General features: G+C 34.8%; 2 protein-coding genes and 2 pseudogenes across 3 annotated transcripts; 2 read left to right on the top strand and 2 right to left on the bottom strand.

Moving 5' to 3' along the window:
• LOC120148971 overlaps nt 1–9,063 on the bottom strand; it is a 9,306-nt pseudogene extending 243 nt beyond the window's left edge.
• Nucleotides 9,064–14,420: 5,357 nt separating this feature from the next.
• On the top strand, nt 14,421–17,394 carry LOC120148974 (protein POOR HOMOLOGOUS SYNAPSIS 1-like). Its single transcript, XM_039161922.1, has 9 exons — nt 14,421–14,753; nt 15,361–15,504; nt 15,991–16,056; nt 16,200–16,303; nt 16,457–16,584; nt 16,771–16,839; nt 16,918–16,970; nt 17,150–17,177; nt 17,336–17,394. The coding sequence occupies exons 1-9, from the start codon at nt 14,442–14,444 to the stop codon at nt 17,392–17,394; spliced, it is 963 nt and encodes a 320-aa protein (XP_039017853.1). The 5' UTR covers nt 14,421–14,441.
• On the top strand, nt 17,031–22,788 carry LOC120148973 (AP-1 complex subunit mu-2-like). 2 transcript variants are annotated; one of them, XM_039161921.1, is made up of 12 exons: nt 17,031–17,041; nt 18,359–18,736; nt 18,924–19,070; nt 19,183–19,245; nt 19,351–19,527; nt 19,613–19,716; nt 20,375–20,482; nt 20,612–20,708; nt 20,818–20,915; nt 21,019–21,160; nt 21,241–21,363; nt 22,387–22,788. In XM_039161921.1, the coding sequence occupies exons 2-12, from the start codon at nt 18,608–18,610 to the stop codon at nt 22,483–22,485; spliced, it is 1,287 nt and encodes a 428-aa protein (XP_039017852.1). In that variant the 5' UTR covers nt 17,031–17,041; nt 18,359–18,607; the 3' UTR covers nt 22,486–22,788. The 2 variants fall into 2 exon arrangements, with proteins under 2 accessions (XP_039017852.1, XP_039017851.1); XM_039161920.1 differs by lacking the exon at nt 17,031–17,041 and having other exon boundaries at nt 18,312–18,736.
• Nucleotides 22,789–44,246: 21,458 nt separating this feature from the next.
• Nucleotides 44,247–45,997, bottom strand: LOC120149078 (annotated as a pseudogene).
• Nucleotides 45,998–72,089: the final 26,092 nt, after the last annotated feature.

Genomic DNA, 72,089 nt, shown 5'->3' with positions numbered 1-72,089 from the left:
AAATCGTTGTCCTCAAGTGGAAGACCCTGCCGGAAACAGCAAAACAATTAAGCATTTTGTAAAACCATCAAACAACTAATCCATGTGAATCATCGAACATGAGCCGAAGGAATAAGTTTAGAAGTTTTCCGAACAGGAAAGATGATTGTTTGAGTTTCGAAGTACCCTTCTTTTTGTCCGAATCCGGAACCAGGGACAGTGGAGATGCCTGTTGCTTCCAACAACTTGAGACAATAGAAAACATCTGGTACCTTTCCTGCCTTCTTGGCAGCTTCTATAGCATTAGGAGGCAAGCGTATTTGAGGAAACGAATACATGGCGCCTGTAGGATCACCGAGAAGAAAGTACTGATGAACAGTACCATAAAACCAAGGATTTCGATTGACCAGTTGATAAGAACAACAATTTACCTTCGGTGAAATTACAAACCACATTCTTGCAGCTGTTAAATCCATCAGTCATTATCCTTGCTCTTCTTCTCAACGATTGAAGGATTCCATGGCTGCAAGTTTTAATGTTAGTTTAATCAGTGCTAAGCAATCATTTATCACGATCATGAGAACACTGGAAAAATGCACCCACCTTTTTTATTAAACCAGAAAGAAAAACATGCATTAACTGTCTTTGGGAATTCTGTGTTAGTAGGCATACCTTTCCCTAATAAATTGCTCATATGAAATATCCCCAGGTTTGAGAGGGTTGACCATCAATCCCATCTGTAAAGAGAAGAGAAAGCTACGGGTTAAGAGATCAACAACAGAAACTTAAAAGTGCTCGAAGTCACAGAAAATAGAATGACATTTAACTCACAAATATCTGAGCAGGAACATTAGGACTGAGTGCTATTGATGCAATCTTGTAGATCTCATCAACTGTCTGTAATATAAGATAAGGAAAGCAAAATTGAACTGAGTATCCGTTCGAGCATCTGTATTTCATTCAATCCCCAAAAGAAAGTCTATGATTGTGAATATGAAAGCAACTTAGTTGTGTTTTCTGTTTAACATCATCGAAGTTGGGAAACCACTATACCTTTCTAACATGGAAATTCAATAGCAATAGTGCTAAAATTATTTTACAATGCATCACGTATTGACATTTGGGAGAAATTCTTGGCTCCCTCTGAAAAACACTCATTAAAGCAAATTAAAACGACTCGAACCTGGGGAGGAAGGTTGGTCATCTCAAAGTACCCTCCTCGCTGCCCACATTCACCCCAATATCCTTTAGACACGGTGTGGAAAGAAATGAGCTGCACTTCCTTGCTTATGGAGGCCCCATATCCATCAAAACCTTCCATTGGTAAAAGGAAAAATATGCAATTAAAAACAATTAACACTCCATGAGAAAAATTCAGACCTAGTTTCGTCTATCAGCAAGATAGAATCTACCTTTCTAGCACTGATAAAGGGACGCTCGTCCTGGTATATATTCTGTTGATAAACTTCATCTCCAAGTAACACTAAGTTTTCTTGGTAACAGAAGTTTATTATTTCTCTTAAATTAGCTTCACTGAGACACTGACCAGTAGGGTTCCCAGGGTTAAATCACCATTGCTCTCACCTGGTCATATATACAGCACAAAAAAGATTCATTTACCAAAATGATAACAGGTACTGTAGTATTAGATCCAAAGGGAGTTTAAGCATAGCAAACAACTTTTGCGAATCAAATGGAGAAAATAAATTTGGTAAGTAAAAACCATTTGGTGCCAACCAAAATTAATCAGATTTTTTAAGTCCCAACAAGAAGAATGGGATTATTTAGTCAACAAATTATGTACGCTTAATTTTCTTAAGCAGGCATCCTTTTATCCATCATTTTATCCAATTATGATGTTTGTGTAGTTTCAGAACATGTTTCTGGAATTATTTTGCAAACAAGCAAAACTAAAAGTATACTGACAGTTAGTCCTTTGGAGCGAGCCTCTGCAACTGATTTGCGAAGATTGTTAGCATCTAATCCCCAGTTTGCAGTCTCTTCGAGGTAGTATGGAACAAGTGAACCACCAAGGAGAGATATTGTAGCTGAGTAAAGTGGATACTGTGGGACAGGAACCAAAATCTGGCAGAGCAAAATTTTTAAAAGAATACAACATATCATTAGAACTATGCACTGGGAACATAGTAAATCTCTAAATTATAATTTACAAGGCAGAAGAAATCAAACTAGGGGAATACAGATGATGAAATCATGTTTTAGAGAAATGGATAAGGAAAATATGTTACCCCATCCCCTTCGCCGCGGATAATACAATTCAAGATTTGCATCACACCTTTGCTTGCACCATCAGTGAGAAATATGAGTTCCGGGTCACTGCAATTGGAAAAAGAAGCAAACAATCAATAAGCTTAATACTTTGGAACCAAAAATGAGAAATTGTTTGTAAGAAAGGTGATATTGTGAGTGATGGCATCTAGATTATCACCTAGGATAGCCATCACGCCTTTCAATGAACTCAGCTACCTCCTTCCTGACTCCCGGAATACCTCTGGAATCACTGTATGCACCTAGATAGATAGTGAAGGAACAAATGTTATTTATATTGTAGATCATATTTGAATACTTCAAATTCTTAAAACCTTCTGGAACGGTTCAGAAAAGCTATAATAGGATATTAGTAAAGTAATAAGTAAAATATAGAAATAATTCAAATAAACGACAATATAAAGGTTGCCAATTGTCGTGCAGTCTATGGTAGAATGTTGGACTCTTAAGTTCCAGTGAATAGGAATCAAAACCTTGGCAATCTCAAATATAAAAAAATATGGCAAGATAAAAATTCAATTTGTAGACTATTTAACAAGTATATAGACTGAAGAAAAAAAGCGCAAACGGAAGGTATTTCAGGTGGCTTAACAACAATTTTCGTATAAATAGCTCAAAGATATACCTAGACCACCAGAAGTCAGTGAAAGATAATGTTTTGCTCTTGCAATTGCATCTGCGGGAAACAGAAGTCCTACATTAGGATCATCTAGCAGAAATGGAGCTTGGCACAGAGCAACCACCTGCGGTAGCACAGATTTGTTGGTTCAATACATGTTATTAACAACTGAATGAGCAAAACAAAGAATGACTCCAACAGATGAAAACCGAAATACATAGAACTTATACCTGGCGAGGAAAAGTCAGGGGTTTTTGTCCAAGAGCATGAGGGTTGCCAACATTTGTGAAAATAATCTGTAGACATAACAATAAAGCCATGAAACAAATTAACATGTACACGTCAGTTTTGCAATCTAACAGCTCCATGTTTGTAGAGCTCAATTCACTGATCACATGCAAAATCATCAAGCCATACTTCCAAAAACATCAAAAATATGAAATTCTGAAAAACATTCTTCCTGAGAAGCATTAAATACATGGAAATGCAGTCTCCCAGCACTTAAATGTAGGAATTATAGAAATGAGCTGTTAAGAGATTCTGTAATTATTTTCTGTTTTTCAAATCCCTTATTTCAAGGGATTACATCTCCTAGGATTAGTATCTTTCCTAACTTAGAGTTTCCTAGTTTAGAGGCATAATTTGTATATAAATATGTAATATGTTTCTACTGAAAGGATGCAAGAATAAAATAACAGACTTGTTTGTTTCCTACAGTTTGTTTTCTACTATACAGTCTGTTTTCTTTCTACTATACAGTCTGTTTTCTTTCTACAGTCTGTTTTTCTACATGGTATCAGGTTAGAGCGATCAATCCGATTTCCGCTTCTCTTTAAATCAATTCCTGTTCAACTCTATTTTTTTCATGGCTAATCGGGATCTCTCAGCATCCGAAATCACTTCCCAGACCAGCCCATCTCAATCTGTTTTAAAGATTTCAGATTTCAGTTTTTCAGTGCAGCAGAGGCAAAATCGCCTCTGGTGTGAACATTGTAAGAAACCAGGCCATATGATAGATCAATGTTGGAAGCTGCACGGAAAACCAGCCGACTGGCAGCCCACACGGTCCAGGTTTCAAAAGGAGGCCCATATTTCCTCTCAAGATGATTCCTCAATGCAGTTTTAGCAAGAAACAGATAGAGAAGCTGCAGCAGATTTTGAGCAGTATGACAACCAAGCCTACCAATGTGACTTATATTGCTATTGATGGAAATAATCCATATGCTTTCTCGGTACAATGGATAATAGACTCAGGTGCATCAGATCATATGACAAGAAATATTGATCTCTTGGAGGAATATAATGAAAGCATCTTACCACCTTCTTTCAAAATAGCAGATGGCTCTCTTACTATAGTCAAAGGGAGTGGTTCTATTACATTAAACAAAAATCTAATACTTCATAATGTCCTCTATGTTCCTAGACTTGCATGCAATCTGCTGTCAGTCAGCAAATTAATTAAAGATTCTAGTTGTAATGTTGTGTTTGGTACTGGTGGTTGCATTTTTCAGGCACATGACTCGAAGAGGGTGATTGGCAGTGCTAGGCTGGGAAAAGGATTGTACACCCTTGGAGGTAAAGCATCTCATAATCATGCCTTATCCAGTGCTCTTAGGAAACCAATTTTATCTTCTGATCTCAATACCGATAAAATTATGTTATGGCACTCTAGATTAGGTCATCCTAATTTTTACTTTCTTTCCAAAATGTTACCGAACTTATTTATAAATAAAGATCCATCCTTGTTTTCCTGTGAAATTTGTCAAATAGCCAAACACACCAAAAAACCATATATTGCAGCCAAATTTGAACCAACAACACCTTTTTCCATAATCCATATTGACATTTGGGGCCCTTCTCCTGTCAAAAGTATTTCTGGGTATAAGTGGTTTGTGTCTTTTATAGATGATTACTCTAGGACAACATGGGTATTCTTAATGAGAGAAAAGTCTGAGGTTGAGTCTCTTTTTAAAAGTTTTTATCAAAAAGTTGAAACCCAATTTGACACAAAAATAAAAATTCTGAGGAGTGACAATGGGAGTGAGTATTTGAATAAAACTCTTGGGTATTTCTTTAAGGAAAAAGGCATTGTTCACCTTACGTCTTGTGTCAACACACCTCAACAAAACGGGGTAGCAGAAAGGAAAAATAGAAATCTTCTAGAGGTTACTAGGTCTCTTCTGTTTGCTGCTAATACTCCTAAGTATCTTTGGGGGGAAGCTCTTCTTACAGCCACGTACCTCATCAATAGAATGCCAAGTAAGACTTTAGATTTCAAAATTCCTACTAAGGTTCTGTTTCAGCTTTTTCCCCATTTTAAACATTTAAACTCAAGTCTTTCTCCTCGGGTGTTTGGGTGTACAACCTTTGTTCATATCCACAACAAAGGGAAATTAGATCCTAAGTCCATAAAGTGTGTGTTCTTGGGCTATTCTTCGAGTCAGAAGGGGTGTTACTCACCTTCCACAAAAAAGACATGTCTCCTTTGATATTACATTTTTTGAAAACCAACCTTATTTTTCGGGAACAGAAATTCAGGGGGAGAGTTATAAGGAATTTCAGCCTGTTCAAACCAATATTTCTTTACAGCCTATCATTTCTTTACCTATTACTGTCTCTCCAAAGCCGGCTAGCACAGTTCCAGTTCCTAGTGAGGGTGATGGGAATAACCTAAATAACTCTGATGAATTACCTTTCTCCTTACCTCATAACTCTAGTACGTGCAAAACCCCTTCCACCACTACAAAAAATGCACCTAACAATGACCCTAAGACCATAACTCCCCATCCGAAACAACTCAGTGTTTACTCAAGAAGAAGGAAAGATGTTGCTGAAGAAATCAGTTAGCCTAGCATTCGCCAAGAACCAGATTCGGATCCAGTTGCCTCTGAAAACCAAGAACTAGATTCGAATCCTGTTGCATCTGAAACAGAAGGTAATGATGGTTACCATGAGGCTACTACTGTTGATCTTGATGACTTTCCTATTGCTATTAGAAAGGGGGTAAGAAAATGCACTGCTCATCCCATAAATAAGTATGTTGCATATGGGAAATTACAGTCTAATTTCAGGGCCTTCACTGTCAGCATTAACAGTATGAAAATCCCAAGAAATGTGACAGAAGCATTTCAATCTCCTGAGTGGAAAAAGGCTGTGGAAGAGGAGATAAAAGCGTTGCAAAAGAATAAGACATGGAGTTTGACAGATTTGCCAGAAGGGAAGAGAGCTGTTGGATGTAGGTAGATATTCACAGTCAAATATCATTCGGATGTGAGTGTGGAAAGATACAAGGCAAGACTGGTTGCTAAAGGTTTTTCTCAGTCCTATGGCATCGACTACCAGGAGACTTTTGCACCGGTTGCTAAATTGAATACCATCAGAATATTGTTATCAGTAGCTGTTAACATGGACTGGAAATTGCAGCAGCTGGACATAAAGAATGCTTTTCTGAATGGAAACCTTGAAGAAGAAGTATACATGGAGGTCCCCCTGGATTAGAAGGAAAGTTCACTAAGAAAACTGTGTGCAAGCTCAATAAATCCTTATATGGCTTAAAACAGTCTCCCAGGGCTTGGTTTGATCGATTTGCTAAGGCTATGACACAGAATGGTTTCAAACAAAGGCAAGCGGATCACACATTATTCAGAAAAATTACACGGAGTGGTAAGATAACCCTCCTAATTGTCTATGTAGATGATATGATTATAACTGGCAGTGATATAAAAGAAATAGAAAAACTAAAGATGAATCTTGCAAAGGAGTTTGAAACCAAGGATTTAGGGAGTATGAGATATTTCCTGGGTATGGAAGTTGCAAGGTCCGAAGAAGGGCTGGTCATAAACCAGCGTAAGTATGTTTTGGATCTTCTTGCAGAAACAAGGATGCTCGACTGCAAACCAATTGAAACTCCAATGGAGCCAAGCTTGAAATTTTGCAAGGACCGGACTAGAAATCCAATAAACAAGGAAACCTACTAAAGGTTAGTTGGGAAGTTGATCTACCTTTCACTGACCAGGCCTGATATTGCATACTCAGTGAGCATTGTTAGCCAACATATGAGTGATCCCCGAGAAGAACATTTGGAAGCTGTTAACAGAATTATAAGGTTCTTGAAGTTTACCCCAGGAGCTGGACTTATATTTAGAAAAAATCAAGACAGAACAGTGAAGGTTTATACGGATGCAAGCTGGGGAGGTGAATTAACTGATAGAAGGTCAGTTAGTGGCTATTGTGCCTACGTTTGGGGTAATTTGGTGACTTGGAGAAGTAAGAAACAAGCCGTTGTCTCTCGAAGTAGTGCTGAGTCAGAGTTTAGAGCAATGGCTCTCGGAATATGTGAAGGAATGTGGATTAAAAGACTGCTCACAGAACTGGACTTAGATGACAAGAATAATTTTGAGATTTTTAGTGACAGTCAATCAGCTATGAGTATAGCAAAAAACCCAGTGCAACATGATAGAATGAAACACATTGAGATAGACAAACATTTTATTTATGAGAAAGTCAACAATGGAGTTGCACAACTACAGTACATTCCGACAAAGAAACAGCTTGCAGATATCTTCACCAAAGCCCTTCCACGAGTGAATTTTGATGAGCTGTCATTCAAACTGGGTATATACAACATATATACATCAGTTTGAGGGGGTGTAGGAATTATAGAAATGAGCTGTCAAGAGATTCTGTAATTATTTTCTGTTTTTCAAATCCCTTATTTCAAGGGATTACATCTCCTAGGATTAGTATCTTTCATAACTTAGAGTTTCCTAGTTTAGAGGGATAATTTGTATATAAATATGTAATATGTTTCTACTGAAAGGATGCAAGAATAAAATAACAGACTTGTTTGTTTCCTGCAATTTGTTTTCTACTATACAATTTGTTTTCTTTCTACAGTCTGTTTTTCTACAATAAAGAACTCTAGTAAACTATAGAGATTCCATATACTGCATATAGATACACGCAGACATTTTAATTGTGTCTGTTAACAAGAATTCGACCCTTGAGAAAAGTTCAGACTAAAGATGAATATAGGAATCAACTCATCAAGGCAGGCATTTAACTAGGAAACTAGTAATCAAATCACTGAATACTCTGAAGACACCAAATAACTTACAATTCTAAAGAGAAAAAAATCACAAGAACAGGCTATGTGTGGTAAACAAGTACTATAAGCTTAGCTCAAAAGTGTGATCATCCTAATAATGATAATTTCTCAAAAATATCTAAGAACAATAAGGTTTTTCAAAAGCCCCAACAAAGAATATGTAGGGAACCAGAATTTACACATTCTATGTTGATCACAAAAGCTAAAATCACCAATACATAAACTTCTTGGCCAACTAGTTGGTGAGCATAAGAAGCTGAAATGGATGCCCAACTAAAATCCGCAGAAAGCAAGCTAAACACATACCTTCTTCCCTTCCTTCTGAAGCTCAGAAGCTCGAAGATACAACTCGCCTCGGACTGCATATTGAACTTTCTTCACGTTTTCATTCAGTGTCTCATAGTCTAATGCCTTAAGACCCATGATACCCAACTTCCTTCCTTAAACTTATCAATCTATGGACTCAGTACTCAAACCTATAAAAAAAACCTTAACCCATAAGTCGAATTTAACATCTCGATTTTTCATATACGAAATCAGTTCGTTTTCCAGTTCCAAAAAGAGAATAAAAATCGCCAAAACAATTTGAACGTGACAATATAATCACTATAAAATCGTTCTAATCCTAAAACTTAAAACCGACCATAAAGCACATCTGACACGAAAAAACATGAACTAAAGAGAATTTCCTGCGATCAAACAATTATCAATCCATAAGGAGCCAACCCAGAATACTTGAAAACCCATGCAGAGAAATGCATTTAGAAAACGAAAAGTAGAAAACGAAAAGCAAAAGTCAATAAATCAATGATCTGTATCAACACAATCACGTAGTTAAAACATAAATCCCAGAATCCGCAAAGGAATAAAGTAAGATTCAGAACCCATACTCGATTAATCACAAATCACAAAAGAATCCAAACAGCTTAGCCTTAAACTCAACCAGAAATGAAAAGACTCCTCTAAACGAGACTAACCCGTGGGGATGAGTGGCGTGGGGAACTGATATCCCGAGGGATAGTTGGTTAAGTTGCAAGTGTCAAGCAGACTTTTCATGTCAGGGAAAAAGGCAATATAAAGATGTGGCAAAAAATGTGGCAGTGGCAGCAGCAGAGCCACTGAAAAATGGATTATTTCGAAAATATGGGAATTCAATTTGGATGTTTGACAAGGGATAAAATTGATCGGGGAAGTGTGGTGTAGCTTCAAACTGTGAGTTCTTGGTAGAGATTCAGTTGAGCCCAACTCCAAGTGTGGTTCATATTGGATCCGTTGGGGGTATTTTTCCCAATCTTTGTAATGGCAATGGTAGCAGGGTAATTTGGTCAACATTCATTAACGTATCATTGTTGTTTTCTTATGGAATTATTTGAGGCATAATTTATTATATTTAGCGTGTTGACAAAATAAGTTCTAGATGCCTTATGATGGATGGCAAATGATTTTACGTAGGGCACAAGGTTCTTAACATTGTAGTCGTAGGATTGAATCTCACGGAGAGTATTTCATAATTCGGAGGTCTCCCATGGAAGTTGCTCTCAATTAGGCGTTGGGGGCAGCCTACTATCATACCTCCCCTTATCCCATTACATATAGGAAAAAATGTCAGCTAATTTTTATCAAAATTACTTAACAAATTCTTGGTTCATGAAATGAATATATTTATTATATTATAAGTATTTTTTGAGTCTTATTATATAGTCTCAAAATAATATCTACCCTATTTCAGCTCAGATAAAATTATGCCAGGTATAATCTAAAAATATTTTTTAAAAAAGATACATATATATTAGAAAAAAATTACATGAAGACAATTCAGACTTCACGGAACAAATAAAGCTATTGACTCATGCATACCTTTCAAATAAAGCTGCTCAAACCCTAATCACCTAAAAAAACATATCACTATTGACCACTGGGTCTAAACACTTTACCTAACCCTAATTATCCTAACTAAATTACCAAATTGAAAATATTGACTCGATTATTTCAACTATGATATCATCAATTAAACAGAACCAAATTACATCTCACAAGAGATCAGTTAAATACATTTTGACCGAACTAATTTTCATACATCTGATAACCATCAAAACTGACATTTCCAGATTAAAAACGTAATTAATCAATTACATTGGATTTGTTACATCTATGTTATAGGTTATTATAAATGCTCGAAATAAGTTAAATTTATTACAATTGGTATGATAGTTATGATATTTGTTATATGATAAATATGATGTTTATATGTTAAAGAAAGATAATTGACGATGATTATGATATATAAATGTTATGTGGAAATGAAATATTTAGGGTATGAACTGTTCATTATTTTATGATATGAAGAGTTTGATATGTTGATATATTGATATCTTTGATAATTGTATAATATATAATAATTAATGGAAAATCTCATTGTATGTTGCATTGAGAGTCGTAGGTACATTTGACATGCCATTAATTTGAGTACTTCCTGTTAAGTTACGGTACATTCATGTACATTATGATCTGCACCGTTGGTGCTCACGTTATGATTGCACTTGGATAGCATTATATGTTTCAATTAAGATTGACACCGTGATGTGCCCTGTGCGCACCTTAGGTTATACTCACGTACCTTGCATTCTCATAAATATGCATTGGACTATGAATTTGAAAATAAGCTATGAATTTGAAAATAAGTTATGAATTTGACAGTAAGTTATGAGTTTGAAAATAAGTTATGAATCTGGAAATAAGTTCTGATTCAGAAAATAAATTCTAAAATGTTAAAGTATTTATTATGAACATGGAATATGTGGATGAATATGAAAATGAAAAATGAGAATAAAATAAGAAAGTTCTTAAAAGTATTTTGAATGAAATAGAGTACGACATGATTGTTATGTTTATTACTGATTATCATGGTTTTGAAAAAATCATGAGATGATGATTTTCAGGTCTCTGATGAGGAAAGACAACTTGAATAAATCGGTTTGGATATTTAATGATTTTATTTGAATTTAAGTTTAATGTTTTGAATTGTTATGATATTTTAAGTTAAGTTTTATATGAAGAAAAATAATGTTATGATGTTGTTAAGTTGTTTAATATTTTATTTCACCTTAGTTTGTTTATAATGTCTCACTAAGTAAATACTTAGCGTGTGATGATTTTAACGCATAGGTAAAGAAGGGCAAGTAAAGTAAGGAGTCGAGTTGGCATCAATCAACAAAGAACAACTACATGTATCAGTAATGACATCCTACTATTTTAAATTTTCTAAATGGCATGGATACGAATAAGAAATGTCTAAGATAAATTATTAGGTTATAAATATGAATCGAAGTTTTATATTTTATATAAAAATTATATTTTACGAGAACAAAGAAATATTTTAAAATTAGGCAGCTTTTAAGTAGTATTGTTTACTATTGAACTACTAAACTTGTGCCTAAAATAAAACTTGATTTATATGATAATTATTATTTTATGATTTTACACTATTAATGGAATAATTGTACAGTTAATAACGGAACAAAATTTTAAGCATTTATGATCAGTGAATGTTTGTAAAGTTGATGTGACATCTTTAGCTCGTATTTTGAGATGTATATGGGCTATGGGTGTTACACTTACGGGCCTTAAATAGGTCACTTATAACAATCCAAAGTGAGTAGTATCGATACTCTACTTGCAATATCGATACCCTAGGGTCAAGTATCGATACCCCTATAAGTATCAATACCAAAAATGGCCTCTGTTGTTGAAAAATGAGGCTTAGTATTGATACTTTTACCATGAGTATCGATACTGTAGGGGCAATATCGATACTCTTCTAGCAATATCGATACTCCCTGCTTGAAATCCCTAAATTTTGCCCCAATTCATCCAATATCAATATTGTTCATCACAATATCGATACTCAAACCCATAAATGTTTTATTTAGGCTTGGGAAACACCTAAAAATCATCTTTAATGTCTTAGTTTGGTTCCTAATCATGTGCTAAAGTGTTAGGGAGTTACTCAAGGTTATAAGATTGCATAAAAACGTCTTTTTTACACATAAAACATGATTTATTCATGAATTCAAAGATAAACCCTAAAATGCTCAAATATCCAAAGCCTAGCAAATTCTTTATATTTACAAAGCCTTAACACTCCAAAGGATTAGAAATACACTACCTTGATGTTTGAATCCCGAAATGAAGCTCCTTACTTATTCATAAGCCTATAAATGAATCGAACGAACACGAACAAGAGTATGCTCATGTTTGTTCGTTTAACTTTAACCAAACAAATGAACGAACATGAACATAAACGAACATGAAATTTCTTGTTCGTGTTCGTTCAATAAGGAATGTAGCTTGTTCGTGTTCATTAATGTTCATTCATTTAAATAATAAACGAACATAAACAAACACAATAACTGAACATGAACGAATATAAACGAGCTTTGTACAAACATAGAAAATGAACATAATCAAACACAATAAATGAATGTAAACAACAACAATAACCACATAAAATTCATTATTCATTAATATAACCTACAACTTCAGAGTTAAAATTATTTGGGTTTTAAATGAGCATGATTTATATTTTCTTTAGTTGATTTTAGTTTAAAATTATTTGGGTTTTTAAAATATTAATGATTAGATCTTAATATTTTAAATGGATATGTATATTAGGTCGAATATAAACGAACGAACATACATGGACATAAACGAACGAACATAAATGAACATACACAAACATAAATAAATGAACATAAATGAACGAACATAAACGAAAGGATTACCGAACATCCACGAACGTAAATGAACGAACGAGACATTTGTCTGTGTTCGTTCATTTAATTAAACAAACATAAAATCTTGTTCATTTTCGTTCGTTTAATAAATAAACGAACATAAACGAACTTCTCATCAAATGGTTCACGAACGGTTCACTGAACGTTCGGTTCGTTTACAGGCCCACTTATCCACACTCATCCCTTTTGTGATTTGGTTGATTTCTCACACTTTCTTCTTGTCTATGGCACTTGGAGAGGAAAGTGGGAGAGAAGAAAATGAGAAGAAATAAAGAAATGAAGAGGAGGAGAAGATGAAACGTGATAAAGCCTATTTTTTTTAAAAATGGGAAAAACACATTATTGGTCCCTCTTTATCTTTTCATTATTCAAAAATCTCCTTTTTTATGGCTAATTTGGTTCAAGTCCAACCCAATTAAGTCCAACGACTTAAATTATGAAATCCACGGGGTTCACAAACTCTTCGGGTAAACCCGAAGCTACTAATCCGAAATTTAAGGTGTTACAAGATTATTATATGTTGATATGAAAATTTTGTTTACGTGTCTTTGTGATATTGGAAGCTTAAGAAGAAGTTAGAGTTTCCAAAATAAATGGGAAAGAGAAAACTATTGTGGAAGAAGTTATTGAGTAAACTGATTATCTTATGTATACCAAAAGCTTGAATTAAGTGAGTGTAGTTAGGGATGAGCGTTCGATTGAGTCGAGTCAGGAAATTTTGAGTTATTTGAGTTGATGATTTCTATTTTACAACTCGGAGTTGACTTTAAATTTTTTCGAGCCGAGTCGAGTCAATTTTTTGAGTTTTTATTTAAATTTAATTGTAAATATTTATAATATTATAATATTATTTGATTCTAATTTAAGTAACTTCCTATAATCATATATACAATACAAATATATTTCTTCATATTTGATATACATATATCATACTAAACAGAAGGACTAGACTCAAACTTGAAAATAAATCCACTAATTACTAAAAAATTCGAGTTGAATTTTACAACTCGATTTGAACTTGAATCTTTTTTTAGCAGAATCGAGTTTACGAAATTACAACTCGAAGTCAATTCGAGTCGAATCGAGTAGAAAAAATTGGTTTTTGGAGTCGAGTCGAGTTTTGCTCACCCGTAAGTGGTTGATATAATGTCAAAGTTTATTTTTATATTATATTGTGTGTTATATTAATGTGTTGTTGTCATCCATGAAATTTATAATTGTTAAATCGAAAATCATATCAAATAATCAAGGTATGATGATGTGTTTTGATATTCAAAGTTTTTATGCTAGATGTGTTTGAGCATATTGATGGTTGCTACAAAAATAGAAACGAAAACTTGATAGTGATAAATTCCATGATTGCTTGGGCTATGAGTTGTATTAATAATAATGTGTGATTCTCTCCCTGTGAATTAATTGTATCAATGTTTATAATAGAAAAACGCTTAATGTTTATATTACACCATATTTGTAATTTTAGATTATGATTTATGTGTAACATTTATAATAAAACAAAATAATATTTATATTTAAATCTATAATTATAATTGTAATATTAGATAACATTAACCGAACCCTTTAATTCATGAAAATGGTGGGATATCCCATTTTCGAACTTCCACTAAAAAATCGAAGAATTTAGGAAGTGATAAAAATGGCGGGATCTTTGGCAATCGTAGAAGCTGAACGCCATGGGAACGAAGACCGAGTAAGCTCCATTCAAGGCCAATGGCAAGTTCATTTTGCTCGTTTCATAGTTTATCAATCTCTCCCTGCCATCTATCCCCCTCTCGTCGTACCTCTTACTAAGAGACAACGATGTCGCTCGCGTGGAGGCAACTGGATCGCCACATCTTTTCCAGTCGCTTCTTTGCATATCATCAATGGTCTCTCAAGATCCGAAGCTATCCTCACCGTTTCTCTAAGCGGGAAGATCCTTATGAGTTGTTCGTTACCGATTCTTCTAGTTCAATCTCTTAAGAAGTTTATTAATTCTGTTTGATTGATCGTTAAAATAACGATCAAAACGAATTTTCATTTTATCGGTGACAAGTAAAGTGTTAAGCAAATCAGAATACCGGTATTTTTAATTTTTAAAATAATGAGGAAAACGAATTTTCATTTTATCTGAAATAAATCGAGTACTAAGAAAATAGAATGAATCCAAGTTCGGAGAAGCGTGTTGATTGTTGATTTCTCATAGCCAGCATAGTAATTGCTCTCGATCCTTCTACTTTTCGAGCACAAATTTGAATTTATATTCCTGTTTCATCTTCCTTCACCGTGTTTTCTTGGATCAATTTTCTGGAGCTTCAAGGAACTTGTCTTATCCTTATTTACTTGATTCTTTTCATTTTCATTTCTATCATTTATAAAGTATAAGGATGCAGAAAGTATTGTACATGAAAGCGTATCCAAGTTTAGATTCTGGCTGTATTTTAATTTGATTTTATATCAAAATATCAATTCAATTTGCATTTTACTTGTTAACAGATTGGTTGTTTGCCTAGCTCATTATTTTTCGATCTTATTTCATTTGGATTTCCGTCAAGATTGTGTTCTACTGTTATAAGGAAATTGTATTCTCTTATTTGGAGCAGGAAGAGCACCACATTTCCAAGCTGCACTTCTCCTGGCCTCAAATCCAATGCATCCCTGAAATTCCTGCTAGGGGCAGCAGAGCTGTGTTTGTAAGCTACAAAGACTGCGCGGACGAGGTACGCCTTTTACATTTACAAGGGATAAATAGAATTTAGCATTTCATGGTCTAATAGAAAGTCAAAACTGGCAAGCTACATAATACATACATACATACATAGTCGTTTTGCTCTTGCTTAAGGAGTTTCATGGTTACCGTTAAAAGTGTTTGAATCCATAGGAGCAAAATACGAAAGGTATTTACGTGTTTGTAAAGTGAAAAAAAGTTTGAGAACTTCATTAAACAAATGAATGATGTAGGAGAAAAATGTGTGCAAACTTTCCTATTGTTTTTATTCTAGAGCCACTTAATAAAGATAACATCTCCCAGAGAGATCTTAGAATGGGAAACTATGCAGTCTAGGACACTATCAAGATATTTTAAATCTCCCAAAGAGACCTAAGCAATACAAATGGTTACTTTTCCTTTAAAGGCATACATAGATAAAGTTTAGTATCTTCCTTTATTGCAGAAAACTAATGGAACTCTATTTATATTTTGACAGATTCAGAAGTTTGCTTTGCGGTTTTCTACACATCATGAGGCAGTATCCTTCATGAATACTCTTCAGGTAGAGATACAACTATAGAAATGCTTACTTCTTGTAAAACACTGATTTTTATTATAATTATTGATTCATCTATATCCAATAATTTCGCTCTGCTGCTGGATTTTTTTCTTCTACACTGCAATGATGGTTTTTCTCTTTTTCAGGAGAAGTTCAAGGGTAAAGTTGAAATTGAACCTTTAAACACAGACTTCGGATCTGATTTTTCACTACAATTGGATTTCATATCTAGTAATGAACTTCCTTCTAGGTAGATACGAAAATTGAAAAGTAACACTTACCAATTGGTTTCTTTTAGAATATTTTAATATATGTTATGGGATAAATCAGAAGACAAATTACTGAAAACACTAGGAAGTGTCTTAAGAACAAATACAGAAAGAGCTAATGACTTTGTCTGCAGAGCCAATCAAGAGTTGAGTGATTTGAATCCTGAGGGTACTTGCACTCCGCAAATGTCCCCCAGTTTGAGCTATGAAATTGGAAAGCAGTCAGTTGATCAAGATGCGAAGCTTAATAACAATTCCGATGGTTCTTACACTCCTGAAATGTCTCCCAGTTTGAACTATGAAATTAGGCAGCAGTCAGTTGATCAAGATGTGATGCTTAAGAACAATTCCGATGGTTCTTACGCTCCACAAATGTCTCCCAGTTTGAACTATGAAATTAGACAGCAGTTATTTGATCAATATGCCATGATTAATAACAATTCTGAAGGCATTCTTCAACCCTTGCCCCCCAGTTTCACATCATTACTGACCAATTGCTGCCCTACCGCTGAAAAAGGTAGAATTTTTCTTACCTAAATATAGACAGCGATATCCAGGAACTGAATTCGTAACACATTTTCCTTAAATGATGTAGCTACCAATCAACCCAGAGTGTCTGAGGAAATCGATCTCAAATCCCAAATTGTGGTATTAATTTCAAACTATTTCTCGATAATTTTGCTATTACTTTGGATCCTTCAGAATTTAGAAGGCAAAGAGTACCTTATTGCTGCATGGTTTGGCATTTAACATTTCTGAAACTGCAAGTTTATCAAAACATCTCTACGAGACTGTTCATTCATAGTTTCGAAATTTTTTTTCCGCAGAAATACATGGAAGATTCTTCCTTCCAAGGTACATTTTTTTGTTTCACTTTAAATTATACAAGAACAGTAATCTCTGTTTGAATCGGGCACTGCCTCCATTAAACCATATATACATTTCGCTGGGAAAATTTTGTTTGATGCATCCTATTAACCCATTTTCTAAATTTCGAGAGATTATTTTTACAGATATGTTGACTAAAGTAGAGAAAATTATCAAAGAAGTTGAAGCTGACATTCAGCTGTAAGTTGCCTTATCTACCTGAGCTTTCGAACATGATCGAGGTACTCATATCGAACGCTAGGTTTTTTCAATATAAAGAGTGATGATACTACTACTCAATTACGTTGTAAGAAGACAAATTAGCTTACAAGTAATTATACTTTAGAACGAACAACCTTGTAAGTTAGCGCAACCTGGCTGCTGAATTACGAGTTTTAAGCCCTCTCAAATCCCAGAAATGCCACATGGATTCTGTATATGATGTTGCTAAGGGAAATTGTGAGTATATATACCAAAGACTTAATTAGTAACTGTGATAGCTTACGGTAATTACAAGAGAAATTTCACTATATCAAAAAAGAGATTATAAAAGGATTGTGATTATGCACCTCTGGGATTTATTTATTTTTCTTTCTGTTTTATTTATTTATTTGAGGCCAGGAGAAGTGCAGCTTGGAAATGTAATGCTCTTCCTGCTCCAAATAACAGAATACAATTTCCTTATAACAATAGATCACAATCTTGACCCATATCCAAATTGAGCAGTGGTCCACTACTTGAATTTTGACTGAATTGAATGATTAAATTTATATTTTATTTAAAATTTAATAATTTTATTAATATTTTATCTAAAAATTTAAAGTTAAATTAATAATTTATCTAAAATTAAAGGATGAAATGAAAATTTAATTATCTTTATCAATATACCAGTCATTCAATTAAAGATAATTAATAATACAAATAATTATAATATTATTTTTAACCAATAATCAAAATATGACATGTCGAAAATAATATGGATCATTAGTTTACCCAAATGTTAACCGTAAAGGATCAAAACCTAAAAACATTTCACAATATTGGCGCGTGAATTTTAAACGACGTTAAGCGGCGGCGTTTAAAAATCAGAAGTTAAAGTCATGAACATTTGGCACCAAAAAATAAAATAAATAAAGGTATCGGGTCGGGAGACGAAAGTCGAAGGCGAGCCTATGGTTCTTCCATTTAAAATCTGAAATAAAAAGAAAAGTAAATTAGTGTGGGGGTAGATCCTAACGAACATTCACAAAATATGGTTCAGCTTCAACAAGCTCGCTCGACTTTGCACTCCCTTCGTTTTGATCTCCCCTCTCGCGTTTGATTCAAATCAGATCTTAAGAAAAACCGTGAACCACACCGATCTGATCTTCAAAATTAGTAGGGATTTCGCAGGGAAAGAAATATAAAACACAGAAGAAATGGCGGGGGCAGCATCTGCACTGTTTCTTCTAGACATAAAAGGCCGCGTTCTGGTTTGGCGTGACTACCGTGGCGACGTCTCCGCCTCTCAAGCTGAAAAGTTCTTCACCAAGCTCATCGAGAAAGAGGTTTTTTTTTCTTTGTCTCCTTTTGCAATTTTGGGATTTCGATTTCATATGTAATTTATTTTTAGAATGAATGCATTTCTTCTGTTTTTTGCTTTTTTTCTTTTTTACTTCGAATCATTTTTTAATTTAGTTTTGCTCTAATTGGTTAGCGTGTTGTTGAATTCGGTCCTTTGGATTTGGTTCACAGGGAGATCCGCAGTCGCAAGATCCAGTGGTTTATGATACTGGAGTAACGTACATGTTTGTACAGCACAGCAACGTGTACTTGATGATCGCAACGAGGCAGAATTGCAATGCCGCCAGTCTTCTTTTCTTCCTGCACCGTTTAGTCGATGTAAGCCAATTCGGTAACTGTAGTTTTATGGCTTTTATTTTGTTCGAATTTTCGATTGAGTTGTGTTTTTTCTCTATGATCTCAATTCTCTGTATTCATATTAATATTTCAGGTTTTTAAGCATTATTTTGAGGAGTTAGAAGAGGAATCGCTTAGGGATAACTTTGTTGTAGTGGTATGTGAAATCAAATTCTTTTTACTTGCATTGGTTGTTAGACCGTATTGGTTTATAATTTTAGTAGAAGACTTTATAACTAGCTCTTTTTTATGCGTCTGGCAGTATGAGTTACTAGACGAGATTATGGATTTTGGCTACCCTCAATACACCGAAGCAAAAATACTCAGTGAGTTTATCAAGACCGATGCTTATAGGATGGAAGTTAGCCAGAGACCTCCAATGGCTGTTACGAATGCAGTCTCTTGGCGTAGTGAAGGAATAAACTACAAGAAGAATGAAGTAGGTGGTTTTTTTATAGTTATTCTTTTGAATTATTTTTAGTGTATTAATACACTAGCTTATGATAATTTGTTCGTCCTTTCAGGTGTTTTTGGATGTGGTAGAAAGTGTGAACATACTTGTCAACAGCAATGGACAAATAATTAGGTCAGATGTTGTCGGGGCCTTGAAGATGAGAACTTATTTGAGGTGTGTTTTCTGGTTGTTTGAAGATATATGATTCGTCTCAAGGGAATATGCTTTAGTTCTACACCGAACACTATCTTTACTTGTACAGTGTAATTGCTTATTTTATTGAATAGTATTAAAGTAGAAATGTAAAAATGTGTTTAATGTAACAAAATTTATACTTCAACAAATATTGCATTTTAGGGAGAATATGTGATAATACTGTTGGTTTGCAAGTTGCAAATAAAAGTTTAGTATTTGTGAATTTCATGGGGAAAAAGGAGATGCTGATTGAACTTGAAGTGGTAGACTATTGATATGATGAGACCTCGATTTCAATATACTCCATGCAATCTGGTAAAGCATTATTAATTTAGAAGTGAGAATTGGTGTCTTTCCATCTCTATTTTGCACCCATGTTGACAACACCATTCGTATGAAACTTTTGGTAGCCATGTCATTATCGCCGGTTATGCTAGAAGCTCTGAAATTTTGGCATTTCATGTATGCATGTTCTGTCTATGCTATGCAATAATAGGCAATTCAAACCTTCTTGCACACAGACATTGTCCAACAGTTGTTTTTTCTTGATATATATGGCACCAAAAGTATCCTTTCATTTTGGAAGTTCTGTTCTAGGCTGTCTATTTACTTATTTGGGCTCAATTATCTTTTTCAGTGGTATGCCAGAGTGTAAGCTTGGCCTAAATGATAGAGTATTGCTTGAGGCACAAGGACGGGCAACAAAGGGTAAGGCGATTGATTTGGAGGACATAAAGTTTCATCAGTATGTGTACCCTAACTCTCTTTTCTACTTGTACTTCAGTTTTATATTATATGCTTTCTCAAGCGTTGGGTGTAACAGCTAATGAAGTCTGATGTTGCTGATTTTCCTATGATTATTGCTTTGATCTAGGTGTGTACGTCTAGCTCGATTTGAGAATGACCGGACTATATCCTTCGTACCTCCTGATGGTTCCTTTGATCTCATGACATACAGACTTAGCACTCAGGTGAACCATTTTTCTTTTGAATTTTCATTCCCCTCTCTTTCTGTCTTTTCTGCCAATTCCTTTTTTATTTTTTCTGATGACTGATTATGGTTATTATTTCTCCTTATAGGTAAAACCACTCATTTGGGTGGAAGCTCAAGTTGAAAAACATTCAAGAAGCCGTTTTGAGATTATGGTAAAGGCCAGGAGTCAGTTCAAGGAGCGTAGGTACTGTATTCTTGTCCTTATTCCTGCATATTTCAACAGATCTCTAGGTGCTTATTTGATGGTTAGATTACTGAGATCTAATGAAGACAATTATTCTTTACAGTACCGCAACAAATGTTGAGATTATGGTACCTGTGCCTGCTGATGCTTCCAGTCCAAATATTCAGACATCAATGGGATCTGCAGCTTACTCACCTGAAAATGATGCTTTAGTGTGGAAAATAAGATCTTTTCCTGGTGGGAAGGTATCATCTGCCAACGCCAAACTTACTAAAAAATATCTGCCCTGCCATGATACTAATTATTTTGAAATTCATAACATTAGGAGTATATGTTGAGGGCTGAGTTTACTCTTCCTAGCATAACAGATGAAGAGGCAGCCCAAGAGAGAAAAGCCCCTATTCGTGTGAAGTTTGAGATTCCATATTTTACTGTTTCTGGGATTCAGGTATGCCTTCATATCCTTTATGTTTATTTAGTTATGCCAAATGTAACTGTTTTGTCAATCTTCTGATCTTCCTCATTCTTAAAGGGATATAAAAGTGGGGGAAAAAAATTCCATTTTCTCCCTGTTTTTTCATCCTCAAGCTTTCATCTGTCAAGAACTAGAGTTCCTATCTGAATTGGGGAGAACTTATGTTAACTTTCATTATTAATATTTATTTTCCCAACATTTGAACTAATATACTTGTGAAATTAACTCTTATAGTTGACCGAGAGTTAAACTGAAAGATAAACCAACAATTGGCCTAAAAGTTCATAAAATTCCAACCCTATACCTGCAGGCAAGTGTCATTGAAAGAGAGCGTGTAGTTAGTTTTTCTTTGTAGGATAGATGTCGCTTGTTTTGCGATGAATGAAAATTAAAGCTTAGACTATAGAAATAAATGCCACCCAGTCTAGAACAATTATGTTACGACTAAGAGAAGCAGTATGTTATCTCGCGTAATACATAAGGTAATTCTAATAGCATATAACAGGCTGATCAGTCAATTTATACATCCTGCAACTGGGTGAGGCATCAAATTGGTTGATTTATTTTTCCCAGTCGTAAAGAAGTGTGCTAAGCTGTCTAGACTGTGGGGCATTCAAGGTGGTGATGAATTGTTGACAGGTTGGGTTAAAGATATCAATCTATCATGATGCCAGCATATCAAGCATAACCTGCTGACCAAACATGTCTCATCCAAAGGTTATTTGAGGAAGGAAGATTGGTTAGCATGCTAGTTTTGCTTGCTAGCAAGCTATATATCCATCATGAACATGCTAATGATACAACTATAAGAACACGAGTCCGGCTCTTTCTCTTGGCACAACTATGTAGATAACTCTTACCTCTAGGAATTGGCCGGAATGATATTATTGTTGTGTTAATTTTCTAACAAAAGCAATCATTAAAAAAGAAAAAGAAAAAAAAGAGGAGTTCAAGTGTTTGGTGTTCTTTTTATAATTTACTGTTGGGGTTTCACAGGTTCGTTATCTGAAGATCATTGAGAAAAGTGGTTATCAGGCTCTTCCATGGGTACGGTACATTACAATGGCTGGCGATTACGAACTAAGACTTATTTGACAGCCCCTGCTTTTAAGTTGTCATTTCCTTTTCATCGAGTTTGAATCATTGGGGGCGTAAGAATACAAGAAACTTGTTTTTATATAACAAAGGCCCTGTGAAGAGCATCTGAGAGTGTTTCATCCTGAAATACCTTTTCTGCTTCATCATATACTTCCTGTGCATTATAATTTTTTTATATCTAATATACGTGTAAGAGTTCTTAACTTTTTCTTCCCTTATCAAACTGCAGATTCAATACTGTGAATTCTTTTATAACCATTTTTTTCTCTTTTGTTAATGATTAATTGTTTGAATGGGTCAGCTCAGTGCACTTGGAAATCAGTCTGATTTACAGAAAATCAAATATGAAAATTATTTTCGTTTAAATGGTTGTGTTAAATATTTTGCAGCTGTTTGTTTCTAAAAAAAAATGAATTAATATAAAATTGGTGAATTGAACTATAATTTCTTCACTACGTGACAATCCAACAATGGCTCAAATTAAGAATCACAAGGATAAGGAGAACTAAGAGAAAGTTTCGCCTATTCAAACTGACAACATTTTGTATGAGATGTTTTGTTTAAGGACTAGTAAGTAAAAAACAGAAGAATACTCGACTTTCTTGGAAATGGCATCTCCACTTCAAAGCTAAAAATTACCACAAGGAAGGCTGCTTGAGATCTGATTTGAAGGAGCCCTTACCGAAGACATAATCTCTGATAGGGAAATATGTAGATTTAAGACAAGGGTAGCCGAGTAGTGCGGGTCACAGACATAGGATGTAACATCTCTGTCTTCCTTTTAATGCCTTTGTAATAATTTCCATGACTGCTACTTTATATACGTTTCTGGCATTAGAATTTTATGTAGGCTTAGAATTAGGGTAGCGGTGTACTGTTGCCTTAGTTTTTGTTTTAACCCATTTTACTTTATTCCTTCTCGTAGCTTGCATCGTTGACTTCTGTATATCATTTTCTTCAGGTTTTATCTTTTTAAATTTAGTCAGGTCTTACGTTTCTGTCTATATGCAGATGTTTTTACACATGGATTTATTTGCAGAGATTACTTCCTATTACAAACGCGCATATGAAGACTGCATATGAAGATTGTTCAACTATATATTTATTTATGTATTTATATATGAATTGCATTTTATCTTTATTTTTAATTTTCTGACTGCCAGAGGTCTTCTACGGAAGCTGCTCTCAATCCTGGCGTTGGGGGCAGCCTACTACCCTACCTCCCCTTATTCCATTGCATATGGGAATAGGGTTTTGTTGTTGTTGTTGTTGTTGATTGTACATGTTGAAGTTGTTCAATGGTGAGATTATCGTCCAAGTTTAATGGCCCACATAAAATTTGAATAAAAATATCAGACCCGAAAAAATAAATTCGGGCAAAATACAATAAGATTTGTTCAAAATATAAGTCAGGTTTGGGTTGGAACATATAAGACGAACTCAATCTACTTTTTTAAGTTTGTAATATATTGTATTATTTTATTATATATATCATATAATTATATAACTTAAAAATTAAATTTATAATAATATATATGTATCATAAAGTGAACATAGAGAATATATAAATTGTTCATGTATATAAAAAACTTAACAAATATATATAAATAAAATAAATATTTTTAACAAATAATGAGTCAAATTGAAATTGAGATCGATTAACTATTTATAAATGTGAACCGACTTGAAAAGAAAATTTCATCCGAGGTTATTTGGTTATGCTCATGTTGGAGTCCCCATCGTTGTTTTGAGGACATTTGGGATATTCTTTTTTCCAATCTCTTCTCCTAGCAGTTTAGTTCTTTCAATTCTAGTTGTTGCACGTATTTTAGTTGAGATTGGTAAGGTGATCACTAGGCTGTGGGTTAGTTTTTGGTGCAATCTTGTGTTACTGTTATTTAGGGGGTTCTTGATGCAGTTGAGGGGTGTTATTATGGTTATAGCTTGTAATGGTTAGTGCACTTGTATTTGCTTTTCGGAGCTGATTAATAAAAGTTTTTTAATTACTTTTTTCCCCTTTCTGCTGTCTTAATCAAGTCTCGGCTTAATTGCAATATGAGGGGTTTTAATAAAGTCTTAGTTACTTTTTTTTAAAGAAAAAAGCACGAATGATCTATGCAAATCTTATACTTGAGCTTGATTAGAATTAATTCCATAAACACCTCTAATATTGATGAAAGCTTAAGTAAATGTTTTAGATATATAAGAGAGAATTGAGAAACACTATGAAATTCCTCTCCTCCCCAACCAAAGAGCTCAAAATTGGCTCAAATCAATAATCACAATGCTTGAAAAAAATTATAAGAGTCAAGGCAAAGACGTACCTATTTGTAGTAATTTTATCAATAATTTTCATTCGAAACATTTCTTTAACATTAGCCAAAACTGGATGGGATTATCTCATAGTAGAATACGAAGAAGATGTACAAATCAAAGGCATATAGATGTTGAATCTCCTAAGAGACTTGGAATTACAAAAGATGAGTTAAAAACCATCGAAGAGTATTTTGAAGAGCTATCTGCATTTTTTACATTTCCCAAGAAACATATTTTATCCGAATCTTCTTAATTGCAACACATTCAAGTGCTAAAATAATTTTTGATGTGTTATGCATACCTGGTCTAGATTAAAACTTGTTAAGTGTTGATCAGAGTCTAATTTTTTTTTTACAGTGATTGAGGAGAAATAATCGGTTAAACAAATTAAAATTTTGTTGAGTCATAGTGTCGTAACCGGTTTTCGTCCGAGCACGAATTTTTATTTGGCTGGAAAAGTGATGTTTAATAAATGTTTTTTTTAATATAATTTGGGAGTCGCCATCGGCCTTTTGGGTTAGGTAGGTCGAATACCTAAAAATTATCTTTTAAAAGAGTTTTAAGAAAACATCAGTTAAAAGATGAACTGATCTGCGTTTATAACCAAAAAATTCGTTCTTTTTAATAATAAAAAGGGATTCGTGGTCGGTTACGTTTAGGGAAGGATTAGCACCCCTACAACGCCCAAAATTGGTACTTTTTTAATTATAAATTGTCTCTATTAAAAATTCAAAATATATTTAATTTATAATCCTATTTAATTCAGATATTTTTAAGAAAATATATTAAACATAAATAAGATATTTACGTATTTAGAAATATCAGAAAAGGACTTCTAGGTGTCTTAAGACAGCTCTTTTCTTCGATATTAATAAATATTATAATAATTTAAATAAAATAATAATTTTTTTATAATATTTAATTTTAAAATACCAGAATAGGACATCCAGTTGTATTAAGACTGCCCTTTTCTTTGATATTAAAAAATAAATAAATATTAAAATATGATAAAAAAATAATTTATGTAAAATCAAATTAAGATTTAATATAAATTATTATTGATTATATATATTTATATGACTATATAATAATAATAAATATAATATTTAAATATAAACAAGTGAAATTAAAACATAAATAAATAATAATAAAAATAAAATTAGAACTATATATTTAAAAAAAAGTAAAACTTTATAATAAATGAAAATATTTAAAATTAGTGACTAAATTATAATCTAATAAAATTAAATACCTAATTCGTAATTAATTATTTAAAATTACAGGGATTAAACATGCTATTCTCCTTATTTATTAATTTGGTGACTAAAATAAAATTATATAAAATTAATATATCAAATTAAAATAAATTAAAAATATGTACTCGGGATTAAAAAATTAATTATTAAAACTAATGGACTAAATATGTATTTTATCTGAAATATTTATAATTACAGTTAATGGCTAAAATATAAATAAATAAAATGTAGAGACCAAATTAAAAGGATCATAAATTTGATTCAGTGACTAAAATGTAAAACATATAAAATAGAGGGACTACGGACAAGGTTTAACATTTAAAAATTACACAAATAGCCTTCCCCAAAACGACATCGTTCGGGAAGGGCTATTTAAGCCCGAAACGGCTGGCCCGAAGGGCCAGCTCTCTCATTTCTCAATTTTTCTCCTCTCTCTAAACAAAGAGAGTTTAAACTCTCTCTCGTCTCTCTCTAGCTTCCCTCATCAGAGGGAAGCCGGCTACCGGGCGGCAGTTATACCACAACGTAGATCGGACCGTCCTTATGACGGTTCCGGTATTCCTTTCTCTTAAATAGCTCCCGATCGGAGCAAATCTAGGAAAATACCTTCGATTTTCGAAGGTTTTTGGTGATGTTTGGAGGCCGGTGGTGACTCCGATTAAGGCGTTGTCTTCCCCGGTAAGTTTCTCTCTGTCTTCTCCTTGCTTATTTTGGTGTTTGTGGTTGCTGGTTTGTTCATTTTTTCTCTTATTTTTTTTCCTTTTTTCTTCTCTTTTCTTCTCTCTCTGTTAGTTGCTGTGGTTTTCTTCTCTCCTTCTTTTCTTTGCAGGTTGTCAATGGCTTTATAGCCATCACCGGTGTGGCCATCGGACCGGGTAAAAGAGTGGAGTCTGGTTAGTCACCGGACTTCCAGTAGTGACTCACCGTTGGGGCGACATGTGTGCGGCTGTAGTGGCGCTTCTGGAAGCTTCCGACGAGTCGTGGCAGCGGTGGAGATGGTGGGAGTAGCTGCGGCGGCCGCGTGGCCCTAGTGTATCATCACCCTAGGGTTTGTACTGGATGAGTGTGGGCCGTTGGATCTCTCAGATCCAACGGTTGTGATGATAAGGCGGCTAGGGTTAGAGATCAAACCCTAATCTGGTTTTAGGGTTTAGTTAGGCCATCTGGATTTGTAATTGGGCCGGATAATCTGGGCCTGTTTGTAATAATAATAATATTAATAAAAAGAATATTAATAATAATATTTATAATAATAATAATAATATAAATAATATTAAAAAAAATGAAGAAAAAAATGAGTATCTTCAGCTGCCCCTCTTTGCTTATTCTTGTGTTAACAAGAATAGAGCAAACAAGAATAGAGCAAAGACGAAAAGATAATAAGTTTTTTTTTTCATTTGACTTCACTTGATTAATATGGAGATGTTGAATAAATTCTTCTCTTTCTTCATATGAGTTCTTCTCATTATGAACTTTCCGCTGGGGATGATGTTGACCTATTTCCTTATGTGATAGAGTCATTAGAAAGGTTGAACAAACTCTTCTCATTATGAACTTCTTCTTCTTCAGATGAGTTCTTCTCATTATGAACTTTCTCTGGAAAAGCTGATGCTAATCTATCTCCTTCTGTGATAGAATTATGCAAAAGGTTGAACAAGCTCTTCTCATTGTGAACTTCTTCTTCTTCAGATGAGTTCTTCTCATTATGAACTCTACCTGGCAATGTTGATCCATCAAATGATGAATTCAAACAAAAGGTTGAACAAATTCTTCTCATTATGAACTTCTTCTTCCTTCTTCAGATGACGAGTTCTTCTCATTATGAACTCTACCTGGCAATGTTGATCCATCAAATGATGAATTCAAACAAAAGGTTGAACAAATTCTTCTCATTATGAACTTCTATTTCCTTCTTCAGATGAGTTCTTCTCATTATGAACTTTCTCTGGAAAAGCTGATCCATCAAGTGATGGATTTGAGTAAAAGGTTGAACAAATTCTTCTCATTATGAATTTCTTCTTCTTCAGATGACGAGTTCTTCTCATTATGAACTCTACCTGGCAATGTTGATCCATCAAATGATGAATTCAAACAAAAGGTTGAACAAATTCTTCTCATTATGAACTTCTTCTTCCTTCTTCAGATGAGTTCTTCTCATTATGAACTTTCTCTGGAAAAGCTGATCCATCAAGTGATGGATTTGAGCAAAAGGTTGAACAAATTCTTATCATTATGAACTTCTTCTTCCTTCTTATTATGAACTCTAACTGAAAATGTTGATCCATTAAATGATGGATTTAAATCTTTGCTAAAATCTTTGAAATTCCTGTCAAAATTTAACATGGATAAAATGAATGAAAATGCACCTATTTTTGCAAATGCCTAAATATGATGCATGAATGTTAAGTTTATTTTTATTTGATTTCAAATTGATGAACTTAGTATTTCTTCAGTTGTGTAGAAATCCAATAAATCTTTCTTCTTCAAATCGGAGAATCTATCATCTTTGAAGAGTGTAGATGTAGATATGCCTGAATTTTTGCATAATGTCACAAACCACTTGAGAATAAAACTCAATAGTATAGGCTCTTGAAAAGGCTTGTATTCATGCAACATGTTGATTCTGATAACAACTCATCTGATTATGAAGCGATCTTTCAGGATGATTTCACAGATATTGATAGTTCTTTTGATACCGAGAAAATCCTAAATTCTGATTCTGATGAGGAGAGTAAACTGTTATACTTGATGAAAATGGGATACTCAAATGCTATGTCTTCAATAGCCATGGAGATATAATTCTGATTCATCAATTGCAGAGTTGACAGATTTTATATGTGCTGCTCAAATTGCTAAGGCTGCTGATATACTTCTTCCGGTAAAAGATAGGAAGCCATTATACAATTACAAGAAAAAGGCAAAACTCGAGCTATGATTTTTGGGAAAGGAATAAGCATAAGAAGCTTGAAAAGAAGCTTCTTAATGAAGACGATCATGCAGTTCATCTTTTAATTCCAATGATTGGTTCTGTGGTTCCTACCGAACCAGATCAGATATCTCAAAGAACACTTCCAGAAGAGGGCTATTGGGTCTCCTTATTTCTACTATGAGCAAATTCATCTTTCAAATCCAATGATTGATTCTGGGGTTCATACCAAATCAGATCAGATAACTCAAAGAAAACTTCCAGAAGATGCTATTGGGTCTTCTTATTTCTACTATGAGAACGTAGTACTTGCTCCAGTTAATGTTTGGACTGGAATATCACAGTATTCATTCGATGTAGAGCCAGAATTTGTAGATTCGAAGTATTTTCATGCTGCTACACTGAAAATGGGCTATACTCATAATCTGCCAATTTTGAGAACATATTTCTTCTTGTTCCACTTCCAAATAACTCTATGATGGTGATAATTTGCTTACTTTGTATTCTACGCCTTTAAAAGTATTAGCATAAAGTGATATTCAGAAATCTTTAACTTATTTCAAAATTATGTTAATCCATTTACAAAATAAAAGAATAAATTGAATTTTCGAAAATAAATTGAATCTCAAATAAATTGAATTTAGAGAAAATAAACTTAGAATTTATTAATAGATAGAATTGTATTCAAAGTTATGGCAAGCATAGGAATGACAAAAATTCAAATGACTCAACAAATTATTAGCATAAGTATTTCTAAATTAATCAAATTGACATAATTTAGAGTACTGATGTAAGCTTTTGTCTGGAAGATCTCAAACGTTGTCAGAATGCTTGTAGATGTGAAGTTCCTCCCAAACTATCAAAATCTTAAGAGGGTTCAATTGCCAGATGCCTAATATCAACATGCATTCGAGCCGCCCTTTCAGGTTTTTAACTCAAATCCTTCCTTTGGTTACAAGATGCCCTTTGCGGGTTTTCATCTTGACCCCCTCTTTTTCTTTTTTTCTTCTTTTTTTTATTTTTTTTATTTTTCAAGCATAATATTTCTTGACAGAATCCGAGTTTATTGGATTTCTCAGAATTTTTCCATCCATTTCTGCCAAGATCAACGCTCCTCCGGAAAAGGCCTTTTTTACAACGTATGACCCTTCCCAATTAGGCATCCATTTCCCACGGAAATCTTTATGTATAGGCAAGATCTTTTTTAGTACTAGATCACCCTCTTGGAATTCTCTTGGATGTATTTTCTTATCATGAGACTTCATCATCCGTTTCTGATACATCTGTCCATGGCAAATAACTTTCAATCTTTTCTCCTCAATAAGGTTCAATTGATCAAATCTAGCTTGGATCCATTCAGATTCATCCAATTTTATTTCTCTCAAAATTCGAAGCGATGGAATTTCAACTTCAATTGGTAAGACTGCTTCCATCCCGTAGACTAAAGAAAAAGATGTTGCCCCAGTAGATGTTCGAACAGTAGTTCGGTATGGATATAAAGCAAAAGGTAACTTCTCGTGCCAATCTTTGTAAGTTTCAGTGGTCTTTGTAATGATTCTCTTGATGTTCTTATTTGCTGCTTCAACTGCCCCATTCATCTTTGGACGATATGCCACTGAGTTTGCATGTTTGATTTTAAACTGTGCACAAAGTTCGGTCATCATTTTGTTGTTCAGATTCATAGCATTATCTGTAATGATCCTTTCTGGTAGGCCATACCGGTAAATTATCTCTTTCTTTATGAATTTGCAGACTGTGAACCTCTTAATATTGGCATATAAAGCAGCTTCAACCCATTTGGTAAAATAATCTATTGCCACAAGGATGAAGCAATGTCCATTCGATGCTTTTGGTGTAATTACCCCAATGACATCTATTCCCCACATAGAAAATGTCCAGGGTGCTGTCATTACATGTAAAGGAGATGGGGGTACATGAATCTTGTCTGCATATATCTGGCATTTATGACATTTCCTTGCATAATCAATGCAATCCGTGTGCATGGTAGCCCAATAGTATCCATATCTCATTATTTTTCCAGCCATGGAAAGACCATTTGCATGTGTTCCACATATTCCACTGTGTACTTCTTCAATGATGCTTCTGGCTTCATTGGTATTTAAACATCTCAATAGCATTTGATCATTGCTTCTTCTATACATAATCTCGCCATTAAGAAAATATCCAGAAACCATTCTTCTCAAGGTTCTTTTATCAATTTCAGATGCATTTTGTGGATAACTTTGATTTTTGATATATTGCAGGATATCATAATACCATGGTTTACCATCTACCTCTTCTTCCACACTATAACAATGTGCAGGAATTTCATATACTTGCATTTTGATTGGCATCATATCAACTTTCTTAGTTGCCTGAAACATAGCAGCTAATGTAGCCAAAGCATCTGCCATTTGATTTTCTTCTCGAGAAAGATAATTGAAGGTGTCTCTCTCAAATTCTTTCACTAATTCGAGGGTAAAATTTCGGTATTCCAACAATTTGGGATCTTTTGTTTCCCATTCACCTCGTAATTGATATACCACTAACGATGGATCTCCATATATCTTGAGACATTTGATTTTTCTTTCTATAGCTGCTTTCAATCCCATGACACAAGCTTCATATTCCGCCATGTTATTGGTGCAAAAGAACTCCAGTCTACTTGTAAAGGGATAATAAATATTTTCTGGAGAAATTAACACTGCCCCGATTCCTTATCCCAAGGCGTTGGATGCTCCGTCAAAGTAAAGCTTCCAAGATTCATCATTTGTTCTGACTTCTTCATTCATGGATATGCACAACAAATCTTCATCTGGAAAATTAAAACTCAAAGGCTGATAATCATTCGATACACGACTGGCCAGAAAATCAGCTATGACACTTCCTTTTATCGCTTTTTGGTTGACATATACAATATCAAACTCGGATAATAACATCTGCCATCTAGCCATTCTGCCTGTCAAAGCTGGTGATTCCATTAAGAATTTCAAAGGATCAAGTTTGGATATCAACCAAGTAGTATGATATAACATATATTGTCTGAGTCTTCGAGTAGCCCACACCAAAGCACAACATAATTTTTGTATTGGTGGATATCGAATTTCACAATCAGTAAATTTTTTGTTCAGATAATAAATAGCTTTTTCTTTTTTTCCAGATTCATCATGCTGTCCCAGTACACATCCCATCGAATTTTCAAAGACTGTCAAGTAGAGAATTAACGGTCTATCAGGCATTGGTGATACTAAAATGGGGGCATTGGATAAATATTTCTTAATAATATCCAAAGTTTCTTGACATTCATCATTCCAGACTTCAGGATTGTTCTTTCGAAGTAATTTGAACACTGGATCACATTTGTCAGTTAATTGAGAAATGAACCGAGATATATAATTTAATCTTCCCAAAAAGCCTCGAACTTCTTTTTTTGTATTGGGTGGTGGAAGATCTTGAATTGCTTTTACTTTATCTGGATCAATCTCGATTCCTTTTTTGCTGACCACAAATCCCAAAAGTTTCTCAGAAGTTACCCCAAAAGTGCATTTAGCGGGGTTGAGCTTTAATTGATACTTCCTCAATCTCTGGAAAAGCTTTCTCAAATTTTGAATATGTTCTTCTTCAGTTCGGGATTTGGCAATCATGTCATCTACATATACTTCAATCTCTTTGTGCATCATGTCATGAAACAAAGTTACCATGGCTCTTTGATACGTTGCCCCTGCATTTTTCAATCCAAATGGCATTACTTTATAGCAGAATGTGCCCCACATGGTTACAAATGTTGTTTTTTCCATGTCTTCAGGATTCATTTTTATCTGATTATATCCTGAAAAGCCATCCATGAATGAAAACCATGCGTGTCCTGCAGTATTGTCCACCAAGGTGTCTATGTGGGGTAATGGAAAGCTATCTTTCGGACTAGCTTTGTTGAGATCTCTGTAATCTACACACATTCGAACTTTCCCATTTTTCTTTGGTACTGGAACAATGTTGGCTACCCATTCTGGGTATTTGGCTGCCTGTAGAAAACCTGCATTAATCTGTTTCATCACTTCCTCTTTGATCTGTAACAACATTTCTGGCCTCATTCGCCTTAGCCTTTGTTGGACCGGTTTATATTCTGGATTGATTGGAAGCTTGTGCATCACTATATCTGTACTTAAACCAGGCATATCTTGATAAGACCAGGCGAATATATCTTTGAACTCTTGAAGGAGATTTATCAATTCTTGTTTTATCTGGATTGTCAGAGTAGTACCAATTTTTACCTCCTTTATTTCTTCATCTGTTCCCAGATTTACAGTCTTAATCTCTTCTTTGTGAGGTAGAATTTGCTTATCTTCTTTTTCTATCAATCTTAATAATTCAGTAGGAACATCACATTCCAGTTCATCCTCACACCTATTGATTTCTTCCAGACATATGGGCTGCTCTAAATTTATCTCTCGATTAAATTTAGGAATAAACATGATATTAACATTGTGACACCTGCAAATTTAAGTCGGACATATTTCCGAAAGAATATAGTAAATTTATGAAATAAATAAATGTAAAAATGTAAGAAAATGTAAAGAATGATTTCCATCTGAAAATTTTAAAGAAAATTTCTTATATTTAATATTAGGTGAACTTAACATAATTTCCTTTACAAGATAACAAAAAGTTTTCATACTTTTGGGCTAAACATAAAGATTAGTTCTGAATATTACTCTGTGTTAATATTAAAAACTACAGGAAGGTCTTCAGTGGTCTAATTGTTGAGTGTTTCTCCAGGAAAACATGGGTGAATCCTATCCAAGTATTTGCCAGTCTTGTTGTCATTCATGATCATGTTGATAAATAATCCATTCATAGCTTCTTCAACTATACTTTGATCTTTCGTCAACTTTTCTTCTTTAAAGGCCTCAACAAGCTGTTGTTCTACATTAATTGTTTCCCCTGATCTGAATGTGGTCTTTAACTGTGGGAAAAACATGTGTTCCCAAAGGATTTTTTCTCCTTTCAACCTTGCCTTTCTGTTTTCACACCTTCTTTTCATCTCTTTGTTCTTTTGCTGAAAATTGGGCTTAAATCCAAGCCCAAAACGATCTTTCTTCATTTTCATACTTACAGGAACTAAACTCCCTTGAAGATTCTTTCCTAAACCTTTCCCAGTTTTAGCTCCAATGCCTAAAGTCTGTCGTACTGTCATCTTGGTGCAATCAGATAATCTGGGATATGGAATTTTGCTTCCTTCTGCAATAAAGGTTGCATTGACAAATTCAAGAGCTCGGAAAGAGCATTCAAGAGCATCATCATTGGTTTCAATATATGAAACATCACTTGTTATAGATGCAATGATTTCTTCTTCAGCTCCTACACATATTAGTTGTCCATCAACAACGAATTTTAATTTCGGATGTAATGAAGAAGGAACGGCTCCTGCAGAATGAATCCATGGCCTCCCTAATAAACAATTATATGTAGGGTGGATGTCCATCACCACAAAGTCAATATTGTATACGACTGGTCCGATTAACAACGATATTTCCATTTTACCAAGCACCTCTTTTTGAGTGCCATTAAAAGCTCGCACTACATTCTGATAACTTTTCATGTGTGATTTATCCACATGCATTCTTTGAAGTGTGACTAAAGGAATCAAGTTAAGAGCGGATACATTGTCAATCAATACTCCTGGCAAAACATGACCATGACAATGTGTGGTGATATTCAAAGCTTTTACTGACCCCATTCCACCTTCAGGTATTTCATCATCCGTGAACGTTATGTAATTGTTAGTGACTATATGTCCCACAATTATGTCAAGTTTATTGAGGGATATATCTTCAGGGATAAAAGTTTGATTAAGCATTCTCATCAAAGCATTTCTGTGTGCTTCTGAATTCATCAATAGATCAAGAATAGAAATTCTCGCTTGTTGTTTATGTAGTTGTTCAACCACATTATACTCACTATGTTTTAAGAATTTCAAAAATTCTTGCGCTTGTTTTTCTGTTACAGGCTCATTGAATGCTGGAGGGGATTCATCATCAAATACCTTTTGGGGTATTACCATGGCTTTTCCTTTTTCTTTCACTTGTTCTGAGGCATTGTATGTTTCGGGAGAGTAACATCTCCCACTTCTTGTAAAGAATCTGACTTCACTCATTGCTTCAGACGTCGAATCCAGACTTTGTGTTTTCTCTTCTGTTTTTTTCTAGAGAAATAGATCCTCCTACCATTGAAACATTGGTAGTATAATTCCAAGGTACCCTGCGGGTATCCTTGTATGGAAATGGTAAAGGAGTTGTGATAACTACTTTCGGCTTTGTTGGTGCAGGAATCACTGTAGATGATTTCACATTAATAATCACAGGATCAATTGTTCTTTGATTAGGTTTAAAATCATCTGATGAGCAAACATCATCTTCTCTTTTCCCTGGTTCTTCTTCAAAGAATTCTATCTCTCTGTTATTCATCAATTTTTGCACCAAATCCCTAAACTCAGGACATAGTTGAATTTCATGCCCCTTCTCTTGATGATATTCATAATAATTCTTGCCTTCATCACGCTTTGGCCTGAATTCTTGTGGAATTATACCGGATAAGGAGAGTTGTTGAAATATCCAAACAAAAGGAGATTTAATTTCAGAAATGTCAGTTTTTGCTTTCTTTCTGTTCTCTTCCTGAATTGCATTCACATTTTTATCTCCATGATTTGGCAATGGATGATTTGATGTAGATTGTGAATTAAATTCCAACTTTCAAGTGTTGATCAAATTTTGAACCACCCTTTTGAATGCCAAAATTTTCAATAGAATGACCCGTAATTTCTTCATGGTAAACACAGTGCCTTTACATCATACCATGGAGGGAATGGTGGTTGCATAGGAACCAAAGGATAGGGCCGTATGACATCTGCTTTTAACAGCGAATCATAGATCTCAGCATAGGGTACTTGTAAAGGTGTAAAAGACAACCTTTCATTTTCCTTTCGAGATCCTCTGGACTCTGCTCGATTAGTGTTTGTTTCTTCTTTCTTAACCCTTGGTTGGGTTATTGTAACACTCTTCGATGAATCCTTGTTGTAAGAGTTTGCATTGTTGACTTCATTCTCCTTTTTCTGGTACATAGGTCTTTTGGAACTAGACCCCTCATTTGATTCAATTTTGCCACTTTTCAAGACATTTTCAATGAGTTCTCCAGAAATGACCAAATCTGCAAAATTTCTGGTTGCATTCCCCATTAGATGATTTAAATAAGAGCTTTCAATGTATGGACAAATATTACGTGGCGGTACTTCTCTAGGAATGCTTTAGCTAGATCTTTCCAAGATCTAATGTTGCTTTGGTCAATTGAGTATACCATTTTAAGGCTGTCCTGTCAAACTATCTTGAAAGCAGTGAATTATAATTTCTCGTCTTTCACATATCCTGCCATTCTGCGACAAAACATAGTAATGTGAGATGAAGGCATGTGGTACCGTCATATCTATCAAATTCGGAACTTTGAACTTGATGGGGAGAATTAGGTCTGGAAAAAACTCAACTCACTAGCGTCAAACCCATAGAATGATTCAGTTATTTCCAAGGATTTCATTCGTTCTTCTAAGCTCTTGATCTGTCTGGTCAATTCTTCATTTACTTTTTTTTCTCATTCAGCTCATTCAAATCTGGGATTAGATTCTCAGTATTAAAATCCCTATTTCATATCTGACATAAGTGGATTTTTGCTTGAAGATGCCGGATCCACTTGTCGATTTTCATGTGGTTTGGCTTCTTGAAATGCTGGTGCGGCATTGATTTGTATAGGTGTAGTACCAGAGTGATAAATTGGTTCTGTGGGAAACCTAGAGGATACATAGGTTCTTGGTCGAAAGATACAAGATTTCATGCATTTTTCCAATGATAGCTTGCCTTTTAAACATGTCTTCTCTTTTCTGCATCATGCTCTTGTGAGTTTGCAATACTGGCTTCAATTTTCTCTAGCTTCATTCTCATCTCTGCTTGTTCTTTATTATGTTGTTCCTCAATACGTTGTATTTTATCCTCCATAATTCTCTTAGTAGTTTGTCTAGTATCGTAGTGATGTTGTATTTCTCTTTTGGCCAGAATAACTGCGATTGAAAAATCTTTTGATATTATTTTTTCAAATTTTAATTAATGAATATTATCTTAATAATAAAAATTATACATAAAGAAAATAATGCAATGAATAATGAATGTATGCAGAATGTATGTATGCAAAAGGTATTGATCCCAAAAAGTTAACTGTCATAGAACAACTTTCATCGGCATACAAAAGTTTCTTTATAATAGTTCATAACTACAGATAAGGCGTAGCTTTCCTATTAAGCTCTATAATTTCTTTCATTAGCCATGACACCTTCTTTCCGAACATAGAAACTGAATCAACGTGATGCTCAATTATTTTTGCTTCAACAGCTAGTTCCCCAACATATCTAGCAACTTCACTCATTTGTACCATGGCCTCGAATACCATATTACTTCTTTATTCACTTCTTTCTACATAGAAATCAGTTGATTTTTGCCATTGTTCATTAGTTCCTTCAAGAGTTTGCTCTAACTCAGTGATTCTGACTTGACAATTGTGCAGAGTTTTTTCAAGATCTCTAATGCGTCTTCGCAGTGAAGCACTTTCTTCATTACTTTCTTTGAGATCACTAGGTCCTAGATGAACCTTTTCTTGAAATAATGACTCTTCAAGTTGCAAGATGTAAGCATTAAACTCTGAGTTTTTGTTTCTAGACTGATCCAGATCTTCTTCAAGTTTTGTTTGTGCTTCTTGCGTCCTTTGATTAAGCTTCTGGATTTGAACATTCTTGTTTCTGCATCTTTGCATCCAATTGCTAGCTACTTCTTGCTCTACCTCAAGTTTGGTGTTGAAATTCTTTCTTTCCAGCTCCCATTTTCCTTTTTCAACATTGAACTCTTCAATCCTTTGGCCCCTGACTTCAAGTTCGGCAATCAGATGGTTCATTTCAGATTCAAATCCCTTGAACATGATATTTTTCTCACCTTTAAATTTATCAAAGATGTCATTCTTCATTTCTTCTAAATCTTTGGCTCGATCCCTTTCTCTTTGCATTTCATTCATGATCTCGCGGTGTTCAGCTTTGTGTTTTATAATTCGCTCTCTTCTGTCAACCTCAAAATCTTCAATTTTCTGCTTTCCTTTCTCAAGGCTTTTGAGTAGACGGCTATTCTTTCCTTTCAGATCTTCAACTCGACTTTTCTCGATGTTCAATTCTCTGGTCATCTGTACTGTTGATCGGCTTGGTCCTGATGCTTTCCGGGATTTATATAACTCCTGGTAATTTTTCTTTAATGCTCTAAATTCACCATCTCTCTCAACATTGCTCATTGTGATGAATGAAAGTCAATGTCAACACCCAACATAGCTTTATCTCTCGTCTCATTGCTCTAATTTCTCTTGACCAATCTTCTCTTTCTGCTTCAAAACTCAGCTCTCAGGATTTCAATCTCTGATGGAACCACCTTAATGCGATCTTCCATAGAGATATCCTCATTTGATCTGGTAGAGGAATATTTTCATTTTTCCTGACAGATCCCATTCCTCATCAGGAGTTAGCATTTCTTTGCTGCTTTAGCTCGGTACAAAAAGTTGTTTTCCAAGCTGTAAAGGCTTCCATGATATTTCTTTTATAATTTTTGCTGTGGAAATGCGAACTCAGATGAATGTAATCCAGCAGTGACAGGTACAAATTGACGACCTTCATATTGTCTGATGACCAGAAGTGGTGCATATCCGATTCCTCCCCACAATCCGAGCAGCATTATCCAGTTGTAATCACCACATTTGTAAAAGAATTCCCTTTGGATTTGCCACGGGGCTCTCCAAACAACAATTGCTTTGCAGATTTCGAAAGGCATTAATCCACATATCTTTCTTAATTTCTTTCAGCCATTCTTGCTCCAGAAATTCTTTTAATGGTGAGTAGTCCGTATTAAAGCACCGGTATGAAACCTTTTCTGTCCTCCAGAAATGGCTACGGATCCAAACATATAACAATTTGGTACACCCTGAGAATCGTCCACCTTCTAGCTTTCTACAAGCATTTAACGATCTGAAAGTCTCTGCTAGAATTGCAGAAGCAGGATTAATCTTTTTGGTAGCTGCTCAAACAAATCTACTACTGCAGCTTCCATATCCCAATACTTTTGGGAAGATGACCCGCTTTCGCCCTTTTGTTTTGTACGGGATGCCACCCATTCTTCTCGTACTCCAGCAATCTTTGCTAATTTAACTCGAAAAGGTTGAGTTTTAATTGACTTGAATAAATTCAATTCTCCAAAGCCCCTTCTATATGTAGCAAAGTTGTGTACTCTACAATAGTAGGGACCAAGTCCTATTTATTGAGAGTGAAGCAATTGTACCATGGATTCCAGAATTGAATTAGGGCTCAAAGTAAGTCATCATCAACTTCAACATAGAGCAAATATGGGATGTCTCCGTAAGTCTGATAAAACTGCAACTTTTTGTTTGAGTCCCAACTTTTCCAAATGCTTCGCAAAATCTTGCATATCATTTCTTTTAGCGAAACTGGAGCATAACTGCCAAGTCAGATACTAGTCATCTGCAGACTGTCCCTCCTTGTCTTTGTAAGTCCTCAGCCCACTGTCTTACTTCTGAGTTTAGAATTATTTGATTCGAACACTTTTTATCCATGGATGAAGGTTTTCCAATGAGACAATTAACACGAGGATCAATGCCTTTTATCCTGTATGATGCTTTGCAAGAAATAAAGAACACACAAAAAGAAATGAATTAGTTTATATAAAAAAAAATTCAATAATAATGTCTACCTAAATATCTTTATTTAAACATGCTTTCTTCATAATTTAAATAATTTAAATTCACATGTAATTTAATGCCTTTATCCTGTATGATGCTTTGCAAGAAATAAGAACACAAAAAAGAATGAATTAGTTTATATAAAAAAAATCAAATAATGTCTACCTAAATATCTTTATTTAAACATGCTTTCTCATAATTTAATAATTTAAATTCACATGTAATTTAATCAGTAAGAAAATAAATAATTAAAAGGAAAGTTAGAATTCATTCTCTTGTGTGTACCCTATTTTGGACAAAATTTCGGCATGGCTTCAGATCGGAAGAGTTTCTAGGGTTTATTATATGCAAGGTTTCAGATCTAAGAATAAAGGTACCTGAATTGTCCTTGTTAGTGCCCCCTTGGGCTATTAACCCTCAATCCTAGTCCATCACAGACTAAAGTGGATCGAGTTTAATTCGAGGGAATACACTTCTCTATGCCTGACACGGAGAATAAATTCTCACGAAGACATAGAGCATATGAACCCCGAAAGTTACTTGTTAGGTCTAACACGGAGAATAAATTCTCACGAAGACGTCGCTTTCACTCCCACTTAAAAGGGACTAACTCAATTATAGAGCTTTATGTTATGCAATGCAAGTGTTGTGTGTGAGGAGAAATGTTCAAACCTCTGACAGAAAAATAAATAAAGAAATAAAATACTTACAAGTAAAATGAAATATTACTATAAATACTATAAAAATAATAAGTATATAAAAAAAATTTGAAAAGAAAGAATTATAAATTAAATATATGAATTTTTAATTTATAATTAATAGAGACATTTTATAATTAATTTTAAAAGTTTGACCAGCGTTTCCCAGTGGAGTCGCCAAGCTGTCGTAACCGGTTTTCGTCCGAGCGCGAATTTTTACTTGGCTGGAAAAGTGATGTTTAATAAATGTTTTTTTAATATAACTTGGGAGTCACCATCGGCCTTTTGGGTTAGGTAGGTCGAATACCTAAAAATTATCTTTTAAAAGAGTTTTAAGAAAACATCAGTTAAAAGATGAATTGATATGCGTTTATAACCAAAAAATTCGTTCTTTTTAATAATAAAAAGGGATTCGTGGTCGGTTACGTGTAGGGAAGGATTAGCACCCCTACAACGCCCAAAATTAGTACTTTTTTAATTATAAATTGTCTCTATTAAAAATTCAAAATATATTTAATTTATAATCCTATTTAATTCAGATATTTTTAAGAAAATATATTAAACATAAATAAGATATTTACGTATTTAGAAATATCAGAAAAGGACTTCTAGGTGCCTTAAGACAGCTCTTTTCTTCGATATTAATAAATATTATAATAATTTAAATAAAATAATAATTTTTTTTATAATATTTAATTTTAAAATACCAGAATAGGACATCCAGTTGTATTAAGACTGCCATTTTCTTTGATATTAAAAAATAAATAAATATTAAAATATGATAAAAAAATAATTTATGTAAAATCAAATTAAGATTTAATATAAATTATTATTGATTATATATATTTATATGACTATAATAATAATAAATATAATATTTAAATATAAACAAGTGAAATTAAAACATAAATAATAATAATAAAATTAGAACTATATATTTAAAAAAAAGTAAAACTTTATAATAAATGAAAATATTAAAATTAGTGACTAAATTATAATCTAATAAATTAAATACCTAATTCATAATTAATTATTTAAAATTACAGGGATTAAACATGCTATTATCCTTATTTATTAATTTGGTGACTAAAATAAAATTATATAAAATTCATATATAAAATTAAAATAAATTAAAAATATGTACTCGCGATTAAAAAATTAATTATTAAAACTAATGGACTAAATACGTATTTTATCGAAAATATTTATAATTACGGTTAATGGCTAAAATATAAATAAATAAAATGTAGAGACCAAATTAAAAGGATCATAAATTTGATTCAGTGACTAAAATGTAAAACATATAAAATAGAGGGACTACGGACAGGGAGAGTTTAAACTCTCTCTCGTCTCCTCTCTCTAAACAGAGAGAGTTTAAACATATAAAATGTAGAGACCAGTTCTCTCATTTCTCATTTTCTCTCCTCTCTCTAAACAGAGAGAGTTTAAACTCTCTCTCGTCTCTCTCTAGCTTCCCTCATTAGAGGGAAGCCGGCTACCGGGCGGCAGCTGTCTGCCGCCGTAATTCTCACCGCCGGCCACCGCATCCGGTGGCTGGAAAATTTTATTTTTATACCACAACGTAGATCGGACCGCCCTTATGACGGTTCCGGTGTTCCTTTCTCTTAAATAGCTCCCGATCGGAGCAAATCTAGGAAAATACCTTCAGTTTTCGAAGGTTTTTGGTGATGTTTGGAGGCCGGTGGTGACTCCGATTAAGGCGTTATCTTCCCCGGTAAGTTTCTCTCTGTCTTCTCCTTGCTTATTTTGGTGTTTGTGGTTGCTGGTTTATTCATTTTTTTCTCTTTTTTTTTTTCTTTTTTCTTATCTCTCTGTTGGTTGCTGTGGTTTTCTTCTCTCCTCCTTTTCTTTGCAGGTTGTCAATGGCTTTATAGCCATCACCGGTGTGGCCATCGGACCGGGTAAAAGAGTGGAGTCTGGTGAGTCACCGGACTTCCAGTAGTGACTCACTGTTGGGGCGACATGTGTGCGGCTGGAGTGGCGCTTCTGGAAGCTTCCGACGAGACGTGGCAGTAGTGGAGATGGTGGGAGTAGCTGCGGCGGCCGCGTGGCCCTAGGGTATCATCACCCTAGGGTTTGTGCTGGATGAGTGTGGGCCGTTGGATCTCTCAGATCCAACGGCTGTGATGATGAGGCAACTAGGGTTAGAGATCAAACCCTAACCTGGTTTTAGGTTTTAATTGGGCCATCTGGATTTGTAATTGGGCCGGATAATCTGGGCCTGTTTGTAATAATAATAATATTAATAAAAAGAATATTAATAATAATATTTATAATAATAATAATAATATAAATAATATTAAAAAAATAAAGAAAAAAATGAGTATCTTCAAATAGCATAAGTGACTCAAGGACTACCCTAATCAAGGGCTTCTTAAAAATATAAAAATTGGAGACGATAAGGGTTGAGTTAGGAATGTCACTGGAATTGGTTCGTGAGGATCTGTTCCACTTTGTATTGAATTGAATGAAGTGAGTATAAATTTTACAGGTGATGGAACGAAAATTAGACAAAAATCAAACTGTCATAGGTAATAAGATAAACATGAATATGACTTTGTACTCATCTCATGTCCACTTGTCCTACATTATTGTTTGTATTTGAAGTAATGACTTCAATTTTTAAATTTTTCGAACTCATGTTTCGATTATATTTTTGTTTACCAATCATAAGAATCGCGATGATTTGTTACTATCTTTAAAATCGTAATGGTCGAAATAATGTTACATGCGTGGTGGAAGTTTAAACGAAAGATATTTTATATCTTTTTAAAAATTATTTTATATATATTTAGTTTACACTTATAAATATATTATATAGAACAAATTGTGGGACATATATAACAAAAATTAGATGAGTTTTGAAACTCACATAGATGATAATGAGAAGGGATAGTTATCGAAACAGATAGAAATGATAATGATTCCTAGCATAATGATTACGTGGAGGAACCTATCCATTCCCATCCAATCAGCACAATGAGGTTAAGAAAATTACTTTTTTTTTATTTCAATAATATATTATCTCTCAATTACTTGAATACTTCTTAGTCAATTTAAGTTTTTAGTTCTTGTTTTTTGTTTTAAATAATCTAGTTTCTATTCCATGAAATCATAATTTGGTAACTAAAATTTTATATTTTTATTGTATTTTTTTAGATTTCCACCTCTTCATTCTTTTATCTCTTACATTTTTTTTATTTAAAATAAAAATAATTTAAATAATTACAGATATAGAGTTTATGCATTATCAACGACAAAATATTTTAAATCAATATTACTTTTTAAACACTTCATACTATTAAAAAAGAAAAGTTTATTTGCAAAATTTTATTTAAAAACATTATGATTAAGCAAGCAACATACAAGCGAAACCATAATGGTTAGATAGAGCCAACAGCTTTACAAACCATAAGCCCTAACTTCTTTTCCTTGCTAGAAGGTTAAAACTACATTCTAAAACTTACTTAGTAGGGGTAAACTCTAAATACACATATACACAAAGACGACCAAAGGCTTTTGCTCTTCATTGAAACTACTAATTTCCATTGATGGTCCCTTTGATTGCTGCCAACCTCTCCAGGAAAAGGTTAAACTCGTCGTCGAGACTCAGCATGCTAACCCGAGTATAATCCGAGTCGACCCCAAAATTCGTTCCGCCCCTTGTGACGATCTTATGCTCCCTCAAGAGATTGTCACAGTTTAAGCCATCCTTGGTCTTCAGCCAAGCAAAGGCTGTACAAGGAAAAAGAAACCAAATTTCATAAGTTTTAATGTATGTCTAACATGATGATTTGATTGAATTTTTATGATCATTCGTTTACCAGGGATTGAATCAGTTTCTTTGCCTTTGAAATTGCAGAAGTCTCTAGGGTACTTAGGTAGACTGAAAACGCCGTTGCGTTTAACCACCTCTCGAAGCTTTTCCCATCGTTCGGACATGAGATGATGACCGTATTTGAAGAAGTTTTCTTCTTTGTCAGGGCTGGAAATCGAGCAATCCTCGGCGATCACATCGAGAATCTTGGCAGCTCGAAGCTGTGATTCTTTCGATACGCCGATGCTGCTCAGCTCCATGTACTTAACCATCTTGGTAGCCACTTCTTTATCCTTAACGATAGCCCATCTGCAGAACAAATGAAGGTTATAAATCAAATGATCAAACATTTTTTCTATGTATTATTATTTCATGGCAGGAGATTGTTTACCCAATTCGAGAACCAGCATGTCCAGTGGCTTTGGAGAAGGTGAATAGCATAATATCATTATTAGCCTTACCAGTAATGGGAGTGTATTGAGGCCAATAGTAGGCTAAGTCATGAACGAGTTTACCACCTTCCCGATTCACCACCGCTTCTCGGATCGTTCCATCGGGGTTGTTGGGTGATGTTACAAACTCGACATAAGCTCCATCTCTGTCGAATGTGTACGCATCGCCAGCCCATTTGTACAGCCCTGAAAAAACTCCGTCTCCTCGGGATACGACTGCAACAAAGAGAAGGAAATATAAAATCCTGCGTTTGTACCTCCGGATCGAAGAGTATATGGGGTTGACTTGACTCAACACATGGTTTGAGAAACTAGACATGCCCATGTTACCATGTTTGCTCTAAGATCCAAAACAATGCCGACATGCATATGTTTGGGAAAATTAGTGTTATGTATTTGAGAAAACATGTTTGTTCCATTGTCTCATTCGAGACAACCCCGTAGTGCAGACGTTTCCGTATGTCACGGAAAAATGGAACCAATTCCATTAATGCAAAGACGTTCTAATAAACATGGAAATAACCCTCGATGAAAAACGATAAGAACCCAACACGACAGAAGTGGAATACATTGATTTGACTTAACCGAGTTATTAAAGAAAAATGATAAAAATGGGGGAAAAGAACATATCAAAAGTCAACCGAATCAAGGGTTAAGATTGTATCAAGTTTACCGAGTAGAAAGGGGCGGCGGCGACCACACTGAGTGGCTCAGTGTCAGGGTTGTGCGGGGAAGAGAGGGCGTAAAGCACCGCCTGGAAGAGCTGAGTCGAGCCAGTGCCGACTATTACGTATCGGTCGTCGTCAACCACCGCATTCCCAACGACACGGTGCAATCTCCTGATTGCATCATCGAGCTCCGGCATCAAAAACCAGCACAGTTTCCAGGGTCACTGAAATAACTCATCAGATCATGACCGGGGATCACGACCGTACACTTGTCTCCCATTCTCCTCCAGTATGGCTGGTACATGGTAGGATCACCACTGTGAAAAAGAAGAAGAAAAAAATCACATTATCACACTTTCAGATCAGATCGCAATGCATGCACATTAATCAATATAACAGTCACAATCCCCATTATCGAAAGAGGAAAAAAGCGTGCAGGCGATGAACAAACCGAGCCAAGTTGATGACACAGTCGAAGGAGACAGCAGTGGGCGTCTTCTTGGCGGAAACTGCCTTCTCAATGCCGACCACCATCTTGGCTTCAACGAAACTGATTCCGAGAGAACGCTGTTTTCAGTCAAATATTGTTGTGTGGATTGGACTGAGGATGTCTGGGATCATATATAGGCAGAAAATGCAAGAGATTGGGTGCTGCTTAACCGCTAATTTATTCAATATTTGGTTTTGGATTTTCAGATTTTAGCGCATCCAGCCAAAACAACAAATAAAATAAAAAAAAAAATGGTGTCTTTAAAAGGCAAAAAATCTTGAAAATATTAATGGCTATGTCCAAATTTGTACTTACCATATATAAGAGACTTATCTCTTTTTTGTCTTTTGTAGATTACTTACATATTTCCGATAACATTTGGTTAATTTTCAGTTCATGTAAATATCTATTCCAATTGTTAACTACATGAATCATCAACATATTTATTTGGCAACATTTTTGTGAACCCACTAGGTTTTTTTTTTCTATATATAACGAATAAGATTTTAACTCAAAACTAAATATTGACCAAATCATTATCGATGATTAATTTTGTAACGAATAAAGATTTTAATCAGTGACACATATCATATTTATTTTATAATTAAAATGGATATGATTCGATATAAATATAAATGGGTTTTTATAATATTTATCTTAAAATATATTTATAGATTAATAATAAATATGGATCGACAAAAACATGTACATTTAATTTATCGATCATGGAATAAGAATAGACAACAAAAGCAACCCTAAGTCAATAACACGTAAGGAGTTTATATTAAAATACATGTACATACGGTTAGAATTGTATGAAATATAAATAGACATAAAAACAAAAAGATCATGATCTAATGATATGTATTTCAATCATCTTGAAATATATTTATATTTGATTAAAATCTTCAAATCTCTAAGACAAAAACGATCGTACTTAATTTGAGGACATGAGTAAGATACTTTAACTTGTGTAGCTTGAATTTTTAAGATAATCAACACACAGCCTAAACCATTGTAAGATGCACACTATACAATTTGTCCCCGATTCATGTTGGATCAAGACTGAAGCATCAGCAAGAATATGTTTGAGTTAAAACTCTGTTGTTTTCTATCAGACCAAACAAAGGACTTGTCTTTACGAAGTAATTGAGTCAATGGGGTAGTTATTTTTAATAATGGCTTAAGGACTACTTTTTCTCCTGACTTAATTTATCATTTTCGTCCCTATATTTTTCTTGCATCAATTTAACTCTAAAAGTTATTTATGGTGTTCATCTTAGCCCTCGAAGTACGTTAATTGTTTTGACTAACATAATTTTGAGTCTTGTGCGTCTGTAGATTAAGGGATTATGTTAAAATATTTAGAGTAAACTATACCATTGACCACTAAACTATTTAGTCATTTTACTTTTGCCACCGATATTTCAATTATGTCAATTATGCCATTAAACTATTTTAATGATGTCAATCAAGCCACTTGCGGTTAATATTTAATAGAAGTGATGACGTGACAGTTATCATAATGAGTATAATTCTGCATTTGCTCCTCAATATTTATATATTCAATCATTTTGGTCCTAAATTTAATCTAATTCAATAAATTCGATTCACCAATTAAACTGTGACACATGTCACCATTAGAAATTGTTTTTCTATAATTTTAAATTTATTTAAGTTAATTTTTTATCTACCATCATCATCTGGTTGAATGAAAATCAAATAACAAATAAAAGTCAGAGAGGGGGGCCTAACCATTGAGCCAAACTCAACGTTGGTTAAATAATTTACGCAATACTTTATAATGTAGTTAATGCTAGAGAAAATGAAATTGGTAATGATAGGTTTTGAATCTAGGCCGAATGAAATTTAAACAACCAACCACTAGAGTAAACCTTAGATCTGAACAATAGTTGGGTTTATATTTATATATATTAAACAATAGTTTATAGAATATTAAAAAAAATTAAATTTAATATTTATATTTTTAAAAAGAAATTTATTATTTTTCGAATTTATAAAGGATTATATATAATTGGTATTTATTTATTTAATTAATTCTTTTATTTTTTATATTAATAATAAAAGGATAAATCATTTATATTTTAGTTAACTTTTATTATATATAAAATAAAATGTAATATAAAACTATAGGATCTAATAAAAATTAAATAAAATATAAATTATTATTTCATTTTAAAAATATATAAAATTTAAAATATTAAATTATAAATGTGAAAAATATTAATTTCATTTTAAAAATATATAATTTTAAAATATAAATTTTTAATATGGTATAAACTAGTGTTACTATGTAAAATATGAGTTAATTGCCAATTGTCCCTAAACTATGATTATCAATCTAAATTAGTCCCTAAACTTTTAAACATTTCAATTTAATTCTCAAACTATCTATATATGTCAATACATCCTTCCATTAACAAACTGTTAAAAACCATTAAATTCCAAGTAAGCATTTTGTGTATTACATACCTATATAACATGACATAAATTAAATTAATATAGAATAGTAATTATGTTATAGAATAATAATTAACTTTAAAACATAAAAATATTTATGGGAAAAAAATCAAAGCACGATCCTACGTCAGGGGACAACAATACCAGGTTGACAAGTGGGTTTTACTTCTATTAGCTGCGCTATTTCTTTCTGTTACTCCTAGATTGCTGCTTCGTGTTGGGTTTATTGGTTTATTTTTGAACTTAGCTTCATATTTGAGTGATTCACTTCTCCTCTGTTGGTAACTTTGTTGAGTTGGTATCTGCTGTTGTTGTTGTGTTGGGGAAGTTGTTGCTGTTGAAATCGTTGCCTTCTAAGTGTTCGAGCTTTGCTTGATCGGAGTTATCAAATGCATGCTTGGGATTATTCTTGAAATGGGTTTGCCAAGGTGAGATTCAGAAATGGAAAAGTTCAAACGGCGATCTAAACTGACTCCGAGATGATAATTTGAATACCACAATATCTTTGTTTGTGCAAAACATTCCACCTAGGTTCCATTGGAGATTCAGAAATGGAAAAGTTCAAACGGCGATCAAAACTGACTCCGAATGATAATTTAATACCACAATATCTTTGTTTGTGCAAAACATTCCACCTAGTTCCATTGGAGTGGGTTGAGACAATTATTCGGAGACATAGAGTTTTTAGTTCGTTTATCGCAAGGAAAACGATAGATCAGGAACGTTTTGGATTTGTTAGATTTTCCAAGGGTAGATTCAGATAGAGCGATCCATAGATTAATGGATTCTGGTTATTTGGATATCGCTTATAGCATGAAGCACGTTATGGAGCTAAGATCCAAAACGGAAAATGAGTAATCCTGCATCCAATTGTTAAAACCAGGTTAACAAGGAAACAGTGACTTGAAAAAAGCGTGGAAGAATCTTCAAGAAGGAGGTCTCGGTTAATTCAGGGGGATGTCGATGAAAATATTGTACGTAAGCTTCAGAAGTGTCTCGTAGGACAATGTGATGGTCTGTTTCTTCGAGACAGGTGGAAGATAGACTACAAGCGGGGCTTAGGAGAAATTAAGTCAAATCCTGGGAGGGAGAGATTTCCTATTGTAATTGATGATGAAGACATGTTAAAGTCCTGAAGGAGCGAAGTGGTCTTTTTTAAAGGAAATTTTCCAGGAAATTCAACCTGGTCGAATCCTACAGAGCGCGGAAGAGTAACGTGATTAAACTGTTTGGACTGCCACTTTCATTGCTGAATCATAACACTTTATGAGGATTGCAAAACAATGGGGAGAATGCCTTGCACTGGGAGAAATGCTCTTCAAGAATTGGGATGTGAGGAGGTGTCAATTCTAGCAACATCGGGAAAGAATCTATTGATGAAGTGGTAGACTTGGAAGCAGGAAGAGATATTTTTAGAATTAGAGGGGAGAAAATGCTCTTCAAGAATTGGGTGAGGAGGTGTCATTCTGATAGCAACATCGAGGAAAGAATCTATGATTGAAGTGGTAGACTTGGAAGCAGGAAGAGATATTTTAGAATTAGAGTAATGGAAATTCCTACTCCAGAAGTGTCTCATTGAATTGCAACCGAGAACAAAGAGAGGATGCGGTTCTTGTTGATTCACAATCCTCGACAGAAAAACTGTGGACGTCATCGGAGGCGAAGGAGAACGAGAGTAATTCCGATGAGGAAGACACTATGGTGTATGGGGAATTTATCAAGAGTAGCTTTTTGTCGGGTGAGGATGGAGGGGAGAAAGGGACTTGGTGAGGAATCTATTATGGGTCTGTGCAATATGGGGCTGGTGCAGTGAATGATCAATGCTAATTGAGTTAGCAGTGGAACAGAGGATGATGCAACACGTGAGAGAGAGGAAGAAGCTGTTAATACTGTTTATGAGGAAATGGAGGATTATTCTAAAGTAGTGCCCATACTAGGTTGCTGACCCGAGCCAAAGGTAATTGAGGATGTTTTTAATATGGGGTTCACAAACACGTCGGTACCAAGATTCACATGGGAGAAGGTTTTCATGAGGGGGGGCTGAGGCTGATCAGCTAGATGAAAGGCCCATTACTAGGTAAGAATATGAGGATGCGGGCCAGAAACTTAGTTTGTCAACAAATAACGGGGAATGTCTCTGTTGCATAACCAAAGGCAGATTGAGAAAGCTAAGGGGGGAAAAGTAAAAAAATAGTTCTCTTCGTTTCATCCAAGACAATTTTTGGCTTCCCAAAGAAAAGTCCAGAAACTATCGAAGCAAGAAAATCTGAAGAAGGTGCACGGTAGAAGAATCGCTGAAATTGAAGGCATATCCCTGTCAGATTCTGATTTCATGCAAGGTGGCAGAGACAAAGGAAGAGGCCAGAGAAACGCTTCAGGTGGGGAAAGAATTGGGCATAGCTTTTAAAGGTTCAGAAAGGATTTAATTCGGGAGATTGTAGCAACGAAAATTGAAGGTGAGTCAAATTCCCTGTAATTTTAGTAGACTTCAGCGGAAGTAGGTTTGGAGATAAGGATCTTATCTTGGAATATACGGGATGGGTTCAATTGTTAAAATTTCAGAATTGAGGAGGTTAGTTAGGTTGCATAAGTGTGAGATTGTGTTGATTAAGAAACTAAAAAAGAGAGTTTTGATGAGTCGGATATATCACGTTTTGGTGTGATGATGATTTGATTTCAGATTTTCTAAAGCGGTGGGTAATGCTGGGGGTTTGCTGTCTGTGTGGATAAGAGTCATTTCATATTGTAAATAGTATAAAGGACATATTTATTATGTTAATAGGGAGGTATGCTTCAGAGGTTTCGATATGTTCAGTGTTGAATGTTTACGCTCCCTGTGCTGCTTCTGATCAAGGAACACTCTGGAATGAGATTATAGTAGAAAGAGGAAGTTCAGTAAATGGTTCATGGCTGGTGATTTTTACGCCATACGAATCACAGTGAGAGTAGTGGATGGTTATAGACAAGCTGAGATTGCAGCTTTCAACAAGTTCATTGAAGAGTGTAATCTGTTTGATATGCCTTTATCGGGGAGGAAATTTACATGGCTCGACCGAAAATCGAAGAAGCCGCCTTAATAGATTTTTTGTTGAGGAAGAATGGTTTCAGGGAAATAGTGTCGTAATTCTATGGGGGCTACCGAGATCAGTTTCTGATCATATACCGATTCTGTTGGGTAAGGAGATAATTGATTGGGGACTGAGACCTTTCAAGTTTATTAACAGTTGGTTAAAAAAGGATAGTTGCTTGAAGGTGATACAGGAGACTTTACAACTAGATTACTCTTGTGAGGAAGATTTAAGTGTGAAGTTAAAAAGGGTAAAGGAGTATTGCAAAAATGGAATAAGGATTGCTTTTGGAATGTCGATAATGAAGTTAAAAAATTAGAGCAGAGGTTAATGACCTAGACAAAAAAAGAGATTTCTCTGTCCTGGACGTTTGGTGAAAGGGAGGAGGTAGTTTGCTGCACAAGGATATTGTGGGATTGTTTGAGACAAAAGGAGGACATTGGCGTCAAAAATCAAGAATGAATTGGCTGAAGCTTGGAGATGAAAAATACTTCCTTTTTTTCATAGAATAGTGAAGATTCGAAGCAAAAAACGAATTGACAGCCGAGGGATATGTAGTAGCGATGTTCTTTGGACCGGTTGCAGAGGTTAATTCCAACTTTGCAGAATTGACAGCAATAAAAAACGCTTTGGTGTTGTTTAGCGAATCCACGTGGTGCGGCAAGGTTGAACTGATTGTGGAATCGGATTCTACAGTGTTGAATTGGGTTCAAAATTGTTTAGTTCGACCTTGGAGGTGGGTTCTTCCTTTCAACAGATTGATGAAAACGCCTTGAAGATTAGGGAGGTTAAGTATGTTTTTACGTCAAGGTTAGTAAATGGAATGGCAGATTACTTGGCCAATCTTGGGGTCCAGAGATCGGTTATGTTCCAAGTATGCTGGTGAGGCTCATAGGAATTGTACTTTTTTAATTCTATGTCTGGTATAGAACTAAATCGTTAGATTTTGGGAGATGGATTGTATTGGGGATCCCTTCCCAGTTTGATGTACGGAGACATTGATTTTAGCTGAGGTGTTTTCTTTGTGGTTTCCCCCCAAATGTGGAGTACTCTTTTCCCCCAGTTAGATTTAGGGGTTTTTTTAATGAGACTCATATTTTGGGGTAAGATACTTTTCTTCATTCTAAGTAATAAAATAAAATTATTGCTGAGTAAAAAAAAAAGTTTAGAAAACCCTAATCTGAGTTGAAAAAACTAGAGAGCTCTCGTATATTTTCTAATCCTTAAAATAATAATAGAAAGAAAAATTCTTTGACACAAATAGAAAAGAACTATTTTAGACTTGAAGTTGACGGCAAGTTTTGTACTACGATGACTTAAGAATCGACTATTCTCGGCTTAGGGAGTCTATACAATGGTAAGTGTTTTACTGTAATTATTACTATTTTGATTAATTTTGAATTTATTATTTTTAATAAGTTTAATTTAAAGAATTTTGGTTTTGTTTGTTAGTATCTGGAACTAATCAATAACAATTTGGAACAAATTTTTGTCAAAACATTTGCATTTTATTTAAATTTATTTATTTATTTATATATTCAAATATAGAATGTGTTCGTATATTCTACAAAACTAATATTTATATAAGAAGTTATTCACTACTTGATTTTTAAAAGCTCTTATCACCTGAATTCTAAATACCAATCTTTTGATTTTTATTTACTTTGGCTATTATGCTATGTATTGACAAATTGCTGTGTTAATGAAACTAGAGCTGGAAACAAAATTAATGTCGTAGGTGATCATAGTGATAATGATTTTAATGATAGAATATAAAATTGAAGAGGATGATGATGTTATGTTTGAGCAAGTTGTAACATTTTAATTGAGAGAGATGGTGGAGATTTTGGAGGGAAAGGAAATGAATCGAAGAGTGACGCTATTTCTTCTTTAGATGATCTTTAAAGTATTGGTGATTCGACAATGAAGATGTTGATAAACCAAACAAAAAATTACCCGAGTTTAATTATGTGACTGACATGGATGATCCAATTTTTTCTGTTGGAATGTTATTTGACGATAAGAAACAATTGAAGACGACGGTAAAAAAATGTTAACATTAAGGATAGGATGAATGTAGTTGCTAAGAAAGATGTTAAAATAAGGTTTAGGACTGTTTACAAAGAAGGGCGTAATTGGACTTTATATGCTAGAAAATTCACTAAAGATCCTACTGACCCACCTTTCAGATTAGAACATACAAATCGAAACATACATGTTAAAAAGGTTATGCATATAGGAATATGGATTACAAGTGATAGCTTTTGTGCAAGACATTTGCATAACAACTTAAAAAATGATGAGTTCAAGGTAAGAGATTGAAAGATGAATTATGGGATGCTGCACGAGCTTTAAACATGGCATACTTTCACCATTACATGGATGAATTGAAAGAAAAAAAATACAAAAGTACACAATGGCTTTCAGGAAAACCAACAAAAACATGGTCAATATCATTTTAGCACTATCAAATGTGATATGCTATTGAATATTTGTGTGGATGTTTCAATAGATACATATTGGACGCGAGAGACAATAACTATGGTTGAAAATATCATATGCAAGTTGATGAATAGATTCTATATGAAAAGGAATGTTGCAGCTAAGTTTTTTGGTCCATTATACCCCAAGATTCAGAAAAAGCTCGATAAGAATAAGGAAATTTCAGGGACGGTATTGGCTACAACCATCTACATTAAAGAAATTCAGATTATGTCCCATTAACCACTTGTAGTAGACTTAGACAATAAGTCATGCAGTTGTAGGAAGTGAGATTTATCCGGTATCCCTTATGCTCATGCAATTTCGGCCATTTGGTATAACAAAGAGAATCTGGAGACAAAAGAATTTACGAAGAAACTTTTAATCCAACTAGAGGTAAAACCTCAAGGCCATTGTTTACATGCATTCCAAAGCCCCCTGTTAAGCAACAGAAACAACCTAGCATACCTAAAACGAAGAGAAAGAGAAACATGATGAACTCACTTACAAAAAGAAAAATCACCGAACATAGAAAATCAGGAGTCGCCATGACATGCTTAAAGTGTGGACAAGGACATAACAAGTGATCTTGCAAGATTATTAGCCATAACACGAATTTACAACAATCAATGATGTGTGATGATTATCATGGTTTTATTTCTATTTAATTATATGTACTTTTTGTTAGAAAATAAATTTATTGGAAAACAAGATATTAACGGTGACTAGAAATTAAATGAATAAATAAAGATCAAATAAATTTACTGTGTCGTGTAGTCACTACCTTAGAAACAATTTCATCTGGACTAATATAATCCCTGAAACTGGACATTGCTCTCAAAGTTAACACAATCTTTCAAATTTCGTACCCCGAAATAGGAAAGTGAAACTCTAAACAGTGTTACTCTTTTCTTAGAAAAAAGGAAAATGAGACTTTTAACCGGAATAAAACTATCAAAAAAAAAAGATGCCAAAAAACTTTGTTTGAGAGAAATGTAGAGAAAGAAGAGATGATGAATGAATGATGAGTGAGTGATTAAAACTAAAGGAGAGACCCTCTTTTATAGCTAAAAACCAGGGGCAAAATAGTAAAATTTGAGATAAAAAATCTATAGAAAATCCTTAAAATATCTTACAAATTTGAATTTTAAATTCAAATAAAATTATCTTTGACCAGATCAAATCTAGAATAAATATGACATTACTCAATAATAATGCAGTTAAATCCATCTAATTCAATCAATCGAGCGCAAAGCACTTAACTTTGTGTTCAGAAGTGGATGCCAAAGGTCACCTTTTCTGACATTTCAGTGCGTTTGTATTTGCGTTGACTGTAGGTTAAATTATGTATGACATGTAATGTAAGGTCTTCAAAAACAAAATTATTATTATTTTGCTAATGTGTTCCAACTTCAATCCTTCCATGTCTCATTTTTATATTTACAATCGGTCTTTAGCTGGTGCATTTCGTATTGAGATGGTGCTTTTGTCGGCAGCCCAATGCCCATTCAAAACATGTTGTCGATCATAATAAGTTCATGTTCCCTTAATGAATCCTCCTGCCTAAAAGCTGAGATTCAATTGGCCTACGACTTTTTTTCTTTTCATCTTTTGACATGCTTTTAGAAACCAGAAGACCATCGAACCTTCACCTCAATGGTTAATTTTTGTGACCTAAATTTCGTTTGAATAATAAGCTTATATTTTTATTGTTAGACATTAATTAAAAGTAAAAAATATATTGAATAGATTTATTATTAGATAAATTTCCTTTATAATCAATTAATTATCTTATAAATAGATATAATGATTTATGATTTGAAGTTAAGTCGATCTATGAAAAACTGAAAATCATCTTGTATTCCTTTTTTTAACATAAGTACAAAAATTTCTTCTTGTCCATGATTTTTTTCCGATTAGGATTTTATGCGTAAAATAGTGTCAATACAACAAAACATATTTTTGGCGGTGTTTTTTTTTATAATTCTATAATGTTGTTGTAACTTCTGCTAAAACTTTTTCGACGCTAGTAAAAACGCCGCTAAAACTAACATTGCAATAGTTAGCAGCATTTGTAAATAGAAAATGCTGCAAAAGGTTAAGCTCTATCAACATTTTTTTCTTATGTTAATATTTCTCTCATATATCATTTCCTATTTTATTTACCTAAATTAAATATCGTGTAACATTATATATCTAATAAATAAACTTAAAATTTAATTACAACAAATCATGTAGAAAAAAATCAAAATTTATAAAATTAAAATGAAATGTAACATAGTTTAACAATGTTTAATTAAAAAATCACCAAAATTAAAATGAACATTCTTCTAGTAACAATTTTGAGCATTGATATGCAACTTAGTTGATTCTTTCGTCAGGAACGTACACATTATTTAGGAGCGAAAAGTCGTATTAACGAAAGGGAGCTGAGCGAGCCACACGCAGAGGAGCGTTGCCTTGATAAGTTACGTTCGCATAAAGGGTGCGAAATATAAGAAGTATTCTAACAATTTCTCCTATGCTTTACAGTGCGCTTAGGGAAAGGAATACGGACTTTTCACGTTCTCTATCCCACTATGCTTGCAACTTGTTGTATGATAAGTCCCTAAGTGCTTTTCTGCCTGGTGAGGCATATGCGTTATATCCGACTAAGTCCCTAATAGGAAAGTCGGGCGCAAAAAAAGTTGAGAAGAAAGTGCAGGTAAGAAAAGCCTAAACTGGGTCTAAACTTTGAGGAAGAAGTCCAACACCAGCTGCTTATGAGTTTGCTGAGGTAAAGGTATCGGCTGTGAGAAGCGGTACGGGAATAGAAAGGTACATGAGGGGAGCGGGCTTCGATGCCCTTTCTTCTTCTAGGTTTGAACTATGATAAAAGAACTTGAGGAACCAGCATGATAGATGTTTACTCGTATACACGGGCAAGACAATATCGTGACTCGGGTCCAACATACTCAGCCAAGTTTACAGTTTCAAGAATACTCGGATCCCTCAAAACGAAGATGAACCAGCTAATCATGGTTATGAATTGTAAATGATATATATATATATATGTATATAATAAAAGCAAAACACTCAGTAAATATGGATGAATTGATCTGCAAACCAATAAATATATTTTACGGACAAACTAAATTACAAGACCGGTTTAAGATTAGCAAATGTTTAAAAGGAGGGAAATAAACCATTTAATACTATCTCGGATAAATTGATTTGTCAAGTATTCATTATTCATTTGGACAAAATCTAAGGGCAAGGGATGCACTAAATTACAAGACCGGTTTAAGATTAGCAAATGTTTAAAAGGAGGGAAATAAACCATTTAATACTATCTCGGATAAATTGATTTGTCAAGTATTCTTAACTTATTCATTTGGTTGACAAAATCTAAGGGCAAGGGATGCACACTAGGAAGTGGAGTAAAAAAAGGAACTCCTCCCTGCAAAAAGGTCATCAAATACCATGCATGACATTATTCAGCATAACTTAGAACTTCTTCAATTACATTCCATCTAAGTAACTAATAATTTGATCAAACAAACTGACTTGGAAAGTAGAAAACTAACCAGGACTTGATTATATGATATTTGATACTTTTAATTGTAATGTAAGTGTAAAGATTTATACCTTCTTGTTTTCTTCTTTTCCTTGCAACGTTGCATGGCGTGCGCCAGCAACTCGCGATCAGCAGCCTTATTAACTGTTGTTGTTGGCTTTGCTTGGTCAACATGCCCCATAATTAAAGGTTGTTCGGCGATGTTAAGATCATTGGAACTGCTAGAGTCTTTGTGTTTGTAGAAGTTGAACCAGATGGTATCTTTGGTATTGGTAGATTGTTGCTCTCAGATGTGGCTGGTCCACTAGCCCCTGGATTATTTGAGTCATTCTGCATTTTCAAGCTCCAAAATCAACACTCACAAGAGCCATTAATGTAAGCAAAACAAAGTTACTCATACCGCACCCATGGGAGGAGGATTGTTGAGTTATGTAACAATTTCCAAACAAATTTTAAAGTTTATTTGGTATCAATTCAAAGATAACATGGAGCAAATAAACTATCTAAACAAACCATAAAAAGCAAACAATAAGGTGAATAAAGGTAAAGCTCCATTTAACCATGTCAGTCATCTACTCATCAACTATATTGAATATGATCAAAAATTTATAACTAAATCACTGCCTTTTTGAACAATTTCATTCGTGGGAACTAACATCATCATTATAAACCAACAAATATCATGGCGATGATCTTGTCCCATACGATTTCCATTTTTAAATTATTTGTAGTCTTTTTTTATTATTTGTTTTTAGTAAAGCATGCGATGGTCAATAATTAATATTAGTTGTCATTCAACAATGGAAGCAGTAATTTGGAATTCAAGCAACCCAACTCAACAATTAAACGATATTATATTATAAAATTTACAGATCCAAATTACTGACTACTACCACTAACCCCAGAATGCTGTAGAAATTCAAAATTTGCATATCAAAAGCACCACAACAGCAATGACTAGTTTAGCGTAAATTCCATGAACAAAATATAAAGAATATTTAACAAAAAACCATGTTTAGTTCAATGGAAAACGAAAATCTTACTAGAAAATGAATCAATTAGTTTGTTAACCTCTATAATTATAAAAGGAAAAGAAAAGTATTTCTGGATCTGAAGATTTTAGAGATTTCCTTCTTTCGGCCATGTGAAACCAAAGTTGTCCTAAAAAGGTAGACTGTGACGGAGAAGAGAGACATACCTGATGTTGCACTGGTGATGGTTGAAACTGGTGACAAAAAGTTGACGGAGGGGGCCTGATGTTGTGGTGGTGGCGGCTGGGCGTTGGGGTAGGAAATTAGAAAAATGAATAGGAAGATTAGGGATTTAGAACTAGGTTCTTTAAAGGATACAAACGCCACCTGTGAAACTACGACGTATTCAACACAAACGCCACCAATGTACGGTGCAATTGCGGCATTTTCAACACAAGCGCCACTAAAGTAATTATAGGTCATGGTGTTTACTGACAAACGCCGTCGTATATATTCTATAGCGGCGTTTTTAGTTAAAAAACGTCACAAAAGGTACATGAATATTGCGACACTACTTGTAAACGCCGTTAATATTTCTATTTTGTGGTATTTCTTCTGTAACGTCGTATTATGAAAAACAAATGGTGGCATTTTCTTACATTATAATCGTTTCTACTCGTTATCATTTATAGTGTAATAAATTGATACTAGAACATATAAGGTTGATTGGATCACGATAATAATGTACCTAAATTATGAAATTGTATTATTATATTGCAATACTAGATTCATACTGTGATAGGTAGAGATGTAGAAAGTTATAGCACAGATAAATTGGGACAATACCCTCCTAGAGTTAGATATGACTTCGACGATATTGATGCTTAAGGAAAAGCAACAAAAGGATCAAAAGGTCTGATCACAATTATATATGCTTTTGTCGAATAAAATTCTGCAGGTCGTACTGAAGTAGAAGACCGTTGCAACATTATGGTCGAAGTTAGAGCAATTGTGTATGTTAAAATTCTAACTAATAAGTTGCATATGAAGCAACGTCTTTATTCTCATCGTTTGAGAATATTTTTTTTATAGAACACTTAATTATCTTTAAAATATTTTTCTTGGATTTGGAGATCAGGGTGTCAAGTATATGATAAAGAGGATTTAAGGTTAATTCTTCTTTATTTATCCTTGTTTTTTTTCTTATTCTACCTTTATAGATATAATTATGCATAGTCGTTAATGCCTTATAGTTGTAAACTTTATGATTTCTTAACTTCAAAAAAAGATGAAGCATTGCGTGAATAGATCCGAACATTAGAGAAAATGGCTTATTTTGTGCAAGAACTCAAAAAATGATTTCAAAAAGTGAAGCTAGGATTATGTTGAAATCTATAAATGTTGAAAAATCGTGTTATTATTGAGAAAAATTAACGCATTACAGTTAAGAGTTACAAGTTAAAAAATAGAAACCAAAAGAATGTTATTGATCAAAATGGGAAACAACGGGAGAAATATACAAAAGTTGGGCATGGAAAAATTACGATGATAGTCAATTTCTGCTTGTTTTGGGTGAAGACTTAATAGTAAGCAAATGGTGGATTCTTGATTATGGTAGTTTTCTTCGTATAAGTCTCAACTTAGACTAGTTTACGACATAAAATTGAGTCTACATGTGATTTTTTTCAAAATCAATGTCGATTGTAAAGCTTTATGTATTAGGACACTTAGTCCTGTGAAGCATGTTCCATATCTAAGAAAAAAAACTAATTTCATTAGATATCTAGATGTAAAAGGGTACAAATACTCCAATGAATGTAAAAACTATGGGCATAACAATTTAAGAAGCAACAAAAAGTTCAATTTATGTTAGAATTCAAACTTATTTTCATGTGGCAAATGGATGGCAAATGGATAGAAAAACATGACAGCTGCTTACAACACAAACTAAGACAATAAAAGAAAGAATAATCACATGGAAAATGAAGAATTAAAGTGGCAACACCTTACACCATAAATGTATGACCCCCTAGACCCTGCCTATGCGTTTCGACTAGTCTAGTGGATCACAAAGACATTTCCAAAACCGTTATCCAATCAATGTAAAACCCATTATTCATGACATGAAATTATAATAAATTATACTATTTAAAACTCACTCTTAAAAAAACCAATCAGTAATAAATTAATTTAAAACATATCTTAAAAATCAAAACCACGATAAACTGAATAGTAATAGCAAAAGTATCATATAAAATCCAATACTTTAAAATAAGTCCATGTCACCAGAATAAAGTCAACTTGCAAGTTTAAATATTACAATCAAATATACTTCAAGAGATATGTTGATCCTTCAAGTGCTCGAACCGAAGTATCTAACCAACAGTATGAAAGGGGGAAAACATTTTCGAAAGGTGAGCTAGGCTCAGTGTGTCCCAACATTACCATAAAATCACAATAGGTACATTAAAACAAATCATAGTCCAGTAAATCTCACAAATTCGTAAAGAGTTTAACTTTTGAAAATCATAGTTTAAACCCTTTTCTGGTACACCATCAGTAGTTCCCAAAATTATTTTCCATATAGCTTACTTTATGCACATAGCAAAAAGAAAGCCGATTAAGGATAGGCTATGAAGCTTGTACCTTAAGCCCAAGTCAATAAGTCCATATAGCTACCCTAAGCACATAGCAAAGGAAAGCCGACCTAATGAAACATCTTGGGGCCCTCAAGAGTCACATTAGGCCGTTTATTAGCTTGATCAGAGCTATACAATGTAGTTCAATCAATCCCAAAATCAATATCCATATACCAGTCATCAAAGTCCATAAATCATCAACAATAAATCGGTGTACCAACAATAATAATTCATAGATTTCAATGTACCATATTTCAAAACATATAAAACCATTATGTAGTAAACAGGAACACACCTCGATAATGGGTTCAGATAGTAGATCTACTGATTGCTGGTTTCACCACGCTCTGTTACAGTTTTTGAATGGGTGAATACTGGTATACGTGGTTTAACTGATCTAGAAGAGCTGGGTCGAGCTGTCGAACGATCCGAGAGTCTCTTGTACCTTAAACAATAATAATTAATCAACCCCAAATCTTACTTAATTGTTCAAAGCTAAAATTCTTAAGTATATAAGCATTTTTTGGGTTTGACTATCATTTTGGGGTATTCCGAGTCTGAATTTAGCCAAACGGATTACGGAATCGGAATCAGGACGTCGAAAAACATAAAGTATGATTTTTCAAAAATTCAGATTCTTGGTCAAAGTCAAAGTCAACCACTTTGACCGTTAATTTGGAGGCCTTCGAGTTCGAATTTGACAAAACGGACTTCGGAAACGGATTCGGGACATCGAAAACTATCAGAATAGGTATACTCGGAAAAGATTTACGGTCGTTTAAGGGTCGGTCAAAGCCATTTTAAGTTTTAGTAAAAGGAAGTTAACGGTCAACGGTCGGGTCGGGTCAACGGTCGGGTCGGGTCAGTCGGGTTGGGTCAGACCGGTCAAATCGGTTCAGACCGGTCAAACCAATTCGAACCGATCAAAACCGGTCAGAACCAGCTGAAAACCGGTCAAACGGTTTCCAGCCCTCCACTCCCTGCGGCGGCGCGTGGGCCTCCTCCGGGGGTCTAAAAATTCCGGAAAAATTTCTAAAAATTATTTTAAGCGATTTCGAGATACTTACAAAGATCGGTTCAAATTTTTGAATGGCGGAGAGCTCGATTTCAACTCGGCCGAATCTTTGACTGCTCCACCTCCTCACGCGCCGCCATCGACGACGAACAAGGTTGACACCGGCGGACTCGAAACGACACAAGGAACACGATGGTGCAGGAGGTGTCGTAAACGGAGCAACGATCGGCAGTGAATTTAAGATTTTCCCAGCGATAGAGCTAACAAAAACGTCAAGACTTTGACTGTAAATTCCCAACGTTTGTCAGCGTTTCGCTTCAATTAAATTGAAGGATTTGTTCCACGCTCGATGATGAACACAACGGTGGTTTTAAAACGATGATCGGAATTTGGACGGCGTCGAAATCGGAGTTGGAAACTGCGTATGGGAAAGGAAAATTGGGAGCATTTTAGTTCTGAAAATCAGAACCAAATGCACGCTTATAATCAAAGCTGCCGACAGTTTTAGGGTAAATTCAAGGCTTGGTCCTTGGATTTCCTTCACTTCTAAATTGGCCTATAAACTCTCATAAATTTTGATTTAGTCACAACAATTTACCAATTTTCACAATTAACCTCTAATTTCAATTAAATATATTTTATAAGTATTCGGGTTGTTACAATTCTCCCCCTCTACAAGAAATTTCGTCCTCAAAATTTACCTTATGAGAACAGTTGAGGAAACTGAGCCTCCATTGACTCCAATGTCTCCCAAGTAGCTTCTGAGAGGCCTCGGTTACTCAATTGAACTTTGACCATTGGAATACGCCTATTCCGAAGAACTCACTCATCTCTTTCTAAGATTTGAATGGGCTCCTCCTCATATGATAAATCAGGTCTCAGCTCTACTTCCTCAACCTGAATGATGTGACTTGGATCTGGACGGTATCGCCTTAACATAGACACATGAAAAACATCATGAATACGACTAAGATGGGAAGGCTCATTCTCTGATCTGCAAAAGATTTCTGCCTATCAAATACCTCTTTCAGACGGTCACAGATCAATCTGACTGTGTCCTCTGTCTCCCGCACTGACTCAGGTCCCAAAGTCTTCCTTTCACGCAACTCAGTCCAACAAATCGGGGTGCGACACCTACGCCCATAGAGTGCTTCATAGGGTGCCATACGAATGCTGGTCTGGTAACTGTTATTATAAGCAAATTCAGCCAAAGGCAAAAAGTTTCCCAGCTACCATGAAAATCGATTACACAACCCCGTAACATATCCTCCAGAATCTGAATTACTCTCTCAGATTGACCATCAGTTTGTGGGTGGAAGGAGGTACTATAATCCAATCTCGTACCCAAATCCGTATGTAGCGCCTTCCAAAATCTCGAAGTAAATCTCGGATCTCGATCTAAAATGATAGATAACAGAACACCATGCAATCTAACAATCTCTGAAATATACAACCTCGTCAACTTGTCCAACGTATAATTTATCCGTACAAGAATGAAGTGAGCTGACTTTGTAAGTCTGTCAACAATCACCCAAATTGAGTCATTTTTCGAAGGAGTCATAGGTAAACCAATAACAAAATCCATAGTAATACGCTCCCATTTCCATTCAGGAATCTTGATAGGTTGTAACAAACCTGATGGATGTTGATGTTCCGCCTTAACTTGCTGACAAGTCAAACACCTCGCCACAAAATTCGAGATGTCCTTCTTCATACCGACCCAATGATACCTCTCTCTCAAATTCTGATACATCTTATCTCCACCAGGGTGCATAGCATATGGACTACTATGAGCCTCCGTGAGGATAGTCTGTCTCAACTCAGCATCATCCGGCACACAATACCGACCTTTGAAGCATAAAACTTCATCCTGATCAAGGGCGTAATCTGAGCTTGTCCCTTGCTCTACTAGCTCAAAGATGGAAAGCAAGGAGCTATCAAGGGGCTGATTAGCTTTGATCTCATCAACCAAGGTCAGCTTAACTTGTAATTCTGCTAACAGAGTGCCATCGTCATATAAATTCATCCTGGCCATTAAAGATCTCAACTCTGTTACTGTCTTTCGACTCAAAGCATCCGCTACAATATTAGCTTTACCAGGGTGATAATCAATCACGCAATCATAATCCTTTAGAAGCTATAGCCAGTGTCGCTGTCTCAAATTAAACTCCTTCTGGGTCAGAAGATACTTTAAACTCTTATGATCCGTGAAAATGTAACACTTCTATCCATAAAGATAGTGTCTCCAAATCTTCAAGGCAAAAATCACTGCTGCTAACTCCAAATCATGAGTAGGATAATTACACTCATGCGGTCGCAGCTGACGGGATGCATAAGCCACCACCTTACCTTTCTGTATTAGAACACAGTCGAGTCTTGAGTGTGACACATCACTATACACTGTAAAATCCTTCCCGGACTCTGGTTGAATCAACACTGGTGCTTGAGTCAATACTGCCTTTAATTTCTCAAAGCTCTCTTGTTGTGTCTCACCCCAGTCAAACGACACATTCTTCCTTAACAACTTTGTCAAAGAAGAAGCAATGATCGATAAGCCCTCAACAAAACGTCGATAATAACCAGCCAAGCCCAAGAAACTGCGGATTTCAGAGATATTCTTGGGTCGTTTCCAATTCACAATAGCCTCGATCTTGCTTGGATCGACCTGAATACCTCGCGCAGAAATAATATGCCCCAGAAACGACACTTCTTAAAGCCAAAATTCACACTTGCTTAGTTTGGCATATAGACGATGCTCTCTCAAAGTCCGTAGAACGATTTTCAAATTCTCGTCATGCTCTACCTCAGTACGAGAATATATTAGAATATCATCAATAAAGACCACCACAAATTGATCCAAATATGGTCGGAACACCCGATTCATCAAATCCATGAAAGCTGCAGGAGCATTCATCAAACCAATAGGCATCACTAAGAATTCATAATGACCATATCTAGTGCGAATGGCCGTCTTGGCAACATCAGATCCTTTAACTTTCAATTGATAATAACCCGAACGAAGATCAATCTTAGAGAATACAGTAGCTCCTCGCAACTGATCAAATAAGTCATCAATCCTGGGTAGTAGATTTTTATTCTTGACCGTCATCTGATTCAACTTCCGATAGTAAATACATAATCTTAGCGACCCATCATTCTTTTTCACGAACAGAACTAGAGCTCCCCATGGTGAAGTACTATGCCGAATAAATCCTTGATCGAATAATTCTTGCAATTGGACCTTCAACTCCTTAAGTTCTTTTGGAGCCATGCGATAAGGTGCCATAGAAATAGGTGCAGATCCCGGATAAGTCTCTATCTCAAACTCTACCTCTCTATCAGGAGGTAAACCAGGCAACTCCTCTGGAAAGACATCAGGAAACTCGCTAACTGTACGAATCTCTTCGATCGTGGACAATGAACCTTTAGTGTTCAAAATACAAGCAATGAAAATCTCATACCCCTTCCGGATCATACGATCAATTTCCATAGCTGAAACTATATTGGAGAGATAGCCACGCCGTTCACCAATTAACACCACGGTCCGACCATCTGAAGTCTTTAGAGTAGCCCGCTTGTATTCGCAATCCATATTTACCTTGTGTTTATTCAACCAATCCATCCCAAGAATTAGATCAAACTCCTCTAAAGGAAGTTCCATAAGATCATCGAGAAAAATTTCTCCCTGAACCTTGAGAGGACAACGCCGAAATACTTTATTCACTAATACCACTTGTCCTACTGGACTCGTAACTGTAACAGTATTTTCAGTGTTCTCGATCGGAATCTGAAGGTTTCGAGATACCGAGCTCGATACATAGGAGTGAGTGGAGCCATTGTCTAGTAATGCAAAGTATGGGATAAATAAATAGTAAATGTACCTGCTATAACCTCATGCTCATATCTGTCATCCGACGTCTAGTGGCATAAACCAAAGCTGGTTGTCTAGCCTCAGAAACTATTGGCCCTCTATTTTGCTGAGGTCGGGCTCTACTGTCAGTCCTGGACGCTGAACCACGAGCCTTTACTTGGCTACGATCTCTAATTGGAGTATGTACTGTAGTCTGAGAACGTACAGGAGTCTGAGTAGCGGTCTGCTCAAACGAAGCTAGCTGAGGACAATCCCACCGAAAATGACCACTAGATCCATACTGATAGCAAAGACCCATCTTCTTACGACACTCTCCTGTGTGTTGTTTACCACAAAACTCACAGAGGAACCCATGATAATACGACAAGGAACCACCTCGACTGCCAACTAACGGTGAGGATACTGCAGGCCTGAAATGTGTATTGCTTCTCTGAGGGACTGAAGTACGAGTCCTTTTCCCGGACTGTGCTGATGACTCCATCGGGCCTGAAAATTTCTTAGATCGTTCCTGTTCAACACGCTCTCTACCAGAAGCTAAAACCTCCACCTCTTCAGCATCTTTGGCTCTGCCCACTGGCATATCAAATATCTCATCCTGATGGGTTACAACTTGCCTACGCAGCTCGTATATGAGTCCAAGGGAAAATTTACGACATCGATCTCTCTCAGTAGGTACCATACTGAATCCATACTTCAACAACTTCAAGAACTCGATCTCGTACTCAGAAATAGTCATGTCTCCCTGAACAGGTCTTGAAACTACTGACGTCTCTGAGCTAAGTAGCGCTCTCCCAGAAAACGACTCCGAAAACGATCCTTAAAGAAATTCCAGGTCAAACGATCGGTAGGAACACTACTGGTCACTGACTCCCACCAAGTGTAGGCATTGCCATCTAACATCGCCACAACACCTTGATATCTCTTAGTTTAGTCTAAACCCAACTGATCCATGCGTCTCTCTGTATCCTGGAGCTAATCCTCAGCTTCAGTAGGAGCTCCACCAATCTGTCCCCCAAAAGTTCTAACTCCATTGGCAATCAAAGTCTACGAAATAAGAACCTCTGATACAACACCAGTAGCTCTGACTGCTCCCTGTATCAACTGTAGAAATTGTCTACCAAAATTCTCATCCAAAGCAACTCCGGTAGACTCTGACTCAATATCGGTCGCTCCTATGATCGGTGTAGTCATGCCAATACCAGCGGCAGGAGGCATATTCGTTGGGGTCGTAGGAGCAGGATCACCTATCGGAGGTGGGGGATCTACCCGTATCTCATCAATCGGATCTGCAAATCTAGCCACTCGACCTCGTCCACGGCTAGTTCGTCGACCACGTCTAGCACTCATTTTGATGGATCTCAAGTTTACTACAGAAGATAAAACTTAGGGTTAGATAAGCACTTGGAGTCTCGAACACAATTTAAAAATCTTAATAATTTTGTGACATAGCCTTTGTAACTTGTTTTGTAAAATATTTCAAAACCGTATTTTCAATATGGACTCATACACGGTCTGAGGGTTAAAAACCAAAAGCTCTGATACCAATAAATGTAACCCCCTAGACCCTGCCTATGCGTTTCGACTAAGTCTAGTGGATCACAAAGACATTTTCCAAAACCGTTATCCAATCAATGTAAAACCACATTATTCATGACATGAAATTATAATAAATTATACTATTTAAAACTCAACTCTTAAATATAAAACCAATCAGTAATAAATTAATTTAAAACATATCTTAAAAATCAAAACCACGATAAACTGAATAGTAATAGCAAAAGTATCATCATTATAAAATCCAATACTTTAAAATAAGTCCATGTCACCAGAATAAAGTCAACTTGCAAGTTTAAAATATTACAATCAGATATACTTCAAGAGATATGTTGATCCTCCAAGTGCTCGAACCGAAGTATCTAACCAACAGTATCTGAAAGGGGAAAAACATTTTTTGAAAGGTGAGCTAGGCTCAGTGTGTCCCAACATTACCATAAAATCACAATAGGTACATTAAACAAATCATAGTCCAGTAAATCTCACAAATTCGTAAAAGAGTTTAACTTTTGAAAATCATAGTTTAAACCCTTTTCTGGTACACCATCAGTAGTTCCCAAAATTATTTTCCATATAGCTTACTTTATGCACATAGCAAAAAGAAAGCCGACTTAAGGATAGGCTATGAAGCTTGTATCCTTAAACCCAAGTCAATAAGTCCATATAGCTTACCCTAAGCACACATCAAAGGAAAGCCGACCTAATAAAACATCTTATGGCCCTCAAGAGTCACATTAGGCCCGTTTATTAGCTTGATCAGAGCTATACAATTGTAGTTCAATCAATCCCAAAATCAATATCCATATACTAGTCATCAAAGTCCATAAATCATCAACAATAAAATCGGTGTACCAACAATAATAATTCATAGATTTCAATGTACCATATTTCAAAACATATAAAACCATTATGTAGTAAACAGGAACACACCTCGATAATGGGTTCAGATAGTAGATCTACTGATTGCTGGTTTCACCACGCTCTGTTATAGTTTTCGAACGGGTGAATACTGGTATACGTGGTTTAACTGATCTAGAAGAGTTGGGTCGAGCTGTCGAACGATCCGAAGAGTCTCTTGTACCTTCAAACAATAATAATTAATCAACCCCAAATCTTACTTAATTGTTCAAAGTTAAAATTCTTAAGTATATAAGCATTTTTCGGGTTTGACTATCATTTTGGGGTATTTTGAGTCTGAATTTGGCCAAACGGATTGCGGAATCGGAATCAGGACGTCGAAAAACATAAAGTATGAATTTTAAAAAATTCAGATTCTTGGTCAAAGTCAAAGTCAACCACTTTGACCATCCATTTGGAGGCCTTCGGGTTTGAATTTGACAAAACGGACTTCGGAAACGGTTTCGGGACGTCAAAAACTATCAAAATAGGTATACTCAGAAAAGATATACGGTCGTTTAAGGGTCGGTCAAAGCCATTTTAAGTTTTGGTCAAAGGAAGTCAACGGTCAACGGTCACGATCAACGGTCAACGGTCGGGTCGGGTCAACGGTCGGGTCAGTCGGGTCGGGTCAGACCGGTCAAACCGGTTCAGACCGGTCAAATCGGTTCGAACCGGTCGAAACCGGTCAAACCAGTTGATAACCTGTCAAACCGGTTTCCAGCCCTCCACTCTCCCTGCGGCGGTGCGTGCGGCGCGTGAGGCCTCCTCCAAGGTCTAAAAATTTCTAAAAATTATTTTAAGCAATTTCGAGATACTTACAAAGATCGGTTCAAATTTTTGAACGGCGGAGAGCTCGATTTCAACTCGGCCGAATCTTTGATTGCTCCACCTCCTCACGCGCCGCCGTCGACGGCGAACAAGGTTGACACCGGCGGACTCGAAACGACACAAGGAAACGATGGTGCAGGAGGTGTCGTAAACGGAGCAAGGATCGGTGGTGAATTTAAGATTTCCCCGGCGATAGAGCTAACAAAAACGTCGAGACTTTGACTGTAAATTCCTGACGTTTGGCAGCATTTCGCTTCAATTAAATTGAAGGATTTGTTCCACGCTCGATGATGAACACAACGGTGGTTTTAAAACGATGATCGGAATTTGGACGACGTCGGAATCGGAGTTGGAAACTGCGTATGGGAAAGGAAAATTGGGAGCATTTTGGTTCTGAAAATCAGAACCAAATGCACGCTTATAATCAAAGCTGCCGATAGTTTTAGGGTAAATTCAAGGCTTGGTCCTTGGATTTCCTTCACTTCTAAAATGGCCTATAAACTCTCATAAATTTTGATTTAGTCACCAACAATTTACCAATTTTCACAATTAACCTCCAATTTCAATTAAATATTATTTTGTAAATATTCGGTTGTTACAATGACGGTAAAGTTTGGATAATTATGTGGTAGCAGCAAAATTAATGGTTTGACAATAATTGAAAGACTTAATTGTGAATAAGATTAAGGTGGCTGTAAAGAATTCTCTACAGCAACTTAAATTACAAGCTTTGTATGTCGACAACAAATGGATAAGAACTCTCCAGAATTTCATGGCAGCAAGAAGAATGTAGAGTAAGATTGGTTGTTTATTTAGTCCTACATATATGTGTACTTTGAAGCTTGTTTTGTATGCAATATAAGTGAAAAAATACAAGAAAAATAGTAAGGAGATTAGCAAAGCTATAGGTGTTTGTAAACTAGTCAAAGCTAGTTGTGTGTGTGTGTTTGTGTTTTTTTCGTATTAATAAATTTTGAGTTTTAAATTTATTGAGTGCTCACCAACGCTCCAAAAAGTGGTATCAGAACTTGGTTAAAGATTTACATCATGTGAAGATGGCCAAATTCAACCATAAATTTTGAGGCTGATAAAGACGAACTATGAAAATTAGAGTATCCAAATGAAGCACTTACTCGGTTCACAAGATTGTTGGGACGTTGTCGATGAAGGTTATGTCGAATATGAAAATGCTGCAATAGAAGCAACCTTAACCAATGAAGAGAAACATGTATCTAAGGAACGCTGCAAAAAATACAAAAGCGTTCTTTATTTTTCAAGGAGTTGAAGAATCAACCTTTAAAAAAAATCTCAGATACTAAAACCACAAAACAAGTGTAGGAGATTTTGCAAAAATCTCTTTAAGGTGCTGACAAGAAAAAAAGGTACATTTACAATCACTTAAAGATGAATTTGAAATGCTGAAAATAAAAAATATAGAAAGTATAGATGATTAGGTTAGCCATGTAAAAGTAGTATAAAATGAAATGAAAAGGAATGGTGAATCGCTCAATGAAGTCAGAGTGATGGAGCAAAATGAAGATTATAAAAATTTAGATCAAGCTTTGCAAAGCAAGATGAATATCAATAAAGGTGAAACTTGTAACGCCTCGAATCTCAGTTAGTAGTTTCAGACTAACCTGAGTGGGTTTAAATGAATCCATTAGCATTTTAGGAAGTCATGGACCAAATGAGCTTTGGTTTGGGCACAATAGTTGTAAAAAATGGGCATTTTTAAATTGTGACAAAAGTTTGAAGGACTAAGAGAGTAATTACACTAAATTTCAAAGAAAAAGGCTAAAAACATTTAATTGTGGGTGATGTAATCGGTATGCTCTGTAATACCCCAAATTTTATTTAGTGACTAAAATGTAAGTTTTGAAAGTTTAGTGGCTAAAGTATAAAGTTACAAAAGTATAGGGACCAAAATGTATTTTTAAAAGATATATAATTTAGTCCATAAATAAATAGTTTATTTAAAAATTAAGGTTTTCATGGGAATAATAATTTTGCTTCGGGATTTATATTAAAAGCTATAAAGTAGTAAATTCCAGTAAGAAATCGGATAATCGGAATTTCACGAAATTTTGAAGGATGGTAAATAAAGGTTGTAAATATTATTTCCATATTTTAGAACAAATAAATTTAGCATGGATCAACGGAATTGAAGTCGATTTTCTTTATTTGGCTGAAATTGGGAACTTTATTGACTAAATTGCAATTTTCAAATAAATTGCACGTCTAAAATAGAAAGTCAACTTTATTTTGGTTCATCTTTGACTATGGAATGTTAAAATGGAAGATATTTCAATGGTAAGTTGTAATTATCAAGGTTCATTAATGGTAAAAGTGAACATTTTCATTAATTGAATTTTAAGTTCAATTAAATTGGTTTTAAGTCAAGTGCATAATAAGATAACACTAGAATGATCAATAGAAAGAAAATTATAACACTAGAATGATCAAGAGAAAGAAAATTTTCAGCCATCTTCTTCAAGTGACTGAATCCTCCATAGCTAGGTAAGGAAATTTTTAATTTGATTTTTAAGCTTTCATGATTGATTTTTGGACTACGCTATTAGATAGTGAATTAATCCTCTTGAAATATTCTATCATTTGGTATAAAAATTTCATGGAAATCATGCTTAGATGTTGAGTTTCATGAATTGGGTGGTTGAAGAACATGTTTGATTTTGAAGAGTTGTGGATAATTTTTATGTTATTGATGTTGTAGATTAATTTTAAAGCACGAGTGATGATTAAAATCAAGTGTAG

Source organism: Hibiscus syriacus, unplaced genomic scaffold (assembly GCF_006381635.1).
Source record: "Hibiscus syriacus cultivar Baekdansim isolate YM2019G1 unplaced genomic scaffold, ASM638163v2 tig00110988_pilon, whole genome shotgun sequence".
Lineage (NCBI taxonomy): Eukaryota > Viridiplantae > Streptophyta > Magnoliopsida > Malvales > Malvaceae > Hibiscus > Hibiscus syriacus.
Note: the sequence above shows the minus strand (reverse complement) of the source record. Positions and strands in the feature narration are given on the sequence as shown.

Coding starts and splice junctions, on each gene's coding strand:
- LOC120148974 (XM_039161922.1), top strand. CDS start 14,442: ATGGCGGGATCTTTGGCAATCGTAGAAGCTGAACGCCATGGGAACGAA. Junction 14,754..15,360: donor GTTCGTTACCGATTCTTCTA/GTTCAATCTCTT, acceptor TACTGTTATAAG/GAAATTGTATTCTCTTATTT. Junction 16,840..16,917: donor CTGCCCTACCGCTGAAAAAG/GTAGAATTTTTC, acceptor TAAATGATGTAG/CTACCAATCAACCCAGAGTG.
- LOC120148973 (XM_039161921.1), top strand. CDS start 18,608: ATGGCGGGGGCAGCATCTGCACTGTTTCTTCTAGACATAAAAGGCCGC. Junction 19,071..19,182: donor TCCTGCACCGTTTAGTCGAT/GTAAGCCAATTC, acceptor TTAATATTTCAG/GTTTTTAAGCATTATTTTGA. Junction 21,161..21,240: donor GATCTTTTCCTGGTGGGAAG/GTATCATCTGCC, acceptor TCATAACATTAG/GAGTATATGTTGAGGGCTGA.